The 72,089-nt window shown below is 40.4% G+C and overlaps 2 protein-coding genes across 6 annotated transcripts in view; both read left to right on the top strand.

Moving 5' to 3' along the window:
• LOC111261894 (uncharacterized) overlaps positions 1 to 8,496 on the top strand; it is a 10,429-nt gene extending 1,933 nt beyond the window's left edge. The window contains exons 3-4 of the mRNA XM_086968882.1: positions 7,153 to 7,423; positions 7,770 to 8,496. Of these exons, the coding sequence (XP_086825008.1) occupies positions 7,153 to 7,423; positions 7,770 to 8,351 (853 nt within the window). The 3' untranslated portion in view covers positions 8,352 to 8,496. The remainder of the gene's footprint in view (positions 1 to 7,152; positions 7,424 to 7,769) is intronic.
• Positions 8,497 to 14,637: 6,141 nt separating this feature from the next.
• Positions 14,638 to 39,574, top strand: LOC111261897 (dexamethasone-induced Ras-related protein 1). Of its 5 annotated transcripts, none has more exons than XM_086968881.1 (6): positions 14,638 to 15,061; positions 29,299 to 29,403; positions 29,855 to 29,957; positions 31,086 to 31,219; positions 34,609 to 34,797; positions 37,199 to 39,574. In XM_086968881.1, exons 2-6 carry the CDS (start codon positions 29,305 to 29,307, stop codon positions 37,352 to 37,354), a joined length of 681 nt encoding a protein of 226 aa, XP_086825007.1. In that variant the 5' UTR covers positions 14,638 to 15,061; positions 29,299 to 29,304; the 3' UTR covers positions 37,355 to 39,574. The 5 variants fall into 5 exon arrangements, with proteins under 5 accessions (XP_086825007.1, XP_022691480.1, XP_022691481.1 ...); XM_022835745.2 differs by having other exon boundaries at positions 29,291 to 29,403; XM_022835746.2 differs by having other exon boundaries at positions 14,638 to 15,156; positions 29,291 to 29,403.
• The last annotated feature ends 32,515 nt before the right edge of the window (positions 39,575 to 72,089 follow it).

The following is a 72,089-nucleotide window of genomic DNA, read 5'->3' as shown; positions in this document are numbered from 1 at the left end:
TTCGTGAGAACGAATTCTGATATAGCAACAAAGACGTAAGCTCATTTTGTATATATTAGGATAGATAACACGAATCAAATAGAACATCGTTGTAGTTTGTCGATGCCTGCTATCTGCGTGCTCCTATCAGAGAAATATTATCCGCAGTAATGAATATCGTTGCTATTTAAACGAACTTTAAGCGAACAATTGTATTTACAGTAATTCTGGGTTGAACAAACAGGCATCGTCTGCTAAAAGTAACACCGGAAAAAAATACTTGAGGAAAGCGTGATGAATAATCAACGACAGAAAAAAAAAAAAAAAAAAAAAAAAAAAAAAAAAAAAAAAAAAAAAAAAAAAAAAAAAAAAAAAAAAAAAAAAAAAAAAAAAAAAAAAAAAAAAAAAAAGAAAAAATAACATTCTATAGGCGAATTGCTAGACGATGATTTGACTATATTTTACACAGAAATCGACTCTAAATCGCACCTATTTGCACAGCCCTATATCGTTTCATAGTATTTATAGAGATAACGATTACATTCAAACGTGTACTTCTGTTTAGAGACAACGAACAGCAGAGGGCCATATGACTGGGCACAATGACACGCACAAACTGTCGCAACAATTATGGCGATGTAGCCTAGGCGTTTCAAAAGTAAGGACCAGAATCAAAAAAGGCCTCATTCTCTTCGATAGAATAGGTAGCGTCGCGTTGAAGCTCTTGACTGTAACTCGACGCAAATGATACTCGACCATACACGTCTGTAATAACGTACAGTAGAAATTACAAACGAAAAAATAATAGAACTCAACAGAATGACTGGCGCTGATGAACACTGACGAATTTCTACCACCAAAGTTATGACTTCGTGTTTTTTTTTTTTTTTTCTGATCTAACTTTAGACACGGATACTTGTGATTTTTGTTTGTTGTATGATACGTTGTTTATACAATGCCTGTTTTCTGTCTTTGCCGATAGGTAGAGTCTGCCATATTGAAGTTATTCGACATTCAAGTTACACAATACAAGAAAAGTATGTATAGACGATATGAATCCTGTTTGAAAAACGAAGAACTAATTATGTTGTAACAATCATGATCTGTGGCATGTCGTATATGTTCCATTGGCAGACGTACTAAAAAGGTTCATCGACCTCCAATAAACCCGATGGCTGGCTGTTCGTATGGTGGTCCGTGCAGAACAATTGAAGTTAGAAGAAATCAAATATAAGCCTTCTACGAACGTGTAAGTGGCCTTCTGCGGCAGACGAAGTACATTCGAGTTATGTGCATATAGGCGATGAAGTGTACACATCATTGTTCTTCACCTGACTATTATTCGACAGGGCCGACGTAAGAAGTATCAGTGCTCAAAGGGCCCCGAGGACAGCTTCGAAAAACAGACTTATGACACAAAAAAACAATGACAAGTAAGGTGCAGTAAAGTGCGATGCCTTATGATAGAAGGCCCACTACCTTCATGCCTGACCGACACTCATATTTAATTCTCATTAAAATTGCTGCTGTCGATATTAGTCTACCTTGGCAATAGAGCCATAGAAGTTATTCGTACCACTAAGTGTCGTCATATCCTTTTCATACAGGCCCAGCCCCTTGTCCGGTCACATAAATAAGTATATGTTATAAATGCTAGATGTTTACAAACCTTCAAAATTACGTGCTCGAAAAAGCTATCGATACAAAACTCAACTTATTGTGATGTAACTTCTATTTCTATTGCGAAAGCATGTTTGTATAATTAATATCAGTCATGTTGTATTTTGCTAACGTTTGCTAAGACGTTGTCCACATCACAGACGTTTTACGCACGCTCGTCATTTTTCTTGTCCACTTTTGCTCGTCGTAGATCTTCCGAAATAGTCAACAGTTTCCGAGTAAATATGTCAGGCGTACTCACAGCACAGCTGAACCCCCGAAATACTCCGCTGCGAGCACAACTCTGCCCATGTGCCACTCTTTCAACGCGGCACGCCATCTACTGCTTCTGTAATTCCATTTCACGGTTGCCAAGCGGGAATAATCGTTTAATCTTTACAGCCCCAATTATTCACCGGCTGCAACATCTGCATTTCCCATGGTAACACGCCGTTCTCCTAAACTCCAACATGCTATCATGGCCGAAACCAGCTTCATAAATAGGACGCTCAACGCGAGCAATAACCGTAGAGGGAAAGAGCAGGCAACAACCGAACGTTGCATTTGTTGCTAGCCAGTGACCGGTGCAAGTATATGTTGAGCGCTTATGCCCTTAAATGAGGTAAACGGGGGGCGACCTGGCGAATATGAGTAGCTGCCGACCGACAGAGAGTGCGCCGGCAGAGCTAGTTCAATTGCTTCGTCTGAGTGCAGCTCCTGAAGTTTGTTTGGTACCAGCTTCATGAAAACTTCAGAGTAAGTGTAACAAAAAACAGACAATCTGGCTGAAGGGGATTTCGAAAAACAAAAAAGGAATTGTATAGCCACAGGATAGTTGCTTGAATGTTTGTAATCGGGGACCATTATAGTGGGGTCCATTATGGCGTCGATCAGGACAAGGTGCAAGAGGGTCCTGTTCTGGACTACATTGGCGCTACACAAACTTAGAAAATAAAATCAGCTGTAAGGACTTCGAGCGCGGCATAGTTGAGCCTTTAGAATACAATTATCGTTCTGACGTTGCACAATCAGTAAAAAAAGAAAAGAAACATTTTCTCTCCCTATGACCACTGTAAATCTCATAAGAAGCTATATCGATATGCTTCAAGGAGCAAATGGAAACCGAAAAAAATCATACAGGGACTATAGTTGTTCAGATTGTTCAGCCAGCGTTCGCAAGACGTAATCGATCTACTGGACAAATTTTTCTGCGGACTTTTCCATACTTAACTCACAGTTTTCCTATAGTTGATCTAAAAAATCGAAAAATGTACCTTGTTGATACTAGGACACCCGTAAAAGTTACTGTGTGAAGCGGCGTTGGCCGTAGACTCGAAAGGCCAACATACAGTTTAGTTAAGTAAATGGAGAACGTTCGATAAACTATTTACGAGTTAGAAGCCGGCTGTGATGTTCGGCTCGAATTCAGCTGGGGACAATTCGTTCTGCGCCAAACGTCAGCCGTTTGACATTGTTACGGGACCATTAACCGTAAAAAACCATAGCGCTTGCATCCAGTTCGACTAAGCACAATGAAGGGGTGAACACGACCCTCAAACGGAATATTCCATTCTGTGAAACAAATATACCCACCTTAGAACTTTATACCTGAGTTTTCGTAAGTAAAAACGATATTGAAATGGGTCAAATGGCTATCACTTTATTTGATCGCCCTATCGAGCAAACATAAGAGTTGCCTAGGTGTAAGTATTATATCGCCAATCAATTAGGTAGTTTCTATATCCTAGTGGTCCTTCGGAGAATTTAGAAAGTGATGCTGAAAGCTAACTATGATAGAATTGATTATGATTTAATCTTCGCTTCAACATAAAAGTCACGCTCAAGTTAACTTCTGTGTGCGCATAATTAGACCGGATAGCGTACAACGTCTCTAACAAAATAGGTCTTTAGGGCCTAGATTTCAAAAAGAAAGGGTTCCAATTGGAAATTATACAGAACTGTTTCTCTTTATATATAGTAAAGGTTCCTCATTTAATCATAGCTAACGTGTTCCTTTCTATTGAGTAGTCACACTAAAACTAATAAATGTCTAACATGACTTCTATCACAGTAAGTGTTAACAGGTACATCGCTTGACAAAGATGAAGCTTGTTGAATATAGACAACACTCTGCAACTGAAAAAAAAACCTATCTAATAACGATAGAAAGTTATTTTTGATCTAATCCTAAGTATAGCCTTTCCAGAATACTGGCCATTGCGAGTCTATTGAGATACCAGCCTTATGGCGAGACTTCGGGTAATTCCATCGACGTATTATTGGGAAGCTCCTATGCACAAGGCGCAGTAACAAATCTAAAGACGAATCAAGTACAGGTAGGCATTTTACTTAAGTAGCGTGACAAAATAGATACATGCATGTGTTTAATTTGGATTTATTTACAGCTTATATCTATATTTTTCTCCTATTCGTATAAAGATTCGCTCACCAATAGCTTGATTATCTAAAGGCACAGATCTTCTTTTTGGTCGTATACGAGTTTCTGTTATAGAGATACGTCAAGATATAGGAAGTGCTTAACTAAAATTTACCATCAATTCCTTTTACTAGGTCTATTTCCTTCGACCGTAAACGCCTGATTCCTTGTTTTGCTGTGTAAGTAAAATAGCCATTATATGTTTCGCGCGCATGTTCCGTGCAACAAATAGCAGATGCCACTGAAGAAAAGCTTCATATGAACGTAGGCATGAAATCACCCTTGACGAACACACGTACGAAATATATCAGTAATATAAAACATATATCAACAATACGTTTGTGTACAGGACGAGCCGTTCAACCAGCACATCACAAGAACACATCTCAGCCTCGCACATAGACGTGTACACATGTAACTGACTGCAGATGGATTGTACGAAGCACGCTCCGTGCAAGAGCTAGCTGTCCCTATGTCTGAGACACATACCTGTATAACTCCCGTTCCCATTTTGTTCGTTCGTGCATGTTCTGTGTAGATGCCCAGAAAGGCCGCCCTTTCATGTCCAGTAATGTTGCTGAACGAGTTATCGAATCGAGTTTATCGACAGTTAGTAGTATTAGTCGTATGCCATGTTGGGTCCTTGCGTTCGTCCACACTTGTTCTATCATTCGGCCGTTCCGATCCGATCTCAAGGTCCTTTAATTAATAAAGCTCAAGGATTTTTTTTTTTTTTTTTCGTTTTTATTGTTCGTCACTGTCGTTGATGCCAACAGGGAGTAGCCGTGTAAACAAACAGGCCGTGTTAGATAGATAGATAGATAGATAGAACGAACGGCCGGTAATTGCTGCGGGGCTTGTGCGACCCGCTCCTAGAAACGATAATATTGACGCTTAAGGCCATAGGCGATGTGTGACCGTAGTTGTTTGTTTCCTGTTTTTCGCCAGTGTTTGGTGTTAATACTGCAGCGATTTGTTTTTGTCGACTTTTTGGCAGTCGACCTGCAATACTATTATGTTCCAGCATTGTCCGGACTAACTTAATTTCCTCATTCGGATAATCTCTCGGTATTTGTCGGCTGTCCACATTAAGATGGCAATTAAATAGAGTTGTTTAGCGTTTGCAATGGCGCGTTCTCCACTGCCGTAGGAAATGTGAATCGTGGTGTCTCTGGGTAGATGGCCGGCTTAATATATTATTTATTAGAACGTCTTCGCCAACCGAATATGATGTTATACCTGATGCGCGTCAACCTGACGCAATTCAGTCGCATCGAAAGCAAAACAGCTAGATGGCGGATCCACACTTTCCAAGGGACACAGGCATTACACTGTCGATAGTAGATGTTTTTGTATGTGCCAAAATCAACAATGCATTTCAATAGTGAATTTTTTCTCAGAACAAATAATATCGACAGACAAACGGATGACAACGCTCGCAACGCTGTATATTTACGCTCTTAAGCTTGAATTCATTGAAAAAAAAACTTCTTAATTGTTCAAAAATAGAGCATTGATTTCGGTACATGCTGCAATCCAGGAAATTGCAGTGCCGAGCTTTATTAAATTTGCAAGGAAACGTTAAATCGGATCGACTTATGGCGCTAGCTCGAAGAGGGAACTATTTACGCTAATGTGTATCTGTGATATAAAACGTTTGTTTATATGTAGCATGGTTGTTTTTTTAATACACTTAATACATGGGTGGCAACCGTCGCTCGAGACAACGCGCCGTGCCGTGCCGTGTCTCGTTTGATCTCCCGTTTTCTCCTAATATACCGCAGGTGTGAACCTGATTCGTGTTACGCATCATTTTAGTTGCATAACTTTTGTAATTTTTCTCATGAATCAGATCACGCATGACATGAAAACGGGCCATGAGATGAATTAGAAATTGCGCCATACAATCAAACGACTTTAAAATAACGTCCATTGTCTGCTAACAATGATGCTTGCATAGATAATCTACCATAGGAAACACATCACGCTATCTAATCACGCCCACTCTGCCCGAATGTATACTATCGACTTCTGCTAGGAGGCAAAATTTCGATGTTATTGAAATTTCGTTGCCCAGATATGACTTCTTACCGAGTTAAGTTCGAGACCTTAACCGCTGGGTGCATTCCTCACATATTTGATGAAGTGAATGTAAGGTGAACTTATACTTACCTTAGAACAGCAAATAACTTTGAGGTATCTTTATAGATTCGTCAAATAATAGGTAATCTAGTTTCAAATCCTGCTAGGAAATAGCTACTGTAACCAATGCATGTTAGCTACTGCGCTCAGATGTTCGATTAGATAGGTTCGATAGGCCTGTTCGTGTTTTCAGCACTGGTTTTCATTTCGTCTAGAGCAACTGTTCTTTTAATTCGTTACAGTTAATAATACAATAATACAACGCAGGCAGACTTCGATGCCGCACGATCCGATTGAAAGTGCCGTCGGTCTCAGACCTCATTCGTGATTTAAGTTGTCCAAGCTAAGGGCGAACAAATCCTGACAAGTAGATAAGGTACTAATGTACCGGAAATACGGTTAAATTAGACTTACATTGACTACTACAGACTATCGAAAGTTACCCCTAGGAAATCTGTCTACCCATTATTCGACCCAATGTCAACTTATCCGCTGTGTTCAAGACACGTTGCCAGTTCCGTCACGACTGTCCCCTTATTTTCGTTTTTATCTTTACTAGCTAAAGCCACTTATAATAGGAGGTAGATATCACATCGAGTGCTACAGCAGTAGCTGAGGGTGTATTTTCGGAAGTACTCAGATGTAAAGTCGTTCTCACGCCTCACAAATTACAACCACGTACAACGACGACACCACTTTTATGAGTCTAATATGGGGTAATCTAAACGTTCCAAAACATGAAAGGAGCTCTTATTGTGATTATTGCCCAGTCTGTGACTGGTCTTTTGTTTCTTAGAGATCACGATTCTCCAGCTAAGCTTTCACTGTTGGTATTATTGCATCTTCATGCTTCGAGACCCTAGTTACTAGCTAAAAAGACTATGCAATTTCGTGTAGCGATGCTGTTTTGTATTTCTGTACGTCTCTTTCTAATCTATTCACGGTCTAGCGGCGCATTCGCGCGAGACGCAACGGTTCGGCACCGCACGAAGATACTGTATTTTACCGCCCCGCGCAGAGCTTCATCTTCGCCGGCAAAGCTCACGCCAGCGGATCACCTACGAACCCCAGAAATTGGTAATGGACCAGCCGTGGCGAGGGGCGCCTGTACAAGCGGACGCCCCATTGGCTTTAAAAGTCGTCCGACTAACGAAACCCTCATTGTCTAATTCGACAAGCTCCAAAACAGCAATCATGCTTGCCTTCGTAAGTTAACATTAACTAGTGTCCTCTTCTATTAGCTCGATCTGGATACTCACTCTGGAACACTGTTACGTGTGCATGCACCCCTTTTGCCAATTGTAATAATGGAAATCGAGCCGAAATTCGCTTATTTAGAAATCTGTCCTTGTCACCTATTCTACACAATTCTAGACATTCCCAGCCTGTCTTCGTCTATGCGCATGTCGTTAGTCAGAGAACGCAATGGTACGCAAGTGTACTCCATGTATATATCCATGCATGCTTCAGCGCACTCTCTCCAGTTAATCAGATGATTGCAGTGCTACTATAGTAATATACGACTACATTCTTTTTTATCTGTTCTATACAGCTCGTCGTCGCCGCTCTGGCTGGAGCCACCCATGCTGGCATCAGTCACGTTGCCGCTCCGATCGCCGCTCCCGCACTTCTTGCTGCCCCTGTGGCGAAGGTCGCTCACGCTCCTGTTGTTGCCCACTCCTACTCGACCCACACTGTGCACGCCGCCCCCGTAGCATACGCTGCCCCTATCACGAAGGTGGCTGCCGCCCCCGTAGCATACGCGGCACCTATTACGAAAGTGGCTGCTGCCGCCCCCGTAGCATACGCTGCTCCTATTACAAAGGTGGCTGCCGCTCCCGTATTGGCGGCCCCGGCCATCGCTAAGGTTGCTGCCCCAGTCCTAGCAGCCCCTGCGTTGGCTGCTCCTGCGTTTGCTTCTCCAGCTCTGACTGCCCCGGCTCTCTCGTACGCCGCCCCTGTGGCAAAAGTCGCTGCTCCCGCGCTGAGTTATGCCCGCGCCGCTCCTCTTGCCTATGCAGCTGCCCCTGCTTACTTCGCTCATGGTCATTATGGAGCAGTTGCCGCTCCTGCTCTCGGTTACGGCGGATTCCACTACGCAGCTCCCGCACTTGCCACTAAGGCCCTCCTGTAAATTTCGTTTTCCATTCGAGTCAATGAGGGAGAACTGCATTATAGATTATAATTGAACTGAATAGGGAAACAAAATCGTGATAAATAGTACATACGACTGTAGACGTATACAATAAAGCAGTATCGTATTGGCTATAGAAATCGTATTTATTGTTGTCGTTGTTACTGCAGTTGCAGTCTGTGGTAGTAGCAGCAAATGTACGGTTTTAGGAAGTGACTACTCTGTAAATTTTGTATTTGCATAAAGATGCGACGAATTATCTTGCGGCTATCATTATCTAGAATTGTTCCTAGTTTGTTCCAGTTGTACTGATAAGAGAGTTAAATTGTTCAACTAAGTGGCGCCGACAGGGAGCATGTCGATAGATGTTCTCCTGAGCCTCAAATTTAGGTCGATTCTAGCGTTTTACAAGTAGTCGTCCCCCTTAAATGCGCAACTTATGAGCTAGGGGCATCAAGTTATCATCCTATGTGATTATCGGCATTTCCCATTGGCGTTGACATAGTTAAGGGACTCAAACATGTTTAAAAGAAGCTCGGACATTCTTTCAGAAGATAAACTCACGACGAAAAGTCCTTCTACATGTAGAAGTCGCTTGCTTAAAATTAATCAAGGGTATATGGCTGTCCATAGAGGAAAATTTATCTGAGACTTATGTAAATCAATAATATTCAGGTCGGAAACTCGATATTAGTGACAGCCTGAAGAGACAACTTTCTTCCAATAATGGCTATAGGAGATGTACACAGGAGTTATTGTTTCTTGAGATGACACACTTGACAACAAAAGCAGGTCGAGTATCCCATTTCTAACCCATAGCGACCTGGGTTACTGTTGATGTTTTCCGCAAGTAGAATGCAGCGAAGCCCAATCGAGCAGTAGAACGAAGACTTAACGAAAAATGAAGCTTTTTCCCGATGCTTTACGTAGAATTGTAGGCTTTTCGTATAAACATTATCAATAAGAATAATACGTGCGCACAGAATTAAACAGCCAATGAATATTGTTCCAGCTGCTGAGTACTCTCCACGTGTACCTATATAAACGTTATGATAATTTCGCGCTTCTTAAACAATACAACAACTTTGTCAGTTCTGCTCAGTTAACTTCAGTCGTCGGACGTCAGCCTGTTATTACACATTTGACTATAAGGCTAGGTAAGGTAAAACTGGGATTGTAATACCGTGCGCGACTCGCATCCCTATCTATTCGAGTTTTCGAAGACCGGGCTGGAATACAATCGAAATGTCTTCCAATATCTATATGTATATACACATCTGGATATATACCAAACAAATAGTTGTTTGTATAATGTCCATCTGATGAAACAATGACTGGCTACTTAGGCATCCTCTCGTAAGGACACAGCTAAGGGAGCCCAAAGCTATTAAGGGCGCTCAGGCGCATTTAAGTGTATCCGCAGAATGTATATACACAGTAAAATATTAGACAATGACATTTATATTGTTACGGCTCTTGAGATTAACGGAATATGTATAAGTCTTGCGACTGAGCTCCTGCTAAGCGCACTGCTGCTAATTGCGAAATTCCGTCAAAGACTTAATGGTAAATGGCACCTGTCCGAACCCCTTTTAGGGGTTAATCCCGATTAGGAGTTTCCAAAGCACGCGACAGTACGGGACAAGTTATTATATGGGTCTAGCACAGTGTCGGTCTAATGCATATTAATTAAAAATGCGCCCCTCTAACAATGAATTCACGATTGAAAAGCACAAACAGTTAGGCTTAGGTTTGAGACCTGTCATAAACTGAACCCGTGTAACATATGCGACACAATTCTAAGATTCTGGTCCTTTCAGTTCTATTAACTGGAATATTTACATTTTATCACGTGCATACTAGAGTTTCTACGGGAACAGACACTTGGTAACATAAACACGTTACACGATTGTATATGATGCCCAATTACTTGAATTATTAAGGTCGGAAACTAGCTCTTGCACCAGTCAATGTTTGCACTGCCTAAGCATCATTTAACTAGATCATTCTGTGATCATACCCCAGAGATGATCCTATTGGTCCTACGTACCTGATAATAGGCCTCACAAATAAACTGTGCCCTGTATGATTTCGACAGATCAACATAATTACCGATCATTATTTGCCCGAAATACCGCATCTACTAGCTATATCCTTTACCTTCTCCGGAGGTATAAAACGAAGGAGTATGTAGGAGATATGCCGATTGAAGCCAGCTTTGCGTGTAATAGGTATTTATTATTAAGAGCAAACACTTAAAACGTATCATCTCTATCTGTCGATAGAGATACTATGTTTAATATACAGTTAGGGGCGAGTTTACCAACGTGGAACCGTAACAGAAACCGTAACCAACGTAGAACAAAATGTTAGCTGTCGGATTTTTTGAGCCTTAAATCAGATACCAACCGTATTTCTCGTTTTATGACTATCTGCTTAAGCGAGAGTTGTTGTATGGAACAACATTATGTCCTCTTAAATAATTATACACTAACGAGAAGCAACTCGGAAATCTCGAACAGCAACAGCAGTAGGCCTATCTATAGAGTGAGTTTCACAGGTCGCCATGCGAAGGCCTGAACTAATCAGACGCGCTATGCAAATAAGAGTGACACCTTTTCTTTCTATTAGGTAAGGTCCGATAAAAAAAAAAGCTACCTAAACGTGCAACCTCAAATTGGTATCTACTTATTTTGGTATAAAGGTTTGTAAACGAAATAGCAAACATTTTTTCCGCTGATGTTTCACAGATTGTACGGGGACGACACTGTGTCAAAAAATTTCCAAATATCAATAGAAATCCCAGAATCTACAAAGGGCGCACAGGCCAAGATAGCTAATTAAGGCCAAACTGCTCGAGGGTCGATTGACTGTATTTTGCAATATATTTAGATAGTTTCCAGCAAATCACGCTGTTAGATTCAAGAAGGCTTCTAAATTAAAATAATAGAACGAAGTTCACATCAACACGGTTGGTCAGATTGTAAAATATGGGTCTTTCGCCTGGATCTATTTGAGTTTTCGAACACGTTTCATAGAGTCAATGATAAAATTTAACCTGATGAGCCTGTAGATGGGAATATGGATGCTGGAACTTGAAAACTAAAGTTTTTAAATTCTGTGGAGCGTCGAGCAATAAGATTGATTACAACTTCCTTATTTTATTAATTCTTAATTAATTACTTAAGAATTATTAAGAATGATGTACTAATAACGCTGTGATCATTTCCAAACCAAATGTACTTAGTCTGATTTGGGGATGAGCCAAGTACACATATGCAATTGTACACGTTATTAGAGACCTGGCGGATTAAAATTTCGGCGGATTCGGGGTATTAAGTAGTAAATGATCAGCATGTTTTTTATACATTTAATTACTGAAAGGCCGAATACAAACTTATATAAAGGTCTCTTACAGCAAAATCAAGGTACGCACGGTGGTACGGCAGATGTACCAGAACCAACTCATTGAAACATCAGATAGTGCAAAATATAATAAGTTTACAAGACAGATGTGAAACGAGCGCAATAATTTTACGTCGGGTGTTTTTATTACGAAGTTATGAAAAAACATAAGTTGGATGTATGTGTCAATGACACGTATAGCGTGCTTCTGCTGAAAGGCAAGTTGAATGAATTGTATGTACATGGAGACCCGTTCTTTAGAGAAAAGGGATTGTTTCAACAGAAAATATTTTTTACAATTTCAAGAAGGAAAAATGCGGGCCTCTCACGAAGATCTTATCAAAACAAATAGGACGTTCAAATGATTGCTCGGCTTATGCTATCGAGTAAGGGGTATTGCGCTCCGAGGAGCTCTCTAACATTCTGAAAAATTACTGGCTAGAAATCAGTGGAAACCGTAATACACCACGACCAACTTGCAAAATGATAGGCACTTTAAACGTTTGAGCCAGTAAATAACTTTCAACTACTCGAGCACCGAGAAACATCCCCACATATTCAAGGGGCTTTTCTGCGGAAGAAATCTAGCCATTTTTTAAATTCAGCTTAATAACATTTCACCACATATAATGTATTGTATATACATCAGTTGACCCCATCAGTGAGACCCAGTGAACCCCATTGTTCTGTACAACAGATGATTTCTAATGGTAAGCCGGCAGTTAGCTTCGACTTATTAGGGGATATTAGAACGGAGTAGTTAAACGAACTGCTTGTAGGTGACGCAAATAGTCCCTCTAAGGCTACTGTATAACAAAAAAAAAAAACACGCCTTATCAGATCAAAGCAATCACTTCTATAATAGATTATCTTAGAATCTTTGTTGAATGTATAATTTTAGTATATAATATAAGCAATAATAATTTAGAAACGATAATCAATGAGATCAATAGAATTCATAAGTTTTTCAAAATGCCAAATCTAACTGTAGTAACAAAATGTATATATATATGCAGGGTATTATCACGTTGATTTCTAAGAAAACATTTCACTCACATAAGATATTCAACAACACATAGAAAAACGACCAGTATATTATCCAATCATAAAACCTGTCTCTGTCACTATTTAATAGACTATATAATAAATCCATTGTCATCACAAGCTTCAAAGCGGTTGAGTTTGCTCCTAGATCAGCCGTCCCTATATTACAGATACTTATTTTCTCTAGCTAGAATACAAATTTTTAGCGAAAAACAACCCTTTGCCATTGCTTACTTATCCGCTGTTTTGTTTCGTCGAGACAGACCAATCGAGTCCAAGGCGAGTTCTTTAACACCTCTGATACGCAAATCAGAAGCTGTACCTCTTAAACAGATATTGCCATATGTGAAGTTGTTAACAAATGAATGGTATTTGTGAAGATATATTTTCCGGATTTCATATAACTTTGACGCGTTGAATAAAAAAAAAAAAAAAAAAAAACCTAAGGCGGCATAACACTCGAAGATAGTATAGTCGGGGCCAGATGTCTTATGTACTTTTCTGTACGGTGAAACAATGGCGTAGATCTAGTGTCTGGAACTTCGAATCGTAAGCCCTTTCATTGAGAATCCGCAAGGAACTAAATAAACCTATGCAATCAATATATATATATATAAGTTCCCTCTAATAACGGTATCATCTGAATTAGAGAGCCGCCATCTATGTGCCACATCGCAATGATTTTTGAATTTGTATCCGACTGCGATAGCTATATAGCGAGAAACTTTATTCACTTAGTTTTTTCGAGTGGCGTAACTTTCTCGACCTCTGTGCTTTTCACAAAAGTCTCTTTCGCGTGCCCCACATGACCCTGTTACGATCACTTGTACCTCAAACCCTGACAGCTGTTCCAATAACTGCCGTAGGTAGCATGCACTTACAGGCATAACCAGACCTGGGGTATCTGTTTTAGGGTAGAAAACGAAAAGCCTTCGCACTTCAGCTCCCATTATTGGTGCAAAAGAGGGGGCTCGTAGTTACTTCCGGTGGAACCCCCCTATAGTTTTCTACTTGGAGGCCTGACGATCCAAAAACTAGAGGCCAGACGCCTGAGCCGCAACTATAACGGCAGTTGATAGGATCATAAGAGCAAGCTAACACGGCACTCTGTGGAGGAGGCCAAGACGAAGCAAGACAGAAAAGAGCGAACGAGATAACCCCAGAGAGACAAGCCGTACAAGCTTAGTCAGATCAGCCTAGTCGAGTTCTCCATCCCCGAAGCCACCCACGACTCCTCATTAAATTGCGAGCGAAACCAGTCCGTCTAGGCTATGCAATGCAGGATCGACATTAAGAAAAGCTAACTAGAAAGGACGGTTCACACCCACTGAGGTACACCAGTCGATAGCCATCCAGTCATACGACGACTACATTTGCTACTATTGCTGGCGTTACTCCTTTCCCCAAGCCTTCCGCTTTCGCCAGCAGCAGTCGCATAGAGTCCCACTCTTTGTGCGGTCCGTGGTGTCTGTAGCAACAGGTTTGCCTTGAGGGAGTTTCTAGGGCGCGGGGTGGGAACGAAGGGGAGGCATAGCATGGGCAACCACAATGTGAGACTGGGGCCCGTGTGCTTGACTGGCTTTTGCTACCGCCGAGGCACTGCATTCTCCGGGACAGAAAACGCTCAAACGCTTTAAGCTAGAATCCGAGGCATGGCGGAAGCTGCGAGGCCACTGCAGTCGCGTATGAAGTAGTAGCTAAAGGCTTATGGCTACGGGCCAGGTCCTAGAGCGAGCCACCTAGGCCAGAGCTTGGCTAGTGAGTGCGCGAGACAGCCGGAGGAGGGCGCTTTAGTGTTTTCGAGGGTCCCGGTGGTTGGACAGTGACGAGCTTCCTGCTGCTCAGAGCCTAAGCAAGCATGCGCTTGTCGGTATAAAAGGCTGTTAAAGAGCTAGCGCAAGTTCATTCGTCACAGCACGTTGGTGATCTTATTTGAGCCATATTTTCGACGTCGCTTCGGCAACGATGGGAAGTGTATGCTGTGACAGTTCTACGATTGTTTGTATAAAGGCAAGGTTGACACTTGTTGGTGGCGAACGAATATGCTGAAGGTAACCAGAAGCACCGAAAGTATAATCCACCGGAGCAAATAATCATTGTACAAAAGCACGAGAAGAATCAAACTGTGTAACAACTGTGTAGGTAAACATCGACACGACAGAACATCGGACAGAGTGTCTCGAAGGAGCCAATAGAAACAGTGCAGACATGTAATTGTGTACGCAATGAGCAACATCGAAAGACCATGACGCTCGTGAAAGGTTAGCAGTATTCACAGATGAATGATACTGAGTAACTGATAATAGAAAACTAGAGACAATGAAGGGAAGCGTCATTATATAGGCGTCACTATCAGGTATGGAACGGTTGTGTTTGTGGGAACTTGCAAAGAACTTAATTGAAAAAATTAAAGCCAAAAACCAGTGGTGACATCCTCAGATATTAGGTTTGAGCGTCTCTTAGTGCGGTTTAACTGACCTTGGAAAAGAACCATTGTTTCAAGTACTACAATAACAACTGCATAGCGTAACCTTGAAATAGTAGGTGTTTATTGTATGCATTTATTCAAATTTATTTTTTATTTATTTATTGTATGCAAAATTTTCAGGTTCGTAAAGGTAACTTCTGGCGCATTGTTGTATAACCGCTCAAGCGTGTGGCATAACGTAGGCTGGTTAGCGTCACGCTAAACACTTTGCAACTTGAAAAATCATTTGACAGTGATGTTGGTCCGCACGTAAAGTTAGAAGCTGCATAGATTTCTAAGTAAATATATACATGTCTGCTTTGATATTTTTATAGAGAAAAACTTTATGTATGACGAACACTTTTTGCCTCCTTCATTAAGATGAACAGACAAGCCAAAAAAATCGCTATCTATGACATTGGTAATTACGAAGTTTCGAATCCCCTAGAAAAAATTGTTGCTTACCCAAAAATAAAATCGAATTCTTTTTTTTTTTTTTGCTAATAAACAGCATTTATTATTATTATTATTATTATTATTATTATTATAAAACACATTATATAATGTGTAAAAAATGGATGGCTAGAGTGATTTTATATATTTAGGTCGAGTTTTCACACGAATGCGCGCTTGTTTTTTTTTGAAAAATTTCAAATTTTCCACTAAGGTTTAACATTTAAATAAGCTAGCGTCCAATACGATGAACCGAATTAATTTTAACTAATGTCACAACTACATAAATTATGGGCATACGCAATAAGGGATCTAATGAGGTGTTATCAATTTATTCCCTTATCCGATATGTGTCGAAATTAAATATTGAATAGCAATGTGGATAATATGAGATATCAAAAAAATAGCAACAGATACGCATGAAAAACGGTGCCGCTTTTCATTAAACAATTTTCAAAAGTACCTGTATAAATTTCCGCCTTTACCTCACAGAGATTCGGAAATAATTAGTGACAATTTAATGCAATATAACAAAAAGTAAGGATGTAGTTTTCTGTGGGGAAAATTTTTCAATGGGGGTTTCGAGGAAATTAAACTTGCATTCGTATCGAGGAATATATATATATATATACATATATTAAACTTTGATGCAATATTAAAATTAGTCAGGGCACACTTTTAAGCATCTGAATGATGCTCTTGGTGGCTAGCAAGCCTCTATTTTAAATGAACTTTTTACGGTCATACTCTACCTGGGTATATAATTATTCCTGGTGATTTCCTCTTCTGCATAGGTAACGCATTACAGACTCATCCGCAAAATGTTTAAGTAGATCGAGCCGCGTTTCATATGCGTGCAACAAATAGCTTCGCTGCTAATGAACTATTCACATCGTTTGCCGTAAATTACGTTACCTCGTAGGATATTCGTGCAGGAGGAATACGCCCATAGGCAACCCAATAAATGATCAGATATTTCAGAAGAAATTAGGCAGCCAAGCCGGAAAGCAATAGAATAAGCTTAGTTGCAAATCTCACCTACGGAGACGCTCTGGTGACACTATTTAGCTCTGTTTAAATCAGCCTTCGTATTAATCTGGAAATGGGGTGAACGCCTCTTGGACGCTTTCGGAGCAACGCCCGTCCGATAGCGTTGACTATAGTTTCGTTTCAGCTTCCTTTGGGAGATATTGCATTGGCCCTTTTCAAAGTCACTGAGTCCTATTAATACAGTTTCTCTAATGATAAGGTTCGTCACGTTTCATGAATGCACAACCTGCCCCAGGAGCTCAGAACTGCGGAAAAGAGCCCGGAGTAATCCTGTGATGGTGGTACCGTTGCTATAGTGCGTATATTTACCTTATGTTCGTAGACCAGGAGGTGTTCGCCATTATTGCTAATCAGAACTTTGCATGTCTGTCCACCCGACCTTAAAATGACTCTACTAGATGAGTTTAAAACTTTATTTGTTTGGAGAACGACGAAGCAAAGGAGAGTGCTCGATCATTGTGTTTTTTCTCGGCTAAATCAAGTTATTAATTCAGCAATAATTTGTAGTTGTGAAGAACTGAGATATTATTATAAACTATAACTGGATGAAACACGTCTGCGCACTCACCACCCGATGGGCGCCCCGCACGAAACCTTTTACAGATCTTCTATGAGAATATTTGTGCAATCAACGCCTAAGACGTGATCTAATTTACTAAATTAACCCTAGTTACGACCACGGTTGCCAATAGCATTTGCACTTTGTGCACGGGAGAAGTTCCACCAGCTTGTCCTAACGAACCCACATGACGTCAAGGGGGCAGAATCGTGATGGGTGCAGATCTAACCGCTAGACTAAGGCATATTGGGGATCGCTTTTCTTCCAATTCAATAGTAGTTGCCTGTACTAGTTGTACATGCCGAGGAAAGTGGGCAAACATTCTGAATGCGTCCTGGCCATCTAATGATTACAGATGCGATCTTAAAGGGAATAGGCACACTTTGGATTTTACCGTCCATGCCCAACGATAACCACGTTCATTTTGCTGCAAAAATACCATAAAACTCGCTTATGCGTAGGACCACTAGGGTTGCAAGTTTATTGTAGATGATATATTAAAAAAAATAGGATTTTCACCGAAATCTTCACATCATGTAGTCTTTATAACAGCATCTCCTAGTAGCTGGTTAATCTATAACCATTTCGAATTCAGTTTCAAGATACTTCATATATATCTTCCTGGTATTCCGTAATTGTTGTGATCTCAATAAATACATGTGTTACTACTGCATCATGGCTTTAGGTGACTGGCCGCGACTAAACTAAAATTTACATTTTAGTTTAGTTTATTCCAAATCGGGCCGGTAGGGAGAATCCTTCTTTGTAAAACAGTGTCAATATCCACTCCTATCCTCTGAACAATTTCTTATGGGTTAACATCGTCGTTACCATCCTTTCCCGGTTCGCACGTTTCGCAACACCGAACTTACCGGCAGATGGGTCAAGTTCCGGCATCGCCCAACAGTGGCTTCTTGAAGATATAATAAAGTATGACCTGAAGTAATTTAGTAAAACTCGATCGAACTAGAGAATATATTTATATACACAGTTAACAATGTCTTTGCAAGTATTCTCACCCATATGATCGAGCAGGCCTAGATCGTTCGCCATATATTATTCAATACTGAATATCTTACATGGGGCGGAGCACAGTATTTCATATATGATGCTCTAATTATCCTGATTTGCGCGAATTTAATAAACCATACAAGTGCCGAACGCCCACTCACTTTATGTAGCAATTAATTTCTATCTGCTTCATTCTTACGAACTCTTAAGTACGCGTGCGGGTCGAATACCTTATATAATGCCTCGATATGCATAAATGTATATATTCTTCACATGTGTTTCCATCATATTGCGTGAATTATTGCACCTTGTACCTCGAAGAGGGTAACGAGGTCTTCGCACACAAAGAATAGAGATTTCCCTGTTCCCTAGAGATTCCCTAGAGAGAGAATAGAATTATGGGACCATTATACTGAGCATCTAGCGGCGATACATCGCGCGGGTACTGCGGTGTACTAGTACGTACTGCCATTACAACACCATTGAGAAAACAAAAAATCAACTGCTTCTCAAAGGCTCCCAGCCAGAAGCGACAACAACACCACTATTAACGCTCCTAAAACCGTCGTAATCGTAGCATTTGTGGCCATCAACGCAAAAGAACCGTCTGCAGAGGCATTGCTACGAGCTAAACGACGCGTATATGTTGCGTCACAAATGAACGTACACATAGCTACAGTCAGTCGCAGCTGCTGTCGCTCACCGATCGCCTAGCGAGCTACGGAGAACGAGTAAGCACGAAGGTGAGACGTGGAAAACTGGAACGTGGACGATGAGAGCGCAGAGCGAAATACCCGCCTTCCACGCTTCCTGGAGACGGAAAGAGGCCGGCGCAGACAACGGAACAGTTGACAGACCTATGTTGGTCCCCGTAATAGGACCTTCCCATTGTTCCTGGGAATTAGTAAGCAAACTTACCTGATATACACAATGTATTTGGCCTTCATGCTTCTGGTTACTGCGGTCCCTTTTTGTGGCCTTTTCCAACATATGCTTCATACGCACAGTGTAATGGTAAAATAATCTGGGGCAACGATGAAAACACTTATGGAAAAATGTGCGTGAAACAAATCACATTCCTACAAAAGCAACGTATATATTATTCATATATTTTTCCGCGTATACGCTCTTTCCAATCTCAGTTGGTGTTGGCATTAATTTGCCCTTTAGTTAGTTACGCTATCTTCCATTCTTCTCGGGGAATTTTTTCGGCCGATAAAACTCTAGTCGAATCTCGGCCTTGTCTGTTGCATCAGTCGCAACTGTACACGAGATAGGCGTGTACATGTCCAGCAAAAACAAAAAGATTGCGCACAGATCGTAAATTCGTAGCAGTCACTATATGAGACAGGTATATTGTATAGTTTCTTTTGGCGAACACGATTCCTATGGGAAGACTGTGAGCGCGTCCTTTGCCTACCTAGCTGGAAGACCTGATACGCGGTCGGCAATTGCCGATACGCTGTTAAACGGGAATGCACAAAGGATCATACAGTGACACTGACGACAGCAATCAGCCACATACAGGGATGGAAAAACGTGAAAGAAGATCAGATACGCTGGCAGGCTAACGCAGAGGAAAAGCGAGTGGAGGAAGCGAACGGACCAACCACTCTTTATTCCCTTATACAGTTACTGCTTTCCTAAGTGTCGTGCCACACTATCTGCCCTAGCCTTTTTCCGATCTTGATTGCGTGTCTTCGACAAAGGAGCAGTTGTGCTGTGAATGCGTTCATGTGGTATCATGCCTTGTCTTATCACATCCGAGGGGACACGTCCTAGTGTACCGGTATTGATTCTCGCTCGCGTATTACTGTAAAAGCCTGTCTGGACACGGGACATAAGAAACGTTTCGCGTAATACCATCGCCAAAAGGGATTATCGCTCCATATTCTAAAAAATTTAGCTCGCTCATAGCAGCATCACCTAGGGTGAGCTTGTTATAAGGACAGTGACAGAAAGGAGGCCGAATGTGCGTTTACGAATGCCCCGTCCATTGGCAACTATCGAGAAAACCCGTTACCCATATCGCAATTATGATATATAAATGATTAGGTATTTCTTGTCTGTATTTCTACAGCATATTTGACTATATGGCGCGAACAAGAATACCTTACTTGCTTTTTAAAAATAATTTATTCTGGCGCCATATGATTTGGGCTATTTCGGTTTGTATACATAGCCAAGATTTTCCTTTTTCGCCGCCACAAACGAGCTGGTCTAGTTCGTTGTCGTTCTATCAGACGTATCGGTGATAAGCCTGGCAAACCGTAGCAATTTCCACAAACAGTGGATTATCGATTTAGGTTGATACGACGTTTTGACATGTCGGGAAGGGAGCGAAAAGACAAGAACGCGACGCTGGTCAGAAATGGAAAACACGATCAAAGTTAACATTGAGGCGACAAGTAATCTCATAGTAGATAAGAAAGAGCAGGCGACGCATGTACCAGCTTCGGAGCTTTATTCCAGAATGCGTTTATTATTAAGATCGGTGTAGATAGCCTGCGGATGCTACATCTGCCCCATGATGTGACCATTACTATCCGTGTAGTATCATACAAAGGCTTAAGTATTATGGTCCTTATACTGTGGGCAATATAGCAGTCACAAAGATCGTCATTTGACGTGTCATTATTCGTGTTCGGCCTATTTCTGGTTGGCACGCTCACACAAAAAAACATACGTTAACGGCACTTGAGATTACGCTCAGTTTTCCATAGCACGGAACGATAGCAACGCGGAATTTTTCCGCTTCAAGACTGTATTGCATTGAATAACCTCAACGATGATGCACAACTAATGTCTGCTTTTGTCTGTTGTTTTCCTTTTCTTTGCCTTTGTTGTTAGTAATCGAGTACTGTAAATCTTGTTTTGGGTTTTGCCTAAATATGGGTTTGCCTAGTAACAGGAAACGGCAGCTTTGACCTTCGCCTTTTTCGTTCGCCTTTCAGCTTACTCAGAGCATCATCGAAACAATTCCGAGCGGGTGCGACACGAGCGACGAGGACACTATAGGTGAATAATCTAAGCTATAAATAACATTTTATAGCTTGTACGAAACGATGTCAGATTTGCTAAATAGCAAAGAAGCCTTTCAATGGTAAATGACCATCGAAAAAGATCAGTGAGGAAAAGGGAAACGATAAGTAAGCTGCAACCGCCTTCGCTGTGGTCCCCTTAGTTTCACTCAAGACAGCAGGGAACATAGAAGAAGTTACAATAGAATATTACGTTATGGTGCACAGTTATATTTGTCCACGAACCGATATTACATATGCGTATTCCATTATCCCGTCTACTCTACTAGATCTTTCAGCTTCAAATTCAGAAGGCGCTGAGTTGTTTCCGGAAACATTAGATAGCATTCAATAGTGCCGGAAAATGAAAGGAATTTCTTTCCATTTGCCTTTCTCTGATCGGCTTTCCCTCGTCGCTTAAATATTGCGCGGCAGAGTGCCCGCACATAGCCATAATACAATCAGTTCCACTGGATTGATCGGACTGATCGATCGAGCAGTCAGCTTCGTCTAGCTTTCAATCAAATAGGGGCATTTGAAGCGGGTTCGGGCCGTCGCTTATGATGGGAGAAAATTCGCTAAAAGTATCGTTTGTTGTCAACAACAACAACAACAACAACAGCAGCAAGGAGCTATTATGTGGGTTTAGCAGGTCTGAACAAAAGGAACAACTACTTTAATGGTCCTTCGCAACAACACAAAATAACTGATAGCAAGTAATACATATAGCCATTTGGCTTAATGCATGAAAGGCTGAGGGAAAGGACTGATCTGATGTTTGCTAGAACAGCGACAAATAAGATTGTGTCATCTCGTATAGATAGAGAGATTAAAAAGCCTAACCGATGTTCCTGTTTTTCTTTGGCACTGGCAGAAACTCTGCCTACAAATAAACTTCTAATTAGTTTAAATCTTACATGCAACTTTAAGTTGAGTTTAACTTAATTCGACTCTAAGAGTAACAACTTTTTCGCATATTTCACTTTGTTCTGCTCAACTGACTGCTAACTATATTAGCACGTTATGCTATCATACACTATAACATGCTGATCATATACGCTATGCCCAATACGACAGAGGGTAAGATTTTGAAGGAACGCATTTTTACTAGATCTTTAGAGCTACGAGTATAGTACAATGATATCGTATTAATTAGCATTGGTAGGATGACAAACCCTGGTCTTTCTCCTTCGCTCGTTTGTAGCCATGTATATTTTCGGCCACCGGGACATTTCACCGCTTCACGTTGTATTCTTTAATACTAGTAGCGTGATAAATGACATGGATGCCTTCCCCGGTAGGTACTTCGGTCCTGTGATCGTCGAACGCATATGAGGCGTTAAGCGGATGCGTTTCCACTGCGAATCCACCCCTGTTCACAATGAATAGATATTCTCATGTGTTATTCTTACCGTAGTCTATTCCCCTTTTGTAAACCAGTTGCAAGTCTTAGCAGCATTAACAAGTAGATAAGACCATCGGCTTTGACGCTGGAGATTTTTTAACTAGGGGCCGACAACACGGTCAGAGCCCGATGTAGGTTGGCCAGACGCCACACGACAGATAAGCAGACGCACGCTGCACGACGCGCGAGTAAAAGGGTCGAGGCCTGTGCTGTTTCCAGGCTATTTATCAGAGACCCCGTCAATGGGTGTTAAGCAAACCGACCTTAGAGAGAAGATCCACCAATTCCACTAAAAGGCTTGGAGACGACTTACGACTGGCAAGTGGTATGGCTCCGTGTGGCTGGTATTCTGCTTGAAGCAGAATATGGGCTTAGTGTAAGGGGGATTGTGGTTGTAAGGTTGCACATACAAGATAAGCCACGCACCGCATGTCTACGGTGACGCCTGTTCACGGCGCGTAACTTACTGCGCTCCCCCGCTTGGCATTGCTGCGATCGCTTGCACCTCTATTGCCGCTGTGGCATCCATATCTACTGCATAACAAAACGCTGGAGAGTGGATGATATGTGATTGTCCTACTTAGTGTAGCCTACAAATGGCCGTCGAAGGAAGGTACCACCAGGGTAAAGGTTCATATCTAGGCCGTTTGTATCTTTATCGGTTTGGCGCCCGTTCTGCTGTTCGAGGTGGTTCTCTGTCTCGTAACGTCAGAAAAACCCTTCACCTTTTTAGTGCTGGTTGTCTGATACGAGAAAGAATATAAGGCAAGGGTCATTACGGAAATAGGTTAGGCGACTGAGAAGGACCAAGGAAAAACATGAGAACCTGCACAGCAACACAAGCAATGTATAAGACAGCAGAGCTAACAATTAAACTGTGGTATAGATATCAACTTGAGAGAAAAAGTACACCATTCGAACGCTTAGGAAAGCCGTCGTCAAAAAATATATACTATTGCCCTTAATGGAATATAGGACTGGTCTGTCGCTCTTGAAGCAAACCTATATAGAATAAGCTAGAGGGCTGCAAGGATGAATTGACATCCCGGCAGGATATCGCAATACAAATAGTTTGTAAACTCGTTAGCCTACCACACAACTTTCATCAATTTGTAAACTAAAACAAAGGGGGCGCTGATCGTCAATCACGAAACGGGGCTTCCGTATATCGGTCTAGTAGAATTCGTCGAGCAGTATTTGATAGATTTATTGCAATAAACTACTTAACACATGTTGAACATAGCTAATGATTCTTGTTCGCACACAGACAACCCTTCGTATTGTATCATTGAAACAATCTACTTCCACGGTATTGCGTTACAGTCTATTTTTGTATTTTTCTATCACTCGTACGATAACGAGTCTGTAAATTAGCCACGATACTCTTTTGAAAAATACATGTGAGTCTGAGAGTGAAGAAGTGAGCATCTGCTCAGCAAGGCCTTATTTCATTACGGTGAAAACCTCGCTTCTATGCGCTTAGTTTTTATAGGCCTACGTCACTATCGTGCTGGTGGCGAGAAGCGCTGAATGCGTATTCTGTTATTTTAATAAGTGCTGGAACACCCGGAATAATCATATATCTATGTATGTTGCTCGCTCACGAGAGTTCGTTATAAGGTACAGCGTAAAGTCGTTTACTTTATTAACAACTTTACGAGCACAAGACCGCGTCAATTTATATGTGCCCAACCAGATTTGAATCGAAGAATTCGATGAAGATCGAGTCGTCCAATATTAGCAGCATAACAAATAGCCGTGTTTATTTGTCCTACTACTGATCAAGAACATAGCCGGAAAGGTTGTAGGATAACAATAATAATTGCTGTTTATTTTTGCAATAGAAAAATGTTCATACGTTTTTTAGGCCTATTACTTATTCCATGTGTGGGCCGTTTGTGAGCTTCGCGCACCTCTTTCGTCCAGGCTTACCACCACCGCTACTCATTATAAAAACTGGTCGCGAGAACGTAATGAAATGTACAGGCGTATACAAGCTACCTGCGACAGCTTAGTGTCTAACGTGTTTGCCTATTGATCCTAGTGACACGTGATGGTGTAGGTTCGAATCCGGGCATCGACAGGCACACGTTTCATTTCGTGCTGGAAGCCAGCCATTTGTTGGAATACCGGACGGAAAGTATAAAGGCGTGTGTACATGTGCGCTAAATCTTCCTGTATCGTTTTTGATTTATTAGCTATTTCTTCAGCCTCCAGGCTAATCCATCTACTAGTGTTATATGCACATACAAGATTGCCATGCATTCCTTTATTGCAATCGTCACTAGAATGTAAACCTATCGTTAAATAACATTTTTTGCCTGCCGCTGTCTTTCTCGGCCTATATCACATGATATTGCTTAGATACCTAGCTCTATGATCGAAAGAAACTCTCGTGTTCCACTACAGATATTTTTACATCTGAAACCATCGCCAGACATAATATCAAACTTTTGTATTCAACATTTTTTTGCAAACTTCATTGCTACTTGTAGAAATAGAAACGGATTCTAAGACAGTGCTTAATTAAGGCAATACTAAAAAAAATAAGCCAGGTAAATTTAATGTTCAGTTGTACTCCCGATATTGCTTCAGAGGGCTAGAGCAGAGCGCACTGTGTGTACAACCGCTTCCGAACTCGGCCCGTCACATTGAATATATGACAAGTAACATTTGTCGCTAGTATTAGATAGCCTTGAATTGATCGCGCAAAGCTATTCCTATAACCATAGTACTGAATCTGTATACTATAATGCGTACTCAACCGATAAAGCATAGCCCATCGTTTCACGTAGGAGGATTAACCCTTGTTAACTATATGTAATTGCTGAATGTATAGGAGACTTGGGGCACCGTGGAATAAAAAAAAAAAGGCATTTTGTTGATTACGCTGAGATGATAACGCGCATCACGTTTCTTGCGGCCTGAAACACGAGTGTGGCATACATAGTGAGGCCAGCGAAACAGGTCCTTCCACAGATATTGATCTTAGATAAGCTGATAGATTGGTCTTCTCATTATAATCGGCAATGCTAGTCGGTGCGTAGGTACGCCGAAGAATATTGTCATTTTTCAAAGAGTTCCACCAGATAGTCCAGCACCTTTGAATAATACGTTTGTCATAAATGAACCGTCTTTATTTTTAATGGATAAACACATAACCGCTACGCCGTCAACCCGACAGAAGCAAGTGTAACAGGCAGCACTACACACCAACGATTTGAGGCAATGCAAAATCTAGTATTTAGCAGCTGTTTCTTGCACTACTGCTATTTCAGCTTGGAGAACGCTGAGTTGTTCCCCCTAATTTCGACTTCGTAAAAAGACAGAACTCCTATTTCGTCTAGTAGTCACGTGAACGAGTTGACCTCATAGAGGACGCCTTAAGTTCTTACTGAAAAGCTCATCTTCTCTGATCGAAGAAAAAATTAGCTAAATGTGCCGTTCATTCACCACATAGGTGGGGTAAGAAATTAGGTTCTTTCTTACGGACGTTCCAGTTATGCGGTGGCAGAGCTTTACTTTATTGTGTGACCAAAACAAATAACCATATGATGTAGGTAAGCTAATTTATTCCAACGGTGAACGTGTTTGCTAAGCGGCAAGCTCATGTGGGAAATATGTGTACAGGGAAAATAGATTGCTAGGAAACACGCGATAACTTTACATGCCAAACTCTCGGCGACGGCAAAGGGATCTGTTGCCTGTTGCGTTTAGATGGGAAGCTTTACCCCTATCAAATGCTGACACAGAGGACACCTTTGGTTTTACTGGAGAAACGTTATCGGTATAAAGGAATATGTGCCTATTAGTGTATAATAACGGCACAAACCACGCAACTTGCTTGAATGGACAAACGTTATTGACAGTGATCGTAGTAATCATAACAATAACGTCTGCTGTATCGTTGTGGGACGTACACGCTATGCGCATCTGACAGGAAATATCTCCTAAAGAATAACGAATACATATGTGTATGATCTCACGTGAAGGGCAAACCTGTCAAGTGTCTTCGAATATCTCTGCCTTCAGATGGAATCGTAGTAGCTGGGCTCTCAAGCGACCTTTGAACAGGTAAAAATTCGTACTGTCATAGTCGTGGGCCCATTAAACTAGAAGCTCATAAACTCAATCGAATTTGTACGTGTCAAACTCCTACTACAACTGTTCAATAAGTTGGCTAGTTCACACATTGATTGCGGAGATACGTAGTCTATTGGGAATTTAAATTCGATCTTCGCGGATAATGTGTCGCCTGTTAAACGCTCCGGGACAAGCTCGTTTATCAGTGAATTAATTAAGGTAGCATTAATTCAAATCCAATTAGGCCGTCCACGAGACCCCTGTCGGGATAAATTATATTATTTTTTTCGGGGTATTTTATTTTCGATCTTAGATGTATCTTTATGAATGTTCACAGCGCTGATAGCTATAACAGTTTTTTTTTTTCTTCTAAATTAGTTTAGTATTACCAGTTATTTGTTCTCTATGAAGAGGTCTTCGAAATCACCTGTTCGTACCTTCATTGAGAACCTAATCGAAGCCGGCCTTTCTCGGCTAACCTGGGATTCTTCTAATAAACCGCTAAAACAGCATCGCAACCATAAACTCTTATAATAATACCTTATTTTTCTAACAATTTATATCAGATAGTAATTTCGTAGACCGATCCAATTGTTGTTATTAAGCTCTTGCTGACTAATCTTATCTATTCTAGCACTGAATTCAATTATGTGATGACGACCTCCTGTTCTATTAACTACGGCACTCCTTTTTATTTTTAGTTTGTCAATCATGGTAAGCTTCTTATTCTAAGTGAGTTTGGTTCTTCATACAGGTCTCTAGATTAGAAGCATAGGCAAGCACCTAGATGTTGCGTAAAATTCTCTTACCTGACTAAAATGAGTGGGAACAGCAGGCCCAATCGTCTCATTTTCTATTGCCCTGAAACTGTTTTCCTAAGACGTCTGTTCGAATTTCTTATTCGAAGAGGACCACGTTCCGTGATGCGTGCAGATACCTGCCATGCGTGCATGATGACAATCGCTCTCGCACTTTTCGTCTGCTATGATTGATTGCGTGATTAGGTTCCCAACCGAAGATTGCCCCCAACACACTTGCTTGGCCCGTACACACGACACGCTTCGAGTGTCCAACAGATATAGAAGCATGTAGAACCTTTATGCCACATATTCTTATATGCATCACGTTCTACCTTATAACGTAGCCAAGCTGGAAGCAGTCTACCAATCAAGGTTAGGGGCCTTGGCCTCTTTATTCCATTGCCACCGGGTCGGGAACAATTCGATTTGTTTTCCACTCATCGTTCATTTGACGATGTTTAGGGTTTTGAGTGATGTCTGCGAGATGATCAACCTAATGGAGGAGTTCGCCCGCTGCCAAAAGCCTTTTGGTCGAAATTTCCAGCTTGTTTTTTGGCTTGGGGAGGGAAAAGTAAAGAAGGACAAGCAAGTAACAAGGAAAACGTACCAATGTCTTGACCCAATGCCTAGGCCTATTTCAAAGTCTGAATATCTGTATGCCATGCTAAATGCGGGGCTTTCCAAGCTAATAAATCGATGTAGTACCTTTCAAAGACGATAATTTACGAGATCATGCACATGGACTGCACGCAGGTAGACCAGCGCAGAAGGTCCGAGCAAAAAAAACTCGTTTGAGTTCACACTTACGTGTGTTAAGGGTACGTCTTTCTTGCCCATTTGATCACAGACGTAATCCATTACGTTGAACCTTGAGGATGCCTAGGAAGCGATAGGGATCACGCAAGCAATATTAACTCAATTTGTAGGCCCAGCCAGTGGATATTGCCGGCGCGATAACGAACCCCTTTGGCTGTCTATTATTAATAAAGGTGAACGCTACTCTGTTTTATCGTGTTATGTTGGCAAAGGAGAGATCTGGTGGCGAAGCATCGCTAGAGTGGAAATAACCTCTGCCTCATTGTTGTCATCTAGGTTGCTCTAGCGGAATATAAACGAGCCCATCAAGATAAATCCCCGTTGCCATTCTACAAAACCTGCAAATCGTTGTTCCTCATAAAAGGCCCTTAGTATGGTCGATTTTAATTCGTTATATGTTGAAGGAGCCTTCCAGCTGATTGTCGACGGCTTTAGGTCTACAATAAAGGCAGACGATTGTGAGGGAGCAGACGCTATCTAGCAGTTAGAGTCGTTTTCCAACTACGCCATTCACAGCCATCCTTTAGATAAATGTATGATACAGTGTTATCGGCCCTTTTGCTGAGAACGATTTTGGCGATGAGCGTGTGTGCTACAGTATAGATATGTGGACCTACTGTTGAGATATCTACCAATATATGTCAAGCTAAATTGCATACGTGTATGTTATATAGAGATTGAACTATGTGAAATCGGCTAGAGGAAATTGCTGAAACAAGCTGGTGAACGAAGTATCTTGTTTAGTATTATTATTATTACTGCTTTTAATCTAAGCAGCTGATAAACTAGAACAGATCTAAAGCAGCAGATTTCAATATTCTTTCAGAATTTCAGGTCAAAATGTCTGCGGCGAGTAGAACCGATCTGCTTCCCACTATCGATGAATGCTCAGTGCGAACTAAAGACCATTACAAGCTGGTCGTGCTCGGTGATTCAAAAGTAAGCATATCGAAGTAAATGACGAAGGCCTAGGTTACTAGTTCAGTATCAGGCAATACCCTGTCGATAATCTGGGTTAGTCTTTGAAACTACGTTTAGAATTGCCAATGGGAAAAGATTTCGCCGTTGCAGATCCTTGTTTTGTCTTATGTCAGATCTACTATCCATAATCTTATTCAGCCTCCTATTCGATGGATTACAACGCGACTATTTAATTTATTAAAGCAACTAGAAAAATACCAATTGAGCCAAGCAAAACAAATCATGACCCATGAGTGAAACACTTATTTCCTCGTTTTCTGTCCTTATTTTATATCGCCTTATGCATATTTTTTAAGATAATCCCTTTATTCTATTTGCCTGTTCACCGCTGGCGATAACGAGAATTCTTGAGGCGAGGTCTATCCATGGTTATTACAGGATTATCATATTATTATATAATATGTTGCAGGTAGGGAAGACTTCAATCATCCATCAATTTCTTTACGGTAAAATGCCCCCAAAGTACAGCGCCACTGTCGAAGAGTTCCACCAAGGAGAATTCGATCTGAACGGTACGTATAATATTGCATTATAAATTGATTCTATCATTCCCGCTTTCAGCTCGATGGTCAAAGTATTACCAGCTACCGTAATGATCGAATCGAGCTCGTATAATTTACTACCTTTAGTAGTCGTTAGCGAGTGATTTTTCCAGTGGTATCTATTTCCTGCAGTATTTGTTTTACCAGCGAATAAAGACAAAATCGTACTTTTGTTACCCTGCAAATACTACAGTCTCTTCACTTGGTCCTAACAGTGACGGTATGTATGGTTACATAATTGCAGTATACGTCATAATACCACCGTGTATAAGAAGAATACCACTTACAATGTAGAGGACACCTCTAGTTGCTTATCTGGGCTACTAGGAAGTTAGCTACTAGTTGCAGTAGGTTCCCATCTTTTCGCAGGTAAAGCGAGTACCTTCAGAGTTTAGGCAAAGATAGGATCGAGAATATGGGCGCCGATTGACAAGCCCCTGGCATCAAGGGATCAAGGATCTCCTGGCACCTTTTAAAAGCTACTGATTTTTTTTTCCATACGATAATATAAAGGTTGATTAATCTTTAACGATTACGTCAGAACCTCGTTCATGACGGCGACAATGTCAGCAGCAATGGTTACCGTGTTACAATAATGATATCGAAAACCCGCAGCAGTTCAGGAGACCGGCTGCAATACATTTACTAGACCAACACGATCTCAGAGAGTGATGTGTTTTCGTATGGCTCTAGGCCATATCCAAACAGAAATAGTATCTACAACGATGGTGAATGGTAGCAATCATTCTGTAAGGGCAGCATAAATGCTGATTAGTGAGATTCAACATGGCTACAAGCACAGGAGGATCTGTTGATCTAACCTCCCCAATAGCGGAAGACGGTGCTACGATATTTATAAACAAAGTTAGGTATAGTATATAAATAGCCAGATCAGTGCTTAGAGCGACTGTGACAAGATTAATGCTTATGTTGTAAGAATAGCAATCAGCGCAAAAAGTGCCACTGTCGTCAAACGTTGGTATTACTGACTGTTCGTTGTGGTATATGAAAGCCAGATAGAATGTATGTTGGCTCGCATATAAAAGGCCTGCGTCCAACATACGACTAATGCGTGTGTATGTATGTTTACTTTGGCAGGAACATCGTTGACATTGGACATTGTCGACACTGCTGGTTCTTACCCGTTTCCGGCCATGAGACGCTTGGCTATCACAACAGGCGATGCGTTTATTCTCGTCTACTCGATTGATAGTCAGAAGTCCTTCGAACAGGTAAACAATAATTATGGCACAATCGTACATAAGCAATGGCTGTCCTTCGACACTTCAGTCGGCTATAGGGCATCCCACTAACACGTAAAACACCATGTGAAATGGAAGAGCCGAGTAAATCCAGTGTTGATTTGATCAACATAAGCCCTTCGGCACCGAAGCGCTTTATGTTGATCTGGCTTGCTCGGGTCTGATTTTCTAGTTTTTACAACAGACAAAAAGCGGCCTATATACTTTAAAGATAAGCGTGTCTAGTCGTGGAAATGTGACTGTAGTAGATTCAACGCAGTGGTCATGACCAGGATCATTCCTGCGCTGAACGACGACCTCGGTCTATAATTGGGAAACGAAAAATCTACCAAATTCAAAATTCGACAAAAGTTACTTCTAATTTATGTTTCTTTTCCTATGCCATAAAAAACATGCGAATCTGAAAACGGTCGTGACGACATTTAAAATGCATAATGATATAGAATATTAGGGTGCCTTTAGCATTGAAGTACTATGAATACTTCATGGCAAAAGTACACCTATTTTAAGGTTGAAAGTGTGTCAATTAGAAGACATTTTGACATGTTATTTCAGAAAAGCTGTAGACGAAGTCGAACAGCCCAAGCCACCATATTATGAATAGTAACTAGAGCCTGACAATTGCACAGCACTGGTCTTCCTTTAGACTGCCTAGGTTCGATTTTGGACCAAACAAATTACTGGCAAAGTCGGAGCTTTATAGCATCAATGGAAATAAGCTACGAATATAGTAATTCTTTCTGCTTCCGGACTGCTTATATGGCACTTCCTGGTCTGACTAAATAAAGATACTAGGGCATGTTGTAGAATTGGCTATAGAAGAAGTTCAGTAAGTGATTAGGTTTAGTATGACCTTTTGTTGCGCTTTACAGGAAAACGACTCATTTCAATATGAAAAAATAGGGCAATTTAAGGGGCGACAAAGTTAAAGGGTTCGTTTAACTTCTCCAGAGCTGCATTGCAGTAAAATCAACGCGAAGGCTGTTTCAGAGGCCAATTACACAGTCGAGTCAGTTCCACCTGCTGTTTCGCCAATAGCCGTTATTTTCTCACCCGAAGTTAGCGTAGAGGGTGGTAAGATCCTTACAAACAGAAACTACGTGGGCATCAACTTGATCCTGTCTGCTGACTGAGTAACTCAATTTTGGTTATAGCAACTCAATTGGATAGATACTCAGCGTTTAAGCTTGGGAACTTTGAACATGATAATTGTCCCAATCTGTAGTTTGTCGCAGAACCTGAGAGCAATTTAACGGTATTGATCTGTTTTTCCAGAACTAAAAGGCTAGAAGCCGTAATTAATAAAACGTCGTAAGCTTCTGTAGCTTGCCCATACTCTACAGAATAGCATTTCTGCATATGCCTTCATTGTTATGGAAGTTTTCGGGTAAATCAGAGCAAACGTTTAAGGAAAAAGGAAGCAATGGTAAATCTACATGTGGACGAAGTGCTTGATTCAAGAGTCTTTTCGAGGTGGTCTTTTTCATAGCCCCGTCATCAACAGGGATATCTGACAAGGATGACCCTCCATCCCATAACAACCATATCCAAGGATGCCATGGGGGCCAATTTAAGGTTTTGCTAGCTATAAAAAGCAGCATACAATATGAAAATCCTATTTTCCATATTTTGCACGAAATAGTTGGAACTCCTTTTCCAGACGACGCAAACAAGCAGAAAAGGCTATCCTGAATTGTCAGGAGGTTCAAGTGTCCTGTTGCATTTTCCTATTCTAATTTATTTTTAGCAATAACCTTCAAACTATTTACTTGGTTTTCCCGCCTCTGGGTTTGCCGCTGTTAATGCATATGACCGCTGATTTTACAAAGCTAAATGCTTGGGCAGACAGTTGACTTTGCTCTGCAATGCGCTTCCTCCTATGCTAACATACTAACGAAGCTGAGGTGAACTTTCTGGTAAGATTTGAAAAGCCAATAGTAGAATTGAGCGTTTTTCAGGCAAAGATACACGCACGAGCAAGGGCAAGATGGTCTGCAAGTTAGCCAATATTTCCTCTAATTCCATAGACGCCTGTAAGGTGCTATAATAACTTGAGGCCTTTCCGTATCCTTTTACTAATTTCTCTTTCTCTCTGCCCCACACATAATTAGCTAACCAAAAAATAGGTATGCATAATTATATCCAATTATCGAAGCTAGTATAACATTGTCTTTGCAAAGAAATGCACTCTACTCTACTAGACAAGTTTCATTATAATTGATAAACAACATCATTAATATATCGGTCTAATGCAACGTTGTATAGCCAAATATACATACCAGCTGATGAAGGCAAGTTATATATAATTGGAACGCTAACAAATTTCGCTTTTCAGGAAAGGGGTTTCAAGATTAAAGTCCAAAACCACCCCTGTAAGTCATATTAACGATGATATCACCAGGAGTTAAACGGCCGTCCGTGGCAAAACGAAGTAACTGACTATATACAACAGTATCGTATTTCGTAAGGGCCGGCAGGATCAAGAAGTTGCTTTTGTAAGGGGACCATTGAATAGAGCCTTCGAGGAAAGAGAAGCCTAATTAGCATGCAATTGGTTTCTGTTTCCATAATAATATAGTTTGATGCTAATCTTCAATATAAGTCAGTGGTAATTTGTGCCAGCGTTTTGTATAGGCGAAGGCGAACAGCCACGGTCTTGTATTTACCTTCGGACAGGAGAAGGATCATTAGTTGACGTCTTTTTTTCCATAAGCAACGAGAAATAGGTCAGTTTATTTTTCTTGCCTGCTCTTAGGACGAGGCGTAGTGATCTGATATTGGCTAGTCTAAGAAACACTGTCGTATCAAGTTCAACATAATTGTTTAGGCACTAAAAGGTCTCCATTTATGTTTATCTTTCATATAGCAGAAATACTTGATGAAAGAGCCGAGTTGTACAATGGCAGGCGAAAGAGACATGAACGTGTGTATGATCTTGAGTTTTTATAATCTACGTGCACGAACATGGGTTTGTCATCCGTCATCCTCTACGGCAAATGTAACACCCAAGCACATCTATAGAATAAAACATATGTTCTGCTTCTGCTTGGGGTATGCCGTAATTTGTTAAGAAAGGTTTAACTAAATCCATGTTGAATTGCTAAAAAAACGTTTCTGTATAGCCCTCTCTCGTATCGCTTTGCGTATTGGGTCATTTACTTGAAGGGGAGAAATAACGAGACAATCGTTCATGCCTATACTTTTTTTAGATAGTAATCCATTGTGAGGCCGTCTCCGATTTTTATACCGAATGCCTAGAAGACTTCCTTCTCGGAAACTTTTTTAGGTGATATTGCTCCTGACAGCTATATTTTGACCATAGTCATCATAATCATCCATTCTTATATCTATTATGATAGGTACGAGCACTCCGTGACGAAGTTCTCGAATACTGTAATCGGCAGGCACACATTATAGTGGTTGGTAATAAAGCTGATCTTGAAGAACGAAGGCAAGTTAAGAAAGAACTTGCAGAGACCCTCGTTGAAATTGACTGGGAACATGGTTTCATTGAGACGTCAGCTCGTTCCAATGTGAATATTTTGCAGGTGAGTTATTCTGAGCATACATTGATGGATATCCTAAAAAAAAATTTTGTTTCTTCACACTTTCCCTACAATTGATTTGCTAGTTTTGGGGGTATAGTGGGGAGGCATACGTTAGGGCAGGGTCAAACAGTTTATGGTCGAAACCACTTTTTAACAAGATACTTAAACAATGTTGGGTTTTTACTCTTACGCAGTGCTATGTGGAACGAGACAGCTCATATATGTTCTGAGTGTGTCAAGTAAACTATAGCTGTCGCTATAGATGTTGATGAAATCCGGTAGTGATCTCTGATCTAGATATGACTTCACTTGGCTTTCAGACTTTTAAGGTCGGAAATAGATCTACACACAGCCATCTACACTTTTTGTTTCTAATTAAAGGCTAACTGTAACTGGGCCTATCATCGATCATTTCATGACATTTTACAAAATAATATTTGCATTACACTTCGTGCTATATTCCGAACGTCCTATGTATCCGTCTACACAAACTGTTTGCTAAGCACGATTATATACCAGCAATGTACTTGTTTGCACAAGTTATTTTCTGTTCTTCTATACAATTTTTACGTATACGCTTTACGGAAATTGTAACGTAATGACAGCATCTCTGATACATCGCAAAAATTCCTCACTATTACCATTTGGTCGTAATTGTCTAGTTATTATACAACAGAATAATTGCAGTATACTATCATTTGTAGGGCGCTATTATGCTGTCGACTAAGTCAGTTATGGGTATTTTTACCCAACATTAAAACTCTAAAATGATTTGATTGTTCGACGGTTTACTTATAAGATATTTCCGCACGTGTCAGAAGATCTAGTTGATCTTTCTGAAGACTCATTAATGTTCTCTAAAGCTGCTTATGTTTAATGTCTATAGTCAGAGCAGCGTATCAGTCCCGATACTCAGGGCGACTTTGGCGAGATGCAGCATATAACCGACGGATAATAGATAGGCCAAATAGATTTGCAACGTCTGCTGTCAGCTTTTTCTGAGCAGTCGGATTAACAATTAACTGATTTAATTCGCATATGTTTACGCTTTTGCCTACCTATAATTTGTTTAGAGCTGATCACAGCTTCAAGTTTTGGATGGTCAGAAGCGGTAGGAAACTAGTCGCCGGTCAGAGTATCTTTGTATACCACTAAGTATAACGAAATAATGACATACATATATATGTCTTTATGTTCGATATGTTATCCGAAACGGTTATACAGCAGATCGATTGATACCTTCGGCTTTTCGTTCCCAATACGATCAGATGATGGAACGAGATTTCAATGTTTGCCAGTTTCCTGGAGTGGGAGCATGCTTACTTGAGAGACGCTATTGGGCGAGACCATAATAATTTCTCGTCGTATGATGATGCTTTGACGGCTGAACTCACTGCTATACATTGTAATGTTCGTTTACGCAGAGTACTCAGTCATGAAGGCATCGTACTACAATAAAGTATCACAGAGCAAACGTTATGCAATGATTACGATGAGTGCTCGAGTCGTTCGTATACGAAACCTTTAAATTGATCATAGTAATTGGCCACTTTGCGGTGCAACCAGTGTCCGTATTAGCTATATATTGCTGTACAAAAATACTGTAACACGACCTGGGACGTCCGCGAATTTATAATTTACCGAAATTTAAAAGGAATCTATTTGTTTTATTTATAATAGAAATCGCGCGCCTATTATTGTTTTAAATTTGCTCGGATTTCGTGTTCTGTGTGTTCACTAGAAGAAAATTTGGTCCTTCTTCCAAGCTCTGCGTACAACGTAACCGCCTACAACTAGTAGGGGGCACAGGAGTGCGATTGCTCGTTAACCATAAGGAACAATTCAAGAGACACCGTAATCTTCACTCGAAGTTCATTATTTTGGATGACAGTGATGACCGTAGACGTAAAACTGGGCTTGTTGACGACAATCGTGCTTCGAGCCAGTGATTAATCATTATGGTAATATGGTATATTAATTTAATTCAATATTCTAATGAGCTCTCAGGGATCGACTCGACGATTGAGTTACGGAACATGGCCAATTTTAGTGGTCGACTGATACACGAATGAGGATCTACCGGGGTTTTTCCAGTTACCGCAAATACAAAGAAAATTAATCGCTTCCAAATAAAAATAAAAGTACGAAGTGTCGATTGGAATTGTCTCACAAATACCGGCCACTATTAAGCTTCATAGTTCAATTCCAATTTTGTATCACAGATCCCAACGGAATAGAGTTTTGTTATATCCCTGTATATATCTTACGGTTATTGCTGCGTGTTTTTTTGTCAGCTTGTATGGCAAGCAAAAATTCAGCTATATAGTATTATTACGTGGGATAGCCAGCATATCGTACACGCGCATATCGTAACGTAAAGCGTATTGCTTTATTGTTGCAGATCTTCAGAAAACTGATGAATATATCGAAGATCCCGATGGAGCTAACGCCAAAAGTTCTCGAGAAACAACGTCGAAAGTCTCTGCCAGTTCACAATACCCAGCCATCCCTTAGGGACCAAACACTTCTTAAACGAAATTCCTGCAACGTATCATAAACCAATCGAACTTCTGAAGCCCTAAGGCAATATCGATCGTATCTAACCGGCGCGACGCTTGCTTTCGAATTTACCGGGTAGGCCTCGAAGTGGTTTCGGCGTATTTCATTTTCATCGTAACAAATCAGTGAATCATCACCAAATGTCATGAACAGCATATATAACTCGTATACAATAACCAGGAAAAAAACAAGTGGAATCGAGGCATCAGATACGTCAATAATAGTGGTTAAGATGTCTGCTAGAAAACTAACGGACACCAATAGAACGGAGGGCGCATAACGCCGCAAACACGATGAAGTCCAAGAAGAATCGCGGACTTGCAAGCCAGCCGTAGAAAAATTAGATATCCTGCATAGAGGCGAATGCTGCGTGTCGATGCCATGTTCTAAGAAAAGTCGCTATTTCTAACGTCCACTTCTTATCCAATTGCGGACCGAAGGAACACGTTCACCCAACTTCCAGCTCATCTCAATTCCTTAGCGTCGACCTTGAATCTCGAAAAGCGAAGCAAAACCAAAGGAATGCATAGAGGATAATGACAAAAATACCTAGAACTACTGCTCATATCATCCATTCGCTATGAGGTATTTGGGGGTAGGCAAAAGACTAAAAGTACCTATACCCAAAATAAGACATATTGCTTCTTCCGATAAGCCGAATAATATCGAAAATTTACATTAATTACCCAAATGAAAATGAAAAACACACAAAAATTGCATAGATGATAGTCATTCGCATATAATTTTTATTAAATAAAAACAAATAAACATTCAATACTGGAAAAACGCTTAGAGAAAGGTAGGGAAAGATGCGTGAACCGAAGTCTTTCGAAAATAAGACTGATAAATAAACGAAGCAAAAAAAACGGAAAATCCTATACATGCGACACATATATACAGCATACGCGTGCATATAGCTTACAAATCATTCACATGGATATCTACACGAAAATACAACCAGCTAAGTACAATACGAAAATATTTTGAAGAATATGGAAAAAATATGCCAAAAACCTTATTGGCTTCGAACTATGGGGTTCAGACATTCGCCTGATAATGATACTGAGAAAAAAATTGCACCGTGCTAACACGATGTATATGTTAGAAATCAAAAGTATAATTATTAATGTAGAAAAAATGAAGAAGTTAATAAATAAACGACCTACTTAATAAATTGATACTACAGCGTCTCTAGTACTATGGCTTGCTGTCCTCACTATCGTAGCATTTATATATATATATATATATATATATATATATATATACATACCAGCCTGCAAATAGCAACTAGCTATTTGTGCTCTGGACAGACGGGCAGAATATTGATCGAAGTTTCAATTGACAGGCAGCCTGTATAGGGGTAGAAGGAATTTCGAAGCACGCACTTCTTCATTTTTTTTTCTCATGAATAACTGTATCTGTTTGGCCTCATAAAGTGACCAGTTAAAACTATATATGAGCTAAGCGAGAAAAGAAAACTCTCGGTAAAGAAATATCTGCTATTGGGTATCAATTGTAGAGCAGCCTTTATTACGTCCATTTCAATATCCGTTATATAGAGATCCATCAAATAAAGCCATGTGACTTGGATCATTTCATATATTTTCCCGTTGCGAATAGTATTATTATTATTATTAGAGTGCAGCGCGGCTAGTTTCAACTTTGAATTTCCCGCTTTGTAAGTACGTGCGTCTGCTATTCTTTGAGCAGTAGCTTGATAACAACATGGTGCGTAACGTTCCCCATACATTCGGCTGACAAACAACAATTAAGCCTTGTCAATAGTCGACTACGTCCAGAGCTATCGGTGAGGAAGATAGATAGGCGCTACTAGAAGCGATACAGAACCCGACTCTGAGGTATAATTGTAATTTATGAAAATCCATTGCATCCACTCACACATTCAATGTTTCGCTCCACGGATCATTTTATAAAGCGTAAACATTGTCAAACTCTAATAAATGCAGATAAGATTAATAGCTGAAAATTACAATATTAAGGACGATAAGGTGCAGTTATCGTAGGTGTTATTTTTGTTACTGGATTTTTCCTTTAGCAAATTGAAATATGGGCAAGTCTACGTTATAGCAATGGAGACATATGGGCCAACGAATTAAATGTCTTTGACTGATATTTTGTTAACAAATCATTAATGACTGTAATTCTTCTTCTTCTTGTAGCAGATGTTCTCAGATTAAATAAACTTTCGCCCACCTTACCTCACCCTGTCGTTTATTTTTGGTATATTTCAAACTGAAAACAAATGCGAAGATCGTAATGAACGAATCGTGTTGATTTGCTGGCCTGGTAAGAGGCCATGTATTGCATATACTGTATGGAGACTTAGCAGAAACAGCAAAAGTAATTTGGTTCAAGTACTATAGTATTCTAATCTTAGGCTTATCAAGAAACCCATAAAACTTGCTTTCGTTTAGAATGTCATCGAATTTGTATCTAAATGCATAGTTATTATTACAGCATACGGAATACACAGTGCCGTAGAGCAACTACAGGAATCGATTTAAACCAGGGTGGAAATACGGGCCGCGTCAGCAGGAAGTTGTCGGACTGCCACAGCCGGCATGCTGACAGCGCTTCTATAAACCCGCTCGTTCGCAGCGGGACCATTTAGCCCGCATCGCATCGTTTACTAGAAGCAATACAGATGCACAGCAATCAATCTTAAGCACGCTTCTATCAGGAACTCGAAAACGGGAAACATCATGCATAAAGTTTGCAAAAATCACTGGAGAAAGTTGCATCTACAAGCTGAAAATGATACATAACGCACAGCAACGTATCAATAAGTAATCGACTAAGCCAAGAACATCCACGCAATCTTCTACGTAAAGAAGGAACAGGAACTGTAACAAGCTATTTTTTTTTTTTCGTTTTCGGCATTAATAAAACACTTCGTGCGGATCTGTAGAAACGAGTCAGGGGACGAGATTGGCCTAAAACCAGGACCTGTAAGGGATGATGCAATCATGCTTTTAACAACTGTGAAGCTGAAAAAGGCATCGTGGTAGAAGTAATTCAAAAACAGGTCGCGGCACAAGTGCTAGATTTCAGACTACCAATGCCTCAAGTCAGGTTGTCAAGTATCGGTGTGAGGAGAATCCCATACGCTGGATTTGAATTTATCGAATATAATATAAAGACCCTCGAGACAAACTTAATTATTCTTATTATAATGGAAATATTCCCCAAAGCCTTTCACTCGGGATAATCAAACGAATAGTATGAAAATACTGTCAGTTGAAATAGACTCTGTTAGTATACGCTTTCCCTTGGATTAGCCTTTAAAAAATTGACATGATGAATGCAATTTTTCAAAGCCGTTTTTAGTCGTATCATAGAATATCCCAAATGCAGTCCTGACACAGTTAACGCAGAACAACTTTTTCCCTCTCACTTTTATATGTATATATAGTGTTTGTCAAAATAATTTCAAAGCAGACGACACGACTCGTCTGCTTAAATGAAACAAAGAACAATTTCGAGAATATAAATGCGCTTTTAACAGAAATCCAATGTTGTTTGATACGGTGCGAACTGCAAACTTCATATATATATATATATATTTTTTTTTTTGTATATCTCAAACACTAGATTGCCTATTGGTCTTAGTTCTTTTGAGAATAGTTTCAAGGCGGATGTAGAAAATGCGCAGTAATATAATGATATTGCAAACACGTGGCAGAGGTGAGAATGTCAAATAAACGGTTTAAGGATAAATCAGAAGTTGATAACTATTTATTTAAAATCTTTAATTAAAGAGATTTCTTGCTGGTCGAATACCTTTTGCTTAAGGAGTCATGGTATAATTATTTAAGAACAACAAGCTGGGTTTTGAAATTTCACGGGAAATATACGTTCACTTACACTCGTCGCCATGAGATGAACGCCCAAGTCAGACAATGCCGTGTTTAAAAATTACGTAAACGGCTAGGTTTTTGGGGTCAGTGACTCTTATCAGAATTTCCCGAACGCGAGAGTAGCCTTTCGCGTATTCAATTGTAATGCTGTCAAATCGGCTTGATTAAGTAGATAGAAATACCATTTAAAACCTAGCTAAGCTACTGGATAGAAAATTACTATCTACAGGAACGTTTCAGGAAACCGCGATGTATTTTTACTTGTCTCCTTAAAAGAACTGCATGCGAAATTGAGCATAGGACAAGACGACGTTGATGGCACTAGCTTGTCATTTGCTTAGGACTAATTACCAATACAAAAATTTTCGCTGGCCTTAATTTGCATTCGTCCAACTCTTTAGGCCCTTATTACATAATTATATGACCTATAACGAAAATCGCGGGAAATCGTATGATAAGACCGAGGAAGACCGTCTCTCATATGCCCCAAACCGATTACGATGTTTGATACGCCTACACTTGCCCTTACCATGTCCAGTTCAGGATATGCAGAAAATGTACGCATTGAAGTTACAAAAGACGTCGACACCTAGGTATGCACCTAATTGTGACATTATTGTGAGCACCCGTAAACCAATCACCTGGTTAAAAAAAGAATGCAGTGCTATTTTGTGGAATAAAGTATGTATGGTCTAGCTCTATTCACCGAATATCATTCGTTTTACTAGTTACGCTTCAGTTTCCTTTGGTTGTGTCGAATCCCGTATAATTTCAACTGGAAGGCTCGCATTCATTTACAACAGCTATAAAATGTCACATAAATTATTTTACCTTTGGATTAACATTTTTTCATAAGTGGATTACAATCATTTACTACTATTATAGTACATACTCATAATATGAATATTATTGATAGGCCTTTAGACACCTACATTTGCCACTGGAATATCCCATTTGAGAGCTTTTTTCTTTCCACACGTTCCATAATACTCCGCCAAGTGCTCTTACGAACTTCATGCAGTAAAAGTTTTTCCAGGCTTCTCTTACTTGCAAAGATCTTTGATAAACTGACTTCAGCAAATAGTGAATCCCGAATTATAGAACCACTCCCAGCCAAGTGGTAGCACCTATTAAAACTAGAAGAAGTCTGTAAGCTTGCACAGACTTTTCCTTGTCTATTATTATAATTATCGCGGAGAAACAAATACCCTAGTTGTTCAGCTCTGATTCCTAACGCGCTGGCCTAGTTGCGAGCAGACAATACAAGGCAGCACCAACGTCGCCTTGTTTCATGTCTGACTCAGTGTAAACCTGGACGCAGCTTGCCATTGATGAGCGTCGGGAATTGAAATACGTAAGAAGCTCCGGTGGGACGCTTGCCAACGAAATGCGGTATGACTCGCATTAATAGGGAAGGAAACAAAATTTGAAACGTTTTAGCTCGTCATATGTCCGTTTTCCAGCATCTAATTCTAACAAGAATCACAACGGTTATTAGCAAAGCGTCTTTTGGTCTCGAATTTACAAAAGGAACTTACAAAGATCCGTTTAGTTTCAGGATGGCCGGGATGTATGTGTCCCCCCGCAGGAACGTACGCAGAGCTTATAAATTAATTAGTCCTCTAGCATATTCTGGGCCAGCTAGAGATGTAAATACCAAGTTTTCCTATACGCTCAAACGTGAACATTTATCAAAGAGCATTTATATTGTATTATTATAATCAGGACGAACAAATTATTATTTTAGTGATGATATCATGTCGATGATAGCCGGCGAGACATGGAACCTGCCATGTTTTAAGGTCAAAAATAAATGGACGCCCTTGGAGGCTACGACTTATACAAGCTGTCGGCCTGCCGTTGTATAGGTGTCGCCAGTTCATTCCAGCCATTGCCAAGAGTGATCGTAAAGCTGGCAAAGGGCGCAACAAATGGAAGTAATTGCATTCAAATTAGATCGTACATATAGTTCAATTACGAAAGCTACCATTTATTGTGGGTCTGCTTATAACAATTCAGGTCAAGCTCAGAACAGCCACGATAATGCCAAATCGAATAAGCAACGTTCACTTCGCGCTATCTGGTTCACCAACCTCGGGAACCTTTAGGTCGATTTGTGCGCGAGCGCTTTCATAGACTGGTAGATAGGTTTGTCAAAAAAGTATTGACCGTTTATATAGTTAAGCAGCTTTAGAATCACATATTTCAGATAAAACGGATCGCATTGGCGTTTGTGTCGTTCGAAGACAGAGACTTGACTGTATTGAATGTCCTAAAGTTATTGAAATGCCTTAATTCAGACTTAACATAGAGCATCTTGAAGATGACAAAATCTCCTTCAAAGATTCGTTATATTTCACAGTTTTATTACCACAAAAAATGAAATACTGTCTAAATCTATTGAAAAAATTGGGCTGTGTATGGTCAAGGTATGTTATCAAAAAGGAGGCGGCCTAAGATGCTCCTTGTAATGATTTATTGTTTGGAAAGTAAAGTTGATAAAATCACAACGAAAGTCAAGCAAGAACGACACACGAGTAGCCGTGATATCGCCGAGGAGCTAGAGACCCATCGCCAAACAGTTTTGAACCACCTAAAAAGGCTGGCTGGCGACAGAAAAAGAAGCTCGACGTTTGGGTGCCACACGAGTTGACGCAAAGACACTCACTCAATCGTATCTCCATCGTTGAAACCTTACAGAAAGGCAACGAGATAAACCCATTTCTAAAGCGGTTCATGACGACTAACGAAAAGTGTAAATAAAAACGTGGTAAAGGCCACATTGACCCAATGCTGTTGGGATTGAAAATGAATTGTTGATTATGGGTTGCCGCTACTGCGACCGCTGCTTCGCAAAACGATTGATACGTACCACTATTATCAACGATTACCAATATTACAAAAGAGGCAGTCAAAAAAAATCCGTTAAAACTAACTCACAGAAAGGGTAATGTCATCCGCGATAACAATGCCCGACCACATACATTTTTAGCATCGAATTTGGCAGTTTGGAATGCATCCGCCGTACAGCACGGATCTTGCGCCATCAGACTATCATCATCTGTTTGGGCAACTACAGAACTTGCTTAATCGTGTTGATTTAAGTTGACAAGAGGAACGTGAAACCTACTTGTTACAATTCTTCACAAAAGTTCCACAGTGGCTACCCGAAAAATGGGAGCAAATTACAGATCGAAGCGGCGCGTATGTTATTATCTTAAAAATACGAAAAATATCTGCTTTAAGTTTGTCGACGGTCAAACGGTCAGAAAACGGTAATTCTTCTTAGACGCGCTAGATAAAAAAATAACAGCAGCATAAGGCGTACGGAAGTTTCTCCACCAGACGACCACCATTGTATTTCAACTTTTTGTAAATGCTTAAAGCTGTAGGGACCTTGATCAGCATATTTTAGAGACAGTGGCGTACAACAAACCGAGCTAGATATTCTAGTGTAGCGGGACTGTTTTCTCACAGTATTGCCTACCAGAAACTCATAGTCTATGTGATTGTAATCGAATAAAGTTATAGAAGAAGTCGTAAATACAAACTGGCAAGATATGGTATCCCGTAAGCAAAATGGCGCGTGAAGCAACTGTTCCACATAAGAAATTGATCTGTATCTCCGTTCAACGTTTGCCAACGTTTGTCATATTAACAAGAACAAATGTGTTAACATAATGAAACATATGCCTGTGAACGTTTAATGCCCTGGATTTTGTACGATTGCGAACACATGAATCCTAATAAATGAAAACGCAGTTCCGAGTGCAGGTGAGCAACAAGCGCAGTCTCTTCACAGACCAATGATCTGTTTTTGTCCGTCGTTGATGGAGCCGCCCTACTCGCCTCTATCGTTTGGCTCGCTTTTTAGAGACACCGCAAATAAATTTTTACACATCTCTTTATAACTTTGCATTAATGAACATGTGTGTATAGATAAACTCGCTCAGTATGTCTACATTATAGCACTACGTACTGCTGCGTGTATTGCTCTATATCTGATAAAATTCAATCTTTCAGCTGATTGCTAAATGTAACCACGTCTAACCGGTCGTGTTCTTCGATGAAAGAATAGCTTGTGGACGTGTATAATTCTACGTAATGTCGACCGCGAAGCTTTGTTTATATGCTTCAGCGTTTATGCACTCGGATTGCGTTGATTCAGGAAGAGTTCCGGAGCCAAGGGCATTGATCGATGCTTGAGAGCGATGGGGCCTTTATGGAGCTTCAATAGTATAGCAGCTGGTTTTCTTTCGTCCTGGAAGACATTTTAAACTGGTCTATAGGGAGTGCGACGACCTTTGGCGTATTTCGAAACCGCAGCAGGGCAAAACCAAGCAAGGCAGCGAGAGTTAACAAAAAAAAACAAGGACTATGATGAGGGATGCCGCTTATATTTTCAGACACGTGCCTTGCCCTCACGATGGCATATGTGACTACATAGCTTCTTCAAAAACGCAATCGTTTCGGTTCATTCGGATCTTCTCTTGAAAAGTGTTCTGAAAATATCAGCACAGGTATTTGCTCGCCTGAGCGATAGTGGCACATTAAAATAAACTAAGCATATGTTTGGAAGGCCCGTCACACTTCTGTTGGTTGTTTACTGTTATATGTGCTGCTTGTATCAGCGCATAAAGGCAGATTTTCTCCAAATTGATGTCACTCTTCTGTGTCAATGAAAAATAAGGATGAAGACATATGGTTGAAATGTGTAACTGCTATCGTCAAAACTTGGGCGTACCCTAAGGGTCTCGATATATCGGGCTAGCATATGTTTTGATTATTATTATTACGTATATCTCGAAAGTATCTTCCAGCGGTTTTCTATAACTATATGCTTCAAAGATAATGGTAGAAGTGATAATCCGTAGAGGCATCAATTCTGTTTTCTTGTTCAGCGTTAGGGTTTGTCGTATGTGAGTGATCTGGGTCCAGTTTCTGCCCAACTCGAACGCTAGACTTATTTGCTGGGTAACACTTTTAAAAACCTCGTTCATTTCGCTGTTGTGTTCCCTGAAGGAAATGGTTGAGAGCGTTTCACAAACGCCGCTACTTTATAGCATATCGGCTCATACATAAATATCATTTAACAATCACTGAAATGGGCATTGGGCGCATTACGTGGTTGTAGTACTCGATAATACTGGGTACCGTTGCATACCGCTGTGATACTTCTGAGGTTATTCGCGTAGACTGAGTGGCCAGATAATAGCTAATACGTAAAAGGAAGTGGGTCTGTGTTCGAAAACGAAAGTGATCCTAGTTTGTCTGAAACAGTTTGATTATTTCACTACACACATATATATATATATAGCTAGATTAAGAACCTATGCCAACTAAAACGTACTTCGCAGCATTTTTCCCAAGAGTCCAAATTATCCCACAGTTTTTTATTCCTAATTAAGATCGAATAGATATATTATTCTAGAGCCGATTCCATTTTGTCGATGAGGGAATCAATTGAATCTGTTGAGTTCGCTGGAGTAAGTGCACACCTGATTAGTTTAACGCTTGAAATTCAGACGCGAGATGCTGACGACTATAGCATGCTACGTCTGATGTCAAGGACATCCGCTGTCCTACCCAGTTATTGTTTCTCATTTTTTCATCATAGTTCTCTTTTTTACTCGTTCGTGCCTTCTAAATCTGATCGGATTGGGTCGACTGGGTGGAACGCGCACCGATGCACTCGTCCGCATTTTCTCTGCCACGAAGAATGTATTGTTGGCAAGTAAAGTAAATTGGGTGACTCGTAATTCTACGATTACTGAACTACACGTTGCTTTATTTAAACGACAAAACACCTTGCCTGGTACACGATAGGTGATTTTTGGATAAAAAATTAACACAGCTCTAACGAGCTCATTATTGAGATCCGAATCGTTGCAAAGCTGCAAGAGTTTTTGTCCAGAGATGGCATAACCCATATCCCAGAATATATTCGCTTTTTTATCTAGATCCGTATTCGAAAGCCTCCGAAAGATTGGTACGGCCAGCCAGTCAGTTAGTACGTCTTTAGGTAAAAATATCATGGAGTATCAAGAATGGGGCCCACGTACTTAGGCTACAATCCACCAGGGTTCGCAGGTGGAAAAAAGCAGTTCCCAGCGTTGGCTTGATGATCAATTCCCGCATTCCATTTATAAGCACTTCGTTGCTGCTAAAGATCCCGGTTCTTTTCAGCTATACCGCTACCACTACAATGAGACATTAGCCAATATTAACACATAATATATAAAAGAGCTTGTAAACATTCGTTGATTCTAGTTAGAACGGCATCTTGACTTAAACACAAATAAACCTGTACCTATATGAGGCCTGCTGTGTTTATCTAATGGCTGATCTGTTTCTGAAGCACGGGCATTGTACAGCATTTTCCTCCCTTATGATATGCTTTGTACTTATACTAATATTGTTGTTAGTATAATATAGACAAAAAATGACCTAGAATCGCTAAATACGTAAATAATTGAGGTGCTATAAGGAAACCGGGTTCGACAAGGTAAGCTGAGATTTGAGCTGTTATACCTCTGGGTCAGTATCGATGCCACGTACTGTTGTAACTTTGCCTGATATACTGAGGTTCCAGGCATCTGAATGGATAAAGGAGATTCAGTTCTAATGATTTTGATGATTGAAGAAAATGCTGCCTTGAACTTATTTTGTCCGAAGTTTTTATTGATTTTATAGCTTGACAAAAACTCAGTCTTACATATTACTAGCAAATACGGATTATATGATGTCGTCTGCATCTGAGGTGGCATTTCAACTATGAATACGATATCCGACCCTTCACGATGATGCACACAAATGCACAATATACTCAGCCGGTACTGAGAATTCGTAACGTTTAAAGGCAGATGAAAAATGGTTCGTTTTTTTCTAGAATTGCTATTAATTTTGTGTGAAAAATGTTGTCCTGACAGATCGGCTCGTTTATACAAAGGCAATGCTTTGAAAGAAGCATTGCCTTTGCGTAAATGAAGAAACAGATGCTTTTGTAAATGGCCGTCCTCATCTACGTCGTGACTTCTGATAACTGATATGTCACATACGTATTTACGATACGTATACAAACCCTTTTTTCTAAAAGCTAATGCGATTCGTAACAGAAGTTGGTGAACCGTCGCGGCTATAATTGTAATTTGCAATATTTCTTGCAGGGCCCGGAACTTTATCAGTAAGTTAACCTGGGATAAATCTAGAAACTAAATAGAAATAAGCTTCTAGGAATATCGTATTAGTAAATTGCACCGGAACGCCGACTAGTAAAGCCTGTAAAGATTCAGGAATCGATGATTTCTACGTCAACCTAAAATACAAGCTCCATTTACCACCGCAAATGCGTACAGAATTGTAGTACTATGTTAATGCTATCCACTGACTCTACCAGGATCCGTGTTTTATCATTTTGGAATTTCAAATACGATTTTAAAAACAAAAGCACCGGCAACCGTCGAAGGCTTCGACGGTCTAGGGTTTGTGCATTGTTCAATCTAAAAATAGCTGAAAAACACGCCATCCGTTAGAGACGCACATAGAATATAACGCAACACGGAGGGAGAGCTGCGCACAAAAATATAGATGGCTCTGGGCTTGTAGACATAGAGTATAGCAAGCGAAACGAATCAATCTAACACAAATATGCTCTCCCCCATGATGTGGCCTAACACCATATAGTCCGCCTTCCAAGGGCCCCGCTATCAAAAGCAAAAGATGAAATAAATGTATTTTCTGGTATTTTTTTTTTTTACCAAGGTAGCCAATGTTTAAAAAAGTATTACGCACGTGATAACAATCAGCTACAAGGATGAAAGTGCAACTGAAATGAATGGTGAGCTCGGCGTACGAACTGGGCTGGGTCGAAAGCAGAGCCCCATGGGTCGCCGCTCAGGCGTACTGATCCGCAGAATAATCGCAACTGTTTTTTCTCCGCTGAGATATCTTCACTCGCTGAGATAGCGTCACTGGTCCAGTAGAGTGGTGGGCTGTCCAGTGCGTCATATAAATGCAACAGTAACAATGAAGGTGCGTGATAGGGATGTTGACTTCAACGCCATTTTAGGCCAATCACACATGATGCGGATCATATGACTACTCAATGTAGCTTTTATGTTTCGAGTTTTACGTCCGTTAGACATCCCATCAGATGGCTGGCTCCAGTGCAATGTAGCCTGCCGCATTCAGGCTAGTGATGGCCTAAGGTTTTCTAAAACTGTGCGTGCAAATCATGGCATGTCCGTGCGGCTTTCCTGTTGAGCACAGAATAACTTGTATGCGTAAAACCAATACATTCTGCGCCCGTAGTCGTTGGCGTTTTCGGTCGAACAGGTGTGAATGGTGTAAATAATATAAAGAAGAAATTACTGTATAATAAAAAAAAATCTGTATGTGGGAAATCGGGTGTGATAGAAGATTTGGCCGGATTGGTTTTACGGAAGATGCCAACTACAGGCTGCCGCTTGTACATCCTGCTGATTATCGACCCTTAAACCGAAAACAGAACGTCTTTGTTCGTGTAAGAATTCAGATTGTACCTTAAGCTTTTTTAGTTGTTGTTCTTCCTAATAATTATTATCAGTTGGTCTTTTGTAATCCAGTGCAGTTATTGCCACCCGCACACAAATAATCATATGAACCACCATCAGTTTCGTCAATGCTAGTCCTTTCATCTTCCACCGTGAATGCAAGGGCAGTAGGAAAAGTTCTAAGAACCCGTACTGAATACGCATCGTCTTTCAGTATGAGAAGGCTAATAGGACAAAGTTCCGGGCTATAAAGCTCCGAAAAAAGTTCAAAGCAATGTTCCCACTAGTGCAGCTGTCAACAGCTGCTTATCTTCTCGGGGAGCTGGCGCACCCCTGGCTGCCTCCTATGCGTTGTAAATAACCCCGCACAACTGCGCTAGCAACCATGAGACTAGGTAACAGCAAAGCTTTTTTTATACGATTTTTCAAATAGGTAAAACCTTCATTACGTCTGCGAAGATAAGCAGTAGCAACGGCAACGTTAAAATACCGATTAGTCGTTTTCAAACGTATCTCAGCCTTCTAATCTGAAGGCTATGTATGTAGCAGTAGCTTTCAATTACGCAATTCCGTGAATACGTATGGTCGACTTCGAGTTAGTTTCATATAGCGTCTGCGCACCTACTATCCGCGAGTTGGTTAGAAAGGCAGCACGCGCGAGGCCTGCTTAGTTTGATACGACCCTTTACGTGCCTTTTGTGATAATTATGGAAACTCGCGCGGATGACGAGTACCATTGAAAAAGAAACAGATCTGCACCTATGTCCGAGAAGTGAGTTAATGCCTCAGTTCGCGCTACATAAAATAATAAGCAACAAAGGGATTCATGACATGTTTGCAATAAAGGAGTTTTGGCTAACAAGGTCATGCTTCCAGAGAAGCTGTTTTACATCTTAGGCTTCTTATCTCACTTTTCCAGTTAATGATGGCTGGACACAAATCATTAGTTAGTCAATAACATCCGTACACCAAGACGAAATTATTTTATCGTTAATACTTCAAGTGCTGAATCACTTTGGTTCGCGTCATCTCTATGGAAACAGAATCGGACGCGCTATAGTCCCAAGTCTTCTGAGCCGCCGCTACGTCAACTCGATGGACACCTAAATAATGAAAGACTTTCTATCGATGCTTTTTTTTTCCAAGAAATCCTTAGTTTATGCGATAACATTCGATCTTGCTCATCTAATTTAACTTAACATCTAACTTAACTAAAAATAAGGCAGTTGAGAGCTTATTTAATGTACCTCTGTCCCCCCTGATGGCAAAATGGCTTCGATCTGGTCTTCGGTAGCTCAACCATAGAAGATTTTTCAAAAATAACTCATTACGCTACCACGATATTGCGTTCACTTACGTTCGAAGAAAATGCCATTCCAAACCGATGTTTTCTTGTCGTATAGACTTCACTTTATTGCCACACACGTCGCGCATCATACGCTTGCTAGCGAAGCGTATCATTTAAGCAGTTGTTTACCTTTCTATAGCCCATCGCTAATGTCACGGTAGCAGTGTACATGATTATATGTCAACATAGCACGCCAGGAGGACGAGTCCGTTCGTGTACTATATGCGTTCAGAAATTTTTACGCTGGTTGCTAAAATCTTACCCCCATATCATTTTGATTAGGGACAAAGGATGGTACAAGACCGTATTAACGGGAACTGGAAAATACTGAGGAACTTCGATGGATGACCTCTCGACGAAACGGCCTCATTAGAACGTCTGGTTCTGCTGGCAGAGTGACTTGCAAATAGCAGGATATTCCCTGACACAAGCTACCACAAACTTCTTAACAACTATCAATTAGCACGAATTCGCTTTAACTTATTTTTCTACAGAGAGCTTCTAACAGCGCACATTTCGGTAACTTCTTAGATGTATTTCGACATTCCTCAACGGAAATTTGACCCATATACCTGTTTATACGATCTTTATAAAGTTTACCATCAAGTTCATTATCTTTGATGTTTTCATGGGTTACACTATGCTTCGATAGACACTATACAGTTTGTATGTGGAAAAAATAATTTAGCTAATATCTATTGGTGCGAGACGTATAATACAGGCTAAACTATAGAAGTGAGGTCCTTTATATTGACGTCTTTATAACGAAGGCAAAAGTGAGTGAGCGTCTTTGGTTCTCTCAAACATATTCCGACTATGGAATATTAGCGTAAATCAGACTCTGCACTGAAAGTAATATTACTCAAAAGAACAATCCAATTGTTATCGACAAGGTCACTGATACCATGTTGCATAGCAATGGACGCATACTTCAAATGTTAGTAGACAAATGCGATGTATATAGAATAGCTTCAAGGGACCGTTTTAGAAACGACGATTGCCGCCTGGCAAATGTCTACGAACTTTTCTATATTATACAGTCGGGTCATTCGGACATGAAGGCAAGCCCGCTTTGCGCTTACTGAACTCCATAGTCGACCATTTCACTTCATCGAGCATCAATGATCTTTTCTTTTCGGAGGTTCAGAGCAAATGCGTTATGCAGACCAGATATTATGTTTCGTCCGGTACTGTGGAACTCTCACCCACTAAACCCTGGACCTCTTTATCAACTTGGGTCATGGTTCGGGATATGTTTGATATTACTTCGAAACCATGACTTGCAGGAACGGTCATTTCATCATCCTTCCCTTTGAACTGTTCCAGTCCGTCCTCCGTTCTGGCTTTCCTCTTGACCAAATACCCTAGAGGGACCATACTCCCTGTTCTCCTGGAGCATCAATGATCTGTCCGCATTTAAACTGGATCGATATAATATCTAAACGAAATTAGCCTCTCGAACATGATTTGCACACCAAACGAAAGCTGCTTTGCCACACTCACTGATTTTGGTGCGACAAGACGCCAGTGTAACAATTATCTTGTAATGCCTGCATAGTATTATACGATGTGCCTTATACGTTAAGTTCGTCCCTTACGACTCGTACAATATGAAAGCTACTCTCGTGCCTTCAAGGCTAGAGGCACTGACTAAAACGCTGTGGCAGCCAGCTTAAATCCTACACCATCTAAGAAAATCATATTTCAGTATCTTCGTGATGATTGAACTGAATTTGCGGTTTGGTCCAACTGTATATCTCGCTTTGAGAATGAATTCACGAAAATATGATTTGTACCTTCAAACTTGTCAATAATAAGGTAATCTTCACGTTTATCGATGATCAGCTATGTTCAACTTCAATTATTGAGTGAGCCATAGATAGCGGCCATGTTAACGACCGCAATGGCGCCACTGGTTGTTGTTGATGAAAGTGTACGAAACACGCAAACGACAGTTCCTGATCTCACGACTGGCCATATCAGGATCTGCAACTTTATGACGGACGACGCATTCCTTCCATCTAAAATGATATACGTTATTATTAATATGCAACAATATAACTCATCGTGATCTAGAAATAAGTTCAGCCGTTCTGTAATGCCAGTCGAGCTTTTTCTTTGTTTGTAATCTCCTGCCGTCTACAAATGTACTACAGTAATTCGAACAGACTGAACTCCGACTACGCTGACCGGGTGTAGAATCACCAGATGCAACATGTTAATGCGATACAACTAGATAACACTGAAAAATTGTTGAAATGAGTGGCCGATTGCGTTTTCAAGTTAGATATTCGTTGTAGACGTATGGCAGACTGTATCAGAATCCAAAAAAATTCTACGGGTTTCAGCAATCGATCTTCAACAAAACGATGGTTGCCTATTTTTATCCTTTGGATCAATTTGGGGTGCTTCTTTAATCATTGTCAGGGACACTATATAGATATATATTTAAAGAAAAAACAAAATATCACAAATGGTCATATGCTCTAGGTTACATAGTAAGTATGATTAAAAATATTAGTGTCTACAGTCCTTAAGATTTGTTATTATTTTTTTTTTTCGTTACTTTATGGAAGCTGCGAAGTTATTTTTGAAGTAGTCCCTGCACCTCTGTTTAAAGTTTGGTTGTTTCTATTTTCAAGTAAGCAAATAGGCTATTATCAGATCATTGCCGTTTCATAAACCCTTTCCGTTTCTATTGTGGTAAGGTACAATGTCAAAGCTATATATCGTTGTTTTCAACAATCAAACCTTCCATTTTCTTTATTCTAATTTTCTCTGACTGTAGACTGAATTAGTCATAGGCTGCTTTTTCAGGTACATCAGGTCGTGTTCTTTTCGATGATTTAATCTTTTATCTGCTATTTTGACAAAGACTCCAATGTAACCATACTCCCTTTTAAAATCCAATAACTTAAATTACTTCAAGTTTTAAGCACCGTTTGAAAGTTGATCTTTGCAAGATCATCGAATGGCGATGTTCTCCCTCACGGGACTGAAAAATTACGTAGGTTGGTAATTGCTGGCGTAGGACACCAGCTCATTAGAGAAAACAGACAGTTGTATTCCTTTATGTATTCATCTCATTATCTTTTAGTCATAGTACTTTTGATCATTTGGAGTTCACCTTTACCTGTTTCTCTTAAGTCGTTGTCTGATATATATATATATATATATATATACACATATATATACACACAATTCGGCCTGAAACGCCTAATTCTGCACTAAGGAACCGTTTTTTTTTCACTTCTATGATCTAGGTTTTTGACATCAAACCAACATTACTCATACATTTTTTGGGGATAAACGTCCCATTATAGAGAGCAGAATCACAGAGGGCTGTATTAGGTCCAGAAAAGCTATTAGGTGGAACCTTGAGAAAACGATTAGTACATGTCTTCGTTAGGGAATAAACGAGTCGCTCGAATTTTCAGGCTACCGGATCTAGGTTGTGACCCACGTTTGTTTAGGCAAATTGATCAGACCTTCTGCTACACGCAGATAAATTTTCGTAACAATCTAATGCAATCTCGAGTTTTCGGGTATGATGAAAGAAGTTTTTGTCCTTTGTCAATTTTTCCCAAGTGGACCAAAAAACTGGCATTAGATTGTTTCTGCAAAGGACCTCATCTTTATAATCTTATAGCTTTCAATCGAATCGTAACTCAAATATAAACGAACGAAGAGAATCACGAAATTTACTTGAAAAATGTAGCTATTTTACGTAAAGATGGAGGATGAGGATATCGTGCATCCCATATGCCTAGCGTTCCGTAACAATTATGTATTTCGTTTTTTCAAACGCTACTTAATATCTCAACAGGGTAAAGCATCGGTAGACGATCATGCGACTTTCTTCCAACGTACCACTGATATGCGGTTGATGCCACACGAACATATTTACCTTAGCAAAAATACTCATCGTTTAAAAAGGCCATATGCAGACCAAGGTGCTAACCTTAATCAAACTCAATTGCTTAGTAAAAATATACTAAGTCGAAAACCTGTCGTTTCTTAAAGATGCATCACCAAAATATCATTACGCAGTAATTGGCTAGGCGGAAATTATTACCATTATATAATATTAGTGTACTGGTGGCAACAGTTATTGGATATTGGACCCAAGAGCGGATACTTCGTCGGCTCCCTTCTCGACCACAGCGACGCACCGAAGGGCAAACGGAATGGGTTTATTTTTGGCGTTATATTGAAATATCGTAGAACGACCTTTGATAAGAGCTACAAGTCACTAACCATATATCAGCTCATGGTCGCAAGTTAGAACGGCTTATTTGCTAATTATGTTTTGGTATTACTATTAATTGTAGAAGATCCGGATTAATTCGAGTGAAATAGACTTACCTACAAGGAAACTGTGTTAGGCAGCTCAGCCATGCTTGAGCGTGTGGCCGATATTCATACATCGTTGAAAATGGAAAAAAAAAAATCTTTTAGCGCCTTCGGATATTTTTGCTCAGTGAACAAATTTTCAGAATCACATCTTCGGTATAGCAACAAGGACATCGCTTGTTGCTAAATCGAGGCGAGCCTTGCTGGTGCTACGTGGTATTTGACTAACAGACCTATAAAATGGCACCATAACCACTTGCCAACGCTGAGATTTGCATTAGCGTCTTCAAGGAGATGTGCACAGGTGAACCAAACGACACCGTTCCTTGAAATGCACCATACTAGGTCTTCTGCGTTGATTTTTTTAGGTCCGCGTAAATTTCACTTTTTGCTGTTATTTAGAGAAATTCGTTCTAATTTCGATAACCCTTTTGGCAGACATGAAACAACTCGTTCCCCAGAAATGATCCGCTATTAATCACACAATAAAAACTTGTTTTATTTTGGAAATTTCAAAGCGGCATTTTTTCTGCTTGTTAATCTCCAGGGTCGCTTCTCTACTGAGTAAATAGGCATTCAATACGATTATGAGCTCATGTTATTCGTTCGCTAACTATCGTAACTGTATACTGTACTCTTGTAACGACAATCTTACTAGAGCGGAGCCATCTGACAAGTGCGACCCAAGCAAACTTTCTCGTTGTTTCCCTTCGATCGATTAAAAAAAAACATATCTAAAAGCGTAATTATTCATCTGTCGCTGGTCGTCGACCCTTATTACAGCAGTGGAATAATACTGCACCTCGTATGTATTTCCATCGTCGATCGAATAATTGTTGAATGACAACGATCCCGAACATATTCGACTCGTATGATATCTAAATGGCGACCCTGTGGGGAGGCTTGTTTTTCCGTTGGGACATGCGAGGTTTGTGGCGAGGTATGGACAAAATTTCGGGCTATGTGCCTCAGGATGCTTCAGCGGTCTGGAATTGACCCCAACTGTAAGCCAAGGATGGGCGCATCCTCAGCTAGCGATGAAAATGTCGAGTGGACCCGTCGAATGGACAGTGGTGACGACAATGATGGTAAAATAAAGGTGATCGTCACACCCCCAAGGAAATGCGCTGCAGCTAAAGATTTCAGTAGGACAAAGCGCTTTTTGATACAGCATGCACGACCAAGCGGGAAATCTAAAGGATGGGCTGCAGGAGGAGACCGTTTGTATCAACGAAAAGGTGCTAGACCCCATACGGATAGTGCGCTTGATTTCGAAAGCGAGACATCTGCGACGCATAGCGATGGGGAATTTCAGGACGAAAATGAATGCCTTCAGCTCGAAAAGATCATTACTACTAACATTGAAGCTAATGGGAAACATTTTCAACATGCTGAGCCAAGCGAGATAAGCAAAGATGCCGACAGTCAACTCGAAGCCAATCCTTCTAATAGCGATGACCGTGACAATTCTGATGATGACGAGGTTCTTAATGCACTCGGAATTCGACCTCGAATCAAAGCCCTTCTACGTACAATGGATACATGCCTGGGTCCAATGTCTGGCGTAACGTCCAGAACAGAGACAGTCTCGTGCATTCAATTGGAAACAATGACCTCGAATCTTTTAGTCGATGTGCCACTTTACGTTAGAAGTGAGTCCTCAGACGACGACCGTCGGCTTATAACGTTTACAGATAAGTGGGGTCACCGTCTACATAGTACGTCAGGAGACCACAGCATATTTGAAAATGAGTTGGTACGACCCGCAAGAAATTTTGAAAATCTAGCTATCACAGCAGAACAAGACATGCTGAAATTAAGAAGCTCGATTAAGGATATGACTTTTCTGGACAATCAGCTACAAGATTCAAATTTGAATGACCTCAGATATGTTAGAAATATCGCAGACCAAACGCTTGTCGACCGTTTTGCACTCAGCTCTCGATTTTCCGATGTTTATCGAAGAGCTTCGGTCGTTGTAGATGATGAATTGCTTCGTGAAACCATGTCGAAGTCTATAGATGAGTATCAAGTCGAACAGATCTGGCGGCGCAAGGTTCGTATGAGTCGATACTGCTACAACTGTTTTTCTGAGCAAAAATTTGGAACGTCAACATCATTAACAACTTCGTCCATTCTTAACAAAAAAATTTCCACGGATACCGACACAGAACAGTGGCACAGTGGTCAATCGCTAGGGGGCCGGCCGATAATCGAAGCAAGAGTTCCTGGGCACGTCGGACGACCATTGCATGAAAGATATCAACCAACATCTCCGGAGAATACAAACAATAACACGGGCAAGACGTCCGAGGAATTAATGAATTTGGGTTAAGCCACCTCCGACTGATCCCAACCGTAATTTCTCTCTGGACCAAATTATATTCTAAAGAAGATTCTGCAAGTACGAAATTGTTACGGGCTATCCCACAATTAATCTCTGCTAAGACTACCGTGCTGCCGAGAGCGCCACGTCTAACTAATTTTGCATTCGACCGACTTACTGATTATCAGGTTTTTGTAAATAAATGCTTTTTAATTATTAATTTGATAACTGTTTCGTCAGATAAATTTTACTATATAGAAATAAACTGTGACTGGTTGTTAATGTCTTGTGGGAATGACACAAAATAATTTGAAAGGACGTTAGCAATGACGAGCTCACTCTGCACACAAAAGCATAAAGCGTGAGTAATTATTTTGCTAGAAGGAATATAATTATAATTATAATCGGGACTCATAGCTATAATTGAGTTGCAGTCACAGCTATGCCATAGCGAGGTTTCTCGGAATGTCTCGTAAAGCTCACAAAGAAAAACATTTTAAAAAGAAAAAAAGTTCACGTGGTTTTATAAAAAGGTCTTTGGCACATTGGGGAAAGACCAACGCGCGAACGTTACTCCACTGGACATCAAGTAGCAAACCCTCCACGCCTACAATAGGAATCCCCACTAAGAAACAGCTTAGTACTGTGTAGATTCTCACTTGCAACGAGAGCATTAGAGTCGTTGTCCTTCGTAAGGGATACGTTATCCTTCAATAGGAAACAAGCGATATTTTGCAGGATATCATATCATACATAAAGCGTTAGACGTAAAAAGCTTGCGCGATTCTCGTACTAACAATTTTGGCTACAGTAGGTCTTCCTTGCTGCTTGTGCCAAGCATACAGCCTAACTGCATGAATCATCCTAGCGTATTCCCGTATGATAAAACCAGCCTCCGTAGGACTTACTGTATTGACTACAACGTGGACGTATAGTAGTCGATCCTGATAACGGTAGGCTATATTCTTCACCCGTTGATAACGTCTATGTGAGGACTATCCATTTTATCAGACTTATACGACTTTCCTTCGCTCTAGCACTACCAGCTCTCCTAAACTTTCGAGTAGAAGTGATCGACCGAGTGGGAAAAAGTTTCACTGCAGCTTTAGTCCATAAGTCACGTTGTTCACGCACACGGACTCTTCATCTCTTCCCGGCGCTGACGGGTAGTTTCGGATCACGCGGGCTGTCTGTGCGCCTTTTCTTCAATGACCCAAGTCAAGTGAAGTTGTGAATAGCACCTGGGCTAGACTTGGTAAAGTGCCAAACGATTACCACGGCGGGAAACGTTTATACAGGAACTTCTCATATTCTAGGCTGTTGCTTCAGATGGTCAAGGTATGGCTTGACAAATTTACTTCAGTGGTAGTAAAAATTTTAAAAATTTCCGGTATATTTGATGGTGAAAGAGGCTAAAAACGATTGTCGGTCGATCTTAGTGAGGAATAGTCAGTGTACAAGTAACCATAGTGTTCTACACTTCACGTAGCTCAAGTGTTGTTGCATAATGGAGGGACACTGTTAGGACACTGTGTAGGAAGATTATTTTTCATGTTAGGTGACACCGCATCCGATAAAGCCTATGTCGGAACGACTTATGCATCCCGTTAGTTCGCTAAATCTGCGTACTTTAAAAGAAATCAGGCTTAATAAAGATACGGTTAAGGCCTGTAACGTTATTCAGATTTTGTTAATAACCTGCTTTTTTCAATAAAAAAATCTATTATACATGTCGTCGCGGTGCAGCTCATTTTGTTATTTTGCAATGTCTTCACTTGTACTTAGAAAATGTTTGAATATAAGGTGCTCCACTGTAACTATACAACTGGAAACATTCTTCCTGTTGCATGATAAAAGCAGATTAAGTAAATATTATCTTAAAGTAAATAGCTATCCTGGTTGGCGATTATAGTTAATTGCTCATGATGTAACCGACTTGCTGCTTAAAAAATGGCTTCAAAAAGCAGAAAGGAAAGCTTTGAAAAACAAGACTTATGATTCGTAGATAAATCTTGGGCGTGGTTTTATCGGTTCAGACAATGCACCCGCCCGTATTCACCACCTGTGTCTCGAATTGGTGACCCTCCGTATTTCGTTAAAAATCTTCAAATCTCTTAATGATAGTTACGAAGTTACGGAAGTTCTAACCCAGATTGGGGGATCATGGGTCGCTCTTGGTAATAAGAGCAGCAGCCAATATTAGCGATCATACTTATAATAACAATACACAATAAGAAATCAGCTTCCTGAACGAATTTAGCTTTGCCTATTTACGCTGACAAATGGCTCACTATGATCTAATGTGTTTATATTTGGTCATACTTGTCATTCGCGGTGGAACTCTGTAATCTTTACAGTTTGAAAGAAAAATCCAATTAAAAATTTACTGTGTAAACACACTAGCGAAAGGCAGCAGCGAAAACTCAAATCTCAGTGAAAAAGGTACCCCCAATTCAATATCACCTGCTACGAGTTATACCTTCGGTCAAGTCAGGAGAACATGTAACATCTTCATAGACAAATATAGCTACACTTACGTCTGCGATGATTCTTCAGGCGTGTTCTATGCTAATCACGTATTGTTAGATCATGTTATACGAATTTTCTAAAATGCGCGTCAGGAGCATAAAAACGTTCTAGTCTATTCTAGTCTATTATGTGAATCCAAATATCTCGAACAAGGGGTATGTCGTCAAACGGTCAGTAGCTCGATTGAAATTCAAAGGTGGAACCCCCTGAATAACCTCTTGCTTCCTCAACTAAGAACTTATCTATTCCTGTTGAACAAAAATAGAAATGCATAACTTCAAACGCCTCCTCTAGACATTGCTGACCTCACACCCCAGGCCTCTCATTAACTGTATCTATTGCGCCTCATGCGTCTCTGGACGACTGCTTGAATACAGTGCATTCAGCCCGTTAATCCGATCAACTTATTTTACCGCTTGACCCAATCATTATCATCACCCAACAGAAACATTATGCAGACTAAATCGTGTGCCATCATCAGTTTTAAAACTTGGAAAGTGCTCTGTCTTCTAGCGCTGTGAATTCCAATAAATGAGCGAAAGGGAAGCGCAGCGATTGTCCAACATCTGAAGCGAGGGTGGGCAATTTTCAAGGGGAAAAAGGCGCATATGTGTTATTAAGTACAAAAAGACAACGATTTTATTTCAGCCTAAGCTTTGGATGGCAGCGAACAAGCACAGATTTGCAACCGGATAGAAAACGTATTTTTAAAGCCACAAGAACATACGATACATCAACAAACCATAATCAGCGGAGGCCTTCTGAGAAATTTCGTTTACCTACTGCGCTGGGAATAAATCGACCACTGGGATTTCCAAGCATTTTGTTGTACAATAAAATAATTTGTAATATAGCGGACACATTTCACAAATACAAAGGGTTTAAAGGAACCAACAACAAAAGTTAAGAACAACCCGCGTGTTTTCGAGAAATCACCATATAGAATTAGTTTCGCCGACGGAAAGGAGATAATAACGACTGAGCCGCCTTACATTTTACATGCACGTCTACTTGATCGGGACTTCGCTACATGGTGGTTAGCGTTGGTCTTTCGATAGATAACTAGCTATCTTGACAAAAACACGGCATCAGTCTACATAAAACGTAAAGCATTTCTATGTCTGTGACGCTCCATCTTCAGCTGCGGCCAGCTCAGTGTATAAATGCTTGAATGTATTCATCGGTTGACTTGCTATTGACATGGACTCAGTTAGGTAGCACAGATAATGGTAGCCATTCTCGCTGTATTACGAGCTTTAAGGAATGGGCTCAGCTTCCATTTGCATTTCCTCGTTTTACTAGCTTCTTTGACGATCTGCGTCTCGTTTGCGTTTTGTGTGGAATGACGGTACCCTCTTCTTCTGCCACACACCCATAAATCTCAGTGGACAACCAGATGCGTGAAGGCTTAGCTCTGTATACAACGTAACCGAGGTGATAGGCAGCGGGCTTCATCCTGTATTTAATTTCAGAGGATTTTAAAAACACTTCTTGTACTTCTATATTTATATCTTTCAACCATTGAAACCGCTATGACGTATCTCGAATAAGGTACCCGTTAAATTTTTGCAAAGCCGCATATCCTTGATGAATAATATAAGGACTTAATAATACGCTCTTCGTCCTCGGCTACGTCGTACATGTAGGTTGCAAACACGATTATTTCTGCATTAGAATGTTTGATTCTTTATTCAGTTAAAAGGGCAGAACTATGTTAAACTATAGTCCGCCGTGGATTAAAGTCTTTGATAGCTTGGTACGCGTTCCACATCAACTTCTTTTCATGAGAACATTGCAGATGTTCCTGTGCCTGGAATATTTAGCCTGAATACAGTTATGCAGTATCCGCATACTCGCTGCTTCCGCCGTAAAGTGCGACGCAGTATCCCCCAGCATGCGCCTGTTTCTCTTTTTTCTGTTCGTGTGCCAACGCTACGAACCTTGTAATGCTTTGCAAACCCTGCCAGTTGTTCTTCGGTCCGATGGTCAGAACCAGTACGAGACTTCTCGTTCTAACAGTATTCTCCAAAAAATTCGCTTTTTACGCGTTTCGTCAACAGCATAAACTAGGTTAGGTGGCACGGTCCTAGCGGCTCTGTCTGCTTTAAGCCAATCACAAATTGCGTGCATTATGGTTGCACGAAAAGAAGTCAGGCACGTTATTATCCGCCCAATGAAGCCTTTAAATGATTTCCTATCCTAGTATCCCGTTACAGTAACAAACAAAGTTTTTTTCTAGCCAGCCGTTGGCCACGTGTAGAATTTCTCTATTGTTGCTGTGGCCTACTTTATGTAGATATCGCCTGGGTTTTTTTTGAAGGTATAACGTTCGCCATTTACTCAGGCTACACATGCGTTCCCCTACTAACTGTGTTGCGTACGACGTGTCCTCTGTCGTAAAGTAGTTTTTCGCCTTCTACAAACACAAAGTTACGCGTCACGCTGCCTTATTTTTAGCTTCACAGTTGTCTATTGTTTAGCAGGACCAGTGAATATAATATTGTTTAACATATTCCTTTACTGGTAAACAGGATTTTACGAACTCATTGCTCTCAAAACGGCACACGGATCGACTGACAGGCTCATATCTAGCGACCAGCGGTAAAGTCGAAGATTCGCCTTGATATACCTAACTTAACGCGCCTTGTGTGTTGAGGCGCCTGTGTTGCACCGTAGCCTAATGTTTTCCTCGCCTTTACTCCAACTGGCTCCGTGACAATAATTGAATAGCTTATGTACCATATACAACTTTATCGCAAGTCGAACATATAAATTATTTAATCTAAGTTGTGTCTAGTAGACGATAGATATTCTGCCTTCATACACGGCTGGTTCATTCACCGCTAGTTTTCTTATTGTGACCATGTTCGAACTTCTGCTTCCATCATCGATGTACGTTGCCCATTTTTAGGTGCTATCCGTCGTCGCTTCTAGTTGTCGCGACTTGCCAAGGCAGTGTCCGGTGTTCGACGCGAGTAGACGCGTACCTTTTAAAGCCCTAAAATCTATCCGCAGGGCATTCTCTTGACTTGAGAGGATTAGAAGAGCGCACGGAAGATACCGTCTGATAGACACTATGCACTATCGTAAATGCTTAAAAAGCTAACCAAAGCAAGCGTACTGCTAAACAAAATTGACGATGTGCCCGGAGAAACTATCCGTATCTCCTGCACTGCCATTCCCCCACTCCGGCGATCCGCTGTCTCGCAGAAGGTGCAGAGGGCAAACAAGTTCATTGGCTAGGAGAGCGCTTAGCGTGTATTGGCATTTGGTCATAAGGCTGTGTTTAAAATAACGTGGCAACAAACCGTTGTGTTGATGAAGTTCATACGTTCCGAGTCATCTTTGATAACTCTTCTTCGTGCGGTCCAGTGTCTTTCCGACACAATGAAACTATTGGTAATTTATTTTATCTACGCCCACTGATAAACAATAGTTGGGGGGTCATCCTGACAAATCGGGCAATGGCAGTTTCAAAATTTCGTATAACAGGCCAATAGGAAAAAATAACCGCTTGCTGCGTAATAATTATATTTTTAAAACTAGTTTTGATGATTGTGGACGCGTTGGCAGCGCAAAAATAAAAACCGTTGATGTGTTAACATCAATTTAGCTGTTAAACGCGATGGCAGTGACTCCTTACTTATTTAAATGATTATTTCTAAAGTCATAATTGAAAAATCTATACGAATTTTTCGAAGATCTTCCGTGCGTCGAGGAGATCGCATCCGCTCTAAATGTAACTTGACAGTAATGCGTTCTCCAATTAGTCAGCACGACCTGCTCTGTATTTTCGATTTCGCTCAAAAACTGAATTGTAACTTTTTAATCCAATAGTTTTTATTACATTATTTATTTTATTACATAACATTGTTTGACTTTGCTGCAGGGTTCAAAAATTTAGCATTAAATGGACAGTAACTAGGTTCATTTAGGAACATTACTTGATCTTTGGCAGTAGCTTACCGTGCAGTGAAGATTCCTATAGCTACCAGGGCGTCTGTGGCGTCTACACAATATCGAATAGAAAAGCTATTGATTTAGATATTTATAAACAGGAACACATCGATACGCACCACATTACGAACATACGTGCAAGTGGCGTACTACTCTGGCTTTACGTTGAAGCCGTGTCGGGCGCTTGATTGTAAACTCCTAGTCCTTCTAGCTGGAATGCGTGCTGTTTGCAAAAGAAGGCTATCTTCGTGAAGCGACTCTCGAACGAGTCGAACTATTGGACAAAAAAAACTCTTTTTCAGATAGAGGTCAGAAGAGATGCCTACACCAACTGGGCGAACGACCCAAGACTCGGCAATGCATTGAAACACAGCCTGTATTTGTAATAGATTATACGGAGCCGTTTTAACTATGTACAAGCATGTATCGTAACGGCTGGACGCTAAAATCCTTTTCAGTTTAATTGGCCAACGCTCCGTTCCCGTAACAAGGTATTAAATTAGGGAACACATGATAGGCTCTGTTCGAAGACGGACGACATGCATGGAACGACGTGCATCACGTCGTTCCATTTGGGGTAGCCAGCCCTCTCACGTATTTCCTAACAATAGTAACGGGTATACAACCCGACAAACTTATTAGCTAACGAGAATCATAAATCCTCAATGGCCATCGTACACTATAATTTAGTGTAGGGTCATTCGAACCGATGGGCCTAATCAAAACTCTTTCTGATCAAAAGAGTGACTTCAAAGGGTCGAAAGGGTGATTAAAGGGCCAAATACCAAGACGAGATAAATAACTATTACACGGAAATAATACGTGAAGATTTCATACTATACAGATCCATATTTAAGCGAGTTCGGGAACACCCTTTCAGCCAAAACAAATTGGCACCTTCAGTAGCTTCTTTAGTTAATGGCTTTTGAAATAATTTGCAGAACTTGATTATGATACAGTTACGGATTATTTATGCTGCCCATTAGTGTTAAGTTGCTTTTATTCTCAAAGTATATGCCGCGTCCTTTTCGGCAAGCTGTTATCGACGGCAAGCATCATTATAATTGTCTTTCATGCTTATTACCCGTCTCAGAAATCATAAGCCTTTAAGCTTCTTAAAATATTTTCAGACTTCTTACCATTGGTTGATCCTTGTTCTTGATTTCACTAACGGTACCCTAAGGCCAATAGGACGTCGTGAAGTAACGAAAGCAGCGCCCGGTAAGTTTACCTGAGGCCAAAATGAAAACAGATGTTATCCATAGGAAGTCGATGTTCCGGAACTGAACACCGTCAATTCAGCTTTACTCGACTCTCCCAACTTATATAGCTAAAGCCTCCGATTGAAAAAATTCGATTTGCAAAAATCTAAAATAATTCGGTTAAAGCTAATGTAAACGCCATAGGGGACTGTTAGAACCACCTGGTAGCACCTCATTTAGGTCCAAGACTTCTTGCGTACAGTTCCATAATGTAAGTCAAGCTCTCGTAAATAAATAGCTTTGGCTTTCAGTGATACTGGTGTTTTCTCTTCGGTAAGAAGCAATCTTGCTGATCGTTGATCCTGTCAGCAAATAGAATGGGTATAGCTTGAGAGAAGACATGAATAATGATAATGATATGAAGACTATGATTATAAGGGTGTTATAATACCTTTTCTATAGATAAGACACTCTAAGACATTTTGAATTTTACTTTTATAGGGATCGAGTATTTGTTCTAATAAATCAGAAATAGTCACTGACATTGGTTCCATAGTATGTTCGTTGTATCAAGTAAGGACGGTTACAATATCGTAGACTTTTTTTTTCCCTTTATCTATTCATTAATTATAGGCCAGTCCTCTTCTGCATTTAGCTCAGACCGTTTGCGACAAATGTTAGATTTTCTGGTTATTTCTTGTCCTGCAGCTGGTTCATTCAAATAGGACTTCATCCCTAATTATATGACCACTTTCATAGCAGCCAGTTAAGCAATGCTTTACTCTAACTTGCGAGAGCCGAAATTCAGACAGAAAGCAGCAGAAGTTAATGGTCAGATATTTCAGCCATTCCAGGTCATAATGTCGGCATACGGCGTTACGGAGGTCTGTATCAAGCGCCATTACATCTTCCGGGTGAATCTAGCTTCGAATGAATTGCAGTCACTTTGACGCTTCCAGCCAACTGTTGCTAATTAAGACAGCCTGTGGACCACAAGTGTGGGCAAAACCCATTTTTAAATTAAACATTGTCTTTTTCACTATCGACTTTTGGACGCAACTATCCGCATATGACGCTGAGGTATACAGATGCGGAACAATAATGCTGGCTAACCCCCGTAATATCCGTATATGTATATACGTATATATATATACATATATATACAAATAAACAAATATAGCTATATTAGATATAGATTTTTATCCTTATGTCACCAAAGTATTCCGTTCGAATCACTTTGTCATCGAGTTATAAACTACCTCTGTGAAGTTAAGTTCCTATCGTGTAAAAGACAACATCCATTTACCTCCAATTTGGAAGGCTACGTATGATGACATTTTCGTTATTTAATATGTCTGTGAACGAAGGTAGGCATTAAAGACATGCTATTTATTATATATGAGTACAGGTTCGTTGTTCCCAACATTACTTGATAAGAGGACCTTACCTGTTCTTTAAAAAAAATACAGAAACAGGGTTCGAGGTGGCTAGTATTGTTATTATTATTATTATCATTATCATTATCATGCCATTGAGAAAACTCGATTCCGAATTCCTAAAATGTCGTCTGAAGTGATAATTGTGTTCTACCGATATCGTTATTTTCACTGTATATTTTACAAAATATGCCTCGACTTATTTTCCATAAGAATTTTTTACTTCGTTTGTCTAATCTACGTCTTGATAATCCATGACTTCTTTAGCCAAACAATTCAACTTTCGTTAACAAGGTTACAAAAAGCCCTCATTTTGGGACGTCTGTGAGTTTCACGTATGCATAATAGGTAAGACTAGCTGATATTCCACTAGCTCATCCTAAGTCAACAAAACACGATGGGGTCGTGATCAGGATGGCTGATGCGCGCTCCTCTAAGTGTGCTGCCTTCGTAAGCATTGAAGGATCAAGAGGCCTACAGCGACGCTGGTTTAAATCTCAACGTCAGTAAAAAATCATTTCAAGAATTAAATAGGAGGAAAAAAAAATAAATAACATAAAAGATTATCATAAAATAAGAAGAGGTTATCCTGAGGGCTTGATCCTACAGAAGTAATGATTACTTTAACAGAAATCGCATCGGACTGATAAAGTTACGTAGGCGACATGTTTTTAACACTACCTTTGTGTTGTACGTATTCTACTGAAACTCTTGGACGACACACAGAAATAGCTACGATATAGGGCCGCAATCTAGTCTACAAATATTTCAGACGGTCGTGTATGAAACTGATATAGACTATAATAAGAATGACTGAGTGTCAAATGGATCCAATGGCGCATTCTGTTCGAGTCTTCAAAGTTCATATATATATGTGCATGTGTAGCTAGGGATTTTCATAATATTTAAATCATAAATAACGGAAGTAAATATTAAACTAAAAACAAATCTTGGAATATAGAAGAGTGTTGAATACTTCAGATCAGGGATTTCGGGTTGAATTTCGTTCGTAGTTTAGATACATGAGACATCTGCACGTAAATAAAGATACGGGAACATCTTGTTTTCAATCGAATAAAATAAATTTTATATAAAACATGGCGCTCACATCTAAGTAGCATATGAAAAATCTCTTCGACCGTTTCAGGGGTTCTAAAACCGCCTATTACTAAATAAATAAACACATTTGTTTTATTAATCACAGGTATCAGCGTACACAAGTTCATACAAGTAAATGTTCATATTGTAAACGACATACATGGCTCGATACACGCAATGCCGACAATATCAAAAGGCATAAAAAAAAGTCGATAAGAAAATATTCCTTTGCGTTTTCTCTACGGTAGCGCGTCACTCTAACCTGCACGCTGCGAATGGGCAGCTGATGAGCTACTATCGTTTGACGTAAGTTGAAGTTATACAGACCACCCTTGTCAGAGGTGAACATATTGCATTCCTGCTGACGCACTGAGGACAAATTGCATTCTTTTAGGATATTTCCTCTCAATCCTTTTTTGCCGCCCGCCTCTCGAAGCCGCCTTGAAGAGGAACTTTAAAGCCACGGTTAACTGAACTCCATAGGTCCTAACACGCTGCTGTTACCGACGGAGAAGTGGCTAGACCTACCGACAAATGTGTGTAGTACCGAATGTGTGTATCCAGTAAAGGTAACAGCAGCTATATTTCATTTCACAAAGGAACGCAACCTACTAATACGCACACGGTAGTACTAAAATAGAGGTTGGACGGAAGAAAATGCTCTCGGTGGAAAAATGAATCTTGCCATCGTCAGATCTTTTCCACCTTTCGATGGCCGAGTCTTCTTATGCTTAAAGAATATGCCCATAGGCTGACATCGTCGACAGACTTCGATGTAAAGGCGGATCCTTGTAACGGTCGTGTTAGTAACAATAAAAAGCGTACTTTTCATGCAGTGGATTGTACGTATTAAATCGTATACAGTCACGCATGGCATTATCAACTCAGCAGACGTTTAGGCTTCCATTTGGGAAAGTGCAAACTCCCAAATATAGAAATCGCTAAGTAATAGAAGCTGTATAATAATAATAACAATGAAACCGTTTCCCTACAAGCTGTATAGTAGAGATGGTACATGAAGTCAGGAAGATATTGTTCCAGGAAAAGAGAAAGAAACATACTCGTAGTTGCTAAATGCGTCTCTATTCAAATTATTCAGAGATCTATGTAATCTCTTTCAGCAGTTGACATGTCAGAGGTCTAAGAATATTGTTTTTGCTTTTGCTCGTATAATTAGGGCGGGCGCATACCGTTTTGGGACACATGGTAGCTAAGTTCCTTCTAGATATTTTTCTTGCCGATGCTCTGTTGCGGCCATTGTCGGCTCGCGCTATATATTCGCGTAACTGATATAACCCATTAGTCGAAAAATTGTATCACTTATGTATACGATCTGATTTCTCTCTCTCAGCTATTGTCAATGAAGTATCGCTGTTACAGGTCTAGAAGGGAGTCATACGCATTTCTTCAAAGGTTTGCTGCTTAACTATTCGTATGAAATCTTCTGTTTTCGTTGGCTTCTGACATACGGAGAACGCGCACACAATCGGACACGAGACGTATGAATGGAACGCAGCATTTGATTGGTACTAAATTCCTTGAAGGCGCACGCTCGATTGGCAGTTACACTCACTCAAATATCGAAAGAACATCTGCCGCAACAGGCAGGTCCATGACTGAGCCAAACGAAACAAATAGATGCTATAAGGGATTATTGCGACTAGCGAGAATCGCACAGGTTTTTTTCTGGCCATTTTTCACTCACCTGGCGAACCAGATAGGTCCTGAGACTTTATCCATCCTGTTCGAAAAAAAAGTTTGTCAGAATCTGAGCATATTATTATATAACCTTCGAAGTACCGTGAACTTTTTCTCTTTAGACGGCCGTTCACTGAATATGTAAGCCCATTATATCACACTGCTATGTTTACACCTCTGTAGTATGCAGACATGCCTCTGGCAGCACTAAAATATTACTAAAGGAAAAACATTGAAATCCTACGATAGAAAATTAATTTTCCCCACCATTGTCATGCGTTCCCGTTTATCAGCTGGGCGAATTTGATATCATTCAATACGATAACCAGCATCTATTCTATAATAGCGTGGTAGTGCTAGCACACGATTAGAACGTACTTTATGGAGTTTCTACGGTCATATGTTTACTCGTCGTTAACCGGTTATTAGAAATACATGAAATATGGATGACCACGTCATGACGAGCACCGCAGCAAGTGCAACACTCCTGCATATTAAAAATAGCCTCCGCATCCTTCCGCAAGAATAGTCTTAAAAACACAACAAGAAAATGCGATTCTCATGCTTCGATGGCAAATGGAAACATGAGGACACGCAGGCTCCATGATAAGTTGACGAGATTGCAAGGCTCAGCATTCTCCTTGGCCCTTATAAGGGTCACAGTTGCTCGCGACTTAGCGTCCTGTCTTTTTGTCGACACTGAAATACTACCAGAATGGGTGGTCTGACTTTACCTTGAAGGAGCATACGGGTTCATTAATACTGACATATCAAGAATGTAGGGCAGGATAAAGACAGGCTTAAAGGGCAACAAACTAAGCGAGTGACCTAGCGTCGCCTTCCAGGTGCAACGTTGTGGATGGCCTGACAAGAACAGAAAATCGCGGGACAACGGAAAATGGGGACTAGAAATGTGAGGGATTCGAAAGTGTGATCAAGGACTGTAAAATGCAGCAGGTAGAAGAAGATACCTCCCAACAAGCCTTTTATCTTCGTTCAACCAAGGAATAAATTGTACTGCAACTTCTATGAAATGACAAATCATTCAGGATATATAATTCCTATATTGTTTCAACTGACTTGGTATTGTAATACTAGGTAGTGTTTAATATCGCGTCTGGAACGAGTACACAATACGAAGGAAAATATCATCTTCTAGGGGGTATATTATGTTAACTATGTCTCCCTTTGTTTTATCAATGAATATTATCGTACCTAATTATGAGGACTGAGGTCGTCGTTCGAATGAACTTTTTGGGAGTGAACAGCAGTTTGTTCTGTATTTAATTACACGGTACGTATCACACTTAACACTTTATCTCTCGCCTGCTTGAAGATTTTGATTAAAGTCCAGTCGATTAGAGAGGCCTCTTCGTAATGTTATTTCGATATCAAGTATTGATCTGTCTGCTAATTTCAGTCGGCTGCTGCATAACGTCATCGTCGGACGTTGCCGAATACGAATAAAGCGTTTAAGCCCTACTGTCAGTAAACTGTTTCCGATAGTACGGGATATGAGAGAGCACCCGTTTGAAAAGGGACTAAGTGTAAGAGTAGACACAGTTGCTGAAAAGTAGTGCATGCGGAGATTGTTCATTTAAATATCGAAAGCCGTTCATATTGGCTTTGGCCTCCGATCTTTGGTTTCGAACATTTCGAATTTCGGTTTTCGAACATTGGACAAAATGCTTTTCGCCAATTAAACGAAATCTCTTTAAGTTAAGAGAAAATAGTTCCCTCAACAAACCTTCTGGATAAATCGAAGTGGCGTCTTATGGCCTTTGTTCATCTGCAGATGCTCTCAGCCGGAGTCAAAACTATTTTCTATACTGTCACAGTTGACAAGTTCTACGTTGAAAGTCCATCTTTGTCAGGAGAGCTGGTCGAACGATTGGTGGCTCTCATAGTTCCAATTAGTCCCTTCCCTACGAAAGGCCTCTGCTTTTTTAGGAGCCATGTTTTCGTGGAGCGCCATGATTTGCGCTCCTTCAAGGGTTAAATTATTAACGACCTTTTATATTATAGTGAAATCTGCGCTGTCACGATCCGGAGTTCTCTCAGAGCTGCATCCTTAACATGCAGCGTCGAACATTCCTTGAAGGCCAGTTGGGTCTTCGTTCGCTGTCCGGCAGCGACTGCCTACGTAATACAGGCAGAAAGCCAAGTCATCAGAAGCTCCAACACTGTGAATAAGAGTAGCGATCTTGACGGCGTTACCGCTCTCAACCTCTTCATCTCTTGGAATGTTCCTTTCAGCCCCACATGCAGCACTAGGTGAGGCCGACGTCGTAACCGCGGTTTTAGCTAATCATCGGCAACGTCGCATGAGCGGACTTATCGCTTGCAAGCTATTGGCAGACGAAAATGAACGAGGTAT

This window comes from Varroa jacobsoni, unplaced genomic scaffold (assembly GCF_002532875.2).
Source record: "Varroa jacobsoni isolate VJ856 unplaced genomic scaffold, vjacob_1.0 scaffold_610, whole genome shotgun sequence".
Taxonomy (NCBI): domain Eukaryota; kingdom Metazoa; phylum Arthropoda; class Arachnida; order Mesostigmata; family Varroidae; genus Varroa; species Varroa jacobsoni.
The sequence above is the reverse complement of the archived record's forward strand: the minus strand, read 5'-3'. Positions and strand labels throughout refer to the sequence as shown.

Bases quoted from the DNA above. Each gene is read 5' to 3' on its own strand.
- LOC111261897 (XM_022835745.2), top strand. The intron at 29,404-29,854 runs GTAAGCATATCG...AATATGTTGCAG, and splicing joins TCGTGCTCGGTGATTCAAAA to GTAGGGAAGACTTCAATCAT. The intron at 31,220-34,608 runs GTAAACAATAAT...CTATTATGATAG, and splicing joins GTCAGAAGTCCTTCGAACAG to GTACGAGCACTCCGTGACGA.